This window comes from Asterias rubens, chromosome 2 (genome assembly GCF_902459465.1).
Source record: "Asterias rubens chromosome 2, eAstRub1.3, whole genome shotgun sequence".
NCBI classification, from domain to species: Eukaryota; Metazoa; Echinodermata; class Asteroidea; order Forcipulatida; family Asteriidae; genus Asterias; species Asterias rubens.
This window is the reverse complement of record NC_047063.1, coordinates 6,492-57,708: the sequence shown is the minus strand read 5'-3', so window position 1 is coordinate 57,708 and position 51,217 is coordinate 6,492. Positions and strand designations below refer to the sequence as shown.

General features: G+C 37.8%; 3 protein-coding genes and 1 long non-coding RNA gene across 10 annotated transcripts; 3 read left to right on the top strand and 1 right to left on the bottom strand.

Moving 5' to 3' along the window:
- The first annotated feature begins 5,679 nt into the window (after positions 1-5,679).
- On the top strand, positions 5,680-19,180 carry LOC117305037 (N-acyl-phosphatidylethanolamine-hydrolyzing phospholipase D-like). Of its 3 annotated transcripts, none has more exons than XM_033789743.1 (6): positions 5,680-5,825; positions 8,513-8,578; positions 11,553-12,635; positions 15,359-15,996; positions 18,105-18,219; positions 19,031-19,180. In XM_033789743.1, the coding sequence occupies exons 3-6, from the start codon at positions 11,580-11,582 to the stop codon at positions 19,160-19,162; spliced, it is 1,941 nt and encodes a 646-aa protein (XP_033645634.1). In that variant the 5' UTR covers positions 5,680-5,825; positions 8,513-8,578; positions 11,553-11,579; the 3' UTR covers positions 19,163-19,180. The 3 variants fall into 3 exon arrangements, with proteins under 3 accessions (XP_033645634.1, XP_033645651.1, XP_033645642.1); XM_033789760.1 differs by lacking the exon at positions 5,680-5,825 and adding an exon at positions 5,845-6,452; XM_033789751.1 differs by lacking the exon at positions 5,680-5,825 and having other exon boundaries at positions 8,399-8,578.
- On the bottom strand, positions 16,706-25,023 carry LOC117305056. Its single transcript, XR_004520642.1, has 3 exons — positions 24,605-25,023; positions 19,105-19,302; positions 16,706-16,748 (listed from the first exon to the last, which is right to left on the bottom strand). It is a non-coding gene; the product is annotated as an uncharacterized LOC117305056 (long non-coding RNA).
- Positions 25,024-28,183: 3,160 nt separating this feature from the next.
- Positions 28,184-33,958, top strand: LOC117305873 (cytochrome P450 2U1-like). The gene is made up of 6 exons (XM_033790761.1): positions 28,184-28,662; positions 28,951-29,354; positions 29,737-29,976; positions 30,365-30,554; positions 31,075-31,212; positions 31,427-33,958. Exons 1-6 carry the CDS (start codon positions 28,314-28,316, stop codon positions 31,606-31,608), a joined length of 1,503 nt encoding a protein of 500 aa, XP_033646652.1. The 5' UTR covers positions 28,184-28,313; the 3' UTR covers positions 31,609-33,958.
- LOC117305840 (traB domain-containing protein-like) lies at positions 33,205-47,010 on the top strand. Of its 5 annotated transcripts, XM_033790734.1 has the most exons (11): positions 33,205-33,292; positions 35,013-35,071; positions 36,555-36,636; positions 37,389-37,454; positions 38,041-38,780; positions 42,122-42,262; positions 43,188-43,298; positions 43,835-43,974; positions 44,492-44,661; positions 45,728-45,836; positions 46,185-47,010. In XM_033790734.1, exons 4-11 carry the CDS (start codon positions 37,391-37,393, stop codon positions 46,309-46,311), a joined length of 1,602 nt encoding a protein of 533 aa, XP_033646625.1. In that variant the 5' UTR covers positions 33,205-33,292; positions 35,013-35,071; positions 36,555-36,636; positions 37,389-37,390; the 3' UTR covers positions 46,312-47,010. The 5 variants fall into 5 exon arrangements, with proteins under 5 accessions (XP_033646625.1, XP_033646617.1, XP_033646640.1 ...); XM_033790726.1 differs by lacking the exon at positions 35,013-35,071; XM_033790749.1 differs by lacking the exons at positions 35,013-35,071; positions 36,555-36,636 and having other exon boundaries at positions 33,227-33,292.
- The last annotated feature ends 4,207 nt before the right edge of the window (positions 47,011-51,217 follow it).

Here is a 51,217-nt window from a genome sequence, read left to right as displayed (position 1 = left end):
CCATCCCCCCCAACAAAAATAGTGGTTACGGGCCTGGACACCCATTCCCCCTACGCCAACTGGAAAAACAGTCCTAGGCACGCCCCTTAGCTGCCGTTAAAGTTTGGTTAGAAGGATGGATGACGATCTCTTGTCCATAGACTGTGCAAGTCTCGCGCGGATTTGTTGTGGTCCCAACCTTATGGAGTTTTACGTTGGGGAGATTTTGTTTCGTCCATTACTTTAGTTTAATGTAGTTTATGACCATAAACATTACATATGTTGTTAAAAATGTAATACTAATTAACATCATATATAAAAGTAAAAAATAAAGCCAACATAATAGCGAGAAAAACCGATATTTCAACTTGACCTCAGGTCAGGTTACTTGGTGAAAATTAAGAATTTGTGCCTATCTCCGATCACGAAATTTACGCAGAAGCTTGTTTTTGTCGCGCGGGGTGACGAGCCTTTTCATTGGTCGTTTAGGCGTCGGCCTCCTCTTTAAACTGCGTCACGCGTTTATCTAACGCCCTTGCGACCATCGTGCGTCCGCGTATAAACCAGCTTTGAGTAGTTTCACATTCGGGTATAGATTTACACAAGGGGTTTCAAAAAATTTAAGATCAAACAAACATCCTTGTCCCAGAGTTTTACTTTTGTCTATACATATACTTTAACCCATAATTGTGTATGTTTACAAAGCTAAAACTAATTTAAACAAGCTCTACAGGGTATTTTTGTTGTTCAGATTCGGCATTAAGAATTTGATTCATAAAAAAAATAAAGTTATTCAGTTATCGTGTTTTCTCGCTCCGGTGCGCGCGAGACTTGCACAGTCTATTCTGAGCCCTTCTGATAATATTAACCCCCCCCCCCTCACAAACATGTGTAGTACCCTAGAGTTTACCCCCCCCCCCCAAAAAAAAGGGAAAAACCTTGTCGCTACATCCTACATCAGACCCCCCCCCCCGGCCCCTCCCCCGAATTACTGTCTTTGGGAGCGCTAACATTGTCGTGCATTCATGGTTCAAGCTCAACCAGCGTAAGTAATCATTCAAATTACACTGAACTCCGCCCCCCCCCCTTTCCTGGCAGACTCAGTAAACATCAACAAAACACAAACATCGGAGGTGTGCATCTATCGGTTGGGCCATCTAAGGACTCGAACTAAAGAAAGGCATTCAACTCAAATGAGAACAAAACAACACTCAGATTGATTTTCCAGTACAAACTGCAATGTATTATCTCCATATAAAACTCAATACAAATACGTTTAAAAACATTTATTGAATTAGTCTACTGAAACGAAACTTCAATAAATACGAGTATATTATTGTAAAGCTATATTTATGCAGACCGAAATAAATAGTTTATAGAAATAAAAACTATTTCAGATTGAAGTTAGTTTTAGATTTTCTAATTTTAATTTCAAATTTGAAGTTTATCTGTTATTCGAAAAACAAATAGCAAGTTGGTCTCAAGTGTTGTAAAGAACATTACTTTTAACATGGGGGTAGGCTTTTAACGTCCTACAACATTGGTTATGCTGGTCGGAACAAAAATACAACGTACGTGAGTTTCTTACAAAGTACATGTTTCTTGGTGCATTAAAAAGTTCTTCTTTGTAAACCTTCTTTGCAATTTTTTTTCTTTTTTTTGACAAAAGCTAACAAGAAAACTAATTCAGATTCAAATCAAACTAAATAATTATTTTTCCACCGAAACGTCTACCCGAGGTTTCAAATCATAAAACCTAGACTATCTATAGTATATTCTTCTTGACTACATATAGAGTAGTGTATGTTGTCATATACTTGCCGTATAAGGCCCATAGCTTTTGGCCCTCAGACATCAAAATCAATATTTGTGAAATCAATTGTGTAAGAATGTTGTTCATAATTATCAAAACTGGAATTGTCGAATTCATTTTCATATCCTCATCAGTTAGTAAACATCATTCTTTATGTGTCATGAGGCAACGAACTTCTTTTTTTTTTCAAGTGCCTAAACGACACAATATTAAACAAACACTGAAAATCCCAAACGTGTTTTTAAGCAGCACAAAAATCTAACACTCGTAATATTATATTTTTCTATGAAATAACCATAAAACCACAAAATAAAACGACCACTGAAAGTCCGAAAAAAGTGTCAAAAATGTACCTGTGCCTACATCCAAAACCACAACTGTGAACCCACTTGTCAAAATAATAACTCACATTTGAAATACAGTCAGTTGGAATAATATACTTAGGCTATTTATCCACATTGTTCTGAACCTATTGTGTTAGTGAGCTATCGTTAAAAGAGGACATACTCATTTTATACTTCCACGATGTTGAAGTTATTTTGTTATTGAACCATACGGCTGTGCTTGGTACATGACTGGATTGGTTTTGCAAACGGAACAGCAGGGTCAAAACGCACATTACATTTTGTATACAAAATGCAGTGCGATTTATGAGGTCAGGGTTATGGATTATTTTTACGGGTTGAGGCAATAATTATATAGCACAATATTTTGCTTTGTGCAAAGCGTGTGTTCAGGTATAGTGATGGTATAGGATAATATTATTATTGACAATAATTTCAGGTTATGAACTTCAGCTTTGCATTAGATTACCATTGGGACCAATATGATATTATCATTGATGTACTTTAAATCGCCAGTGATATGTTTTTATACTATAAATAACATTGGAATTTTTAAAACGCATTTCAGTATAGCATAGCATCAAAAAATGTCAGTATTTCCAATTAGTGAACATGTGCATTCAGTGGTCCATGAGTGCACCTGCCGTAGCCCGTATTTTGTCCAGTGATTTTACCCAAACATTGGTTAGCGAAGAAGACCTTGATGTATAAGTCTAAGTTCTATCATCCCATATCTCAGTGCGGCGAGTGGTAGTCTAGATGACGCAGATGACCCATTTTGTTTCTTGAAGATGTTTGGCTCCAGGCCAGGTATTCATTTTGTGACAATTCAAGGTGCTGTGTATTGTTGCTTGCAGTACTGGTTCATTGTGACCGATCGGTGACCCGTACTCTTGACCCATTTTAAGGTTGACGCAGTGAGGATAATGAGGGTTAGTTTTGTTGTGACAGCCTGGGTTTCCGTCTCAAAATGAAGAGGTCTCATCCGAAGGCCGATTTTGATAGAGTTGGGTGAAACTAGGAAGATGTTTGGCGAACATTGTAGAACTACTTTGTAAGACATAACTCTTGTAGAAGAAGCACACTTTAGATTACCCAGAAGAAAAAACGGCTCCATTGATGAAACATGTTGCCAATGAGTTTCTTGTCAAAGTAACTCCAGTTACTTCTTTGCCGTGACTTTCTTCTTTCCCTTGGTCTTGGGAACACTCTTTGTCACCTTCTTCTTAATAGCAGCCGGTTTCTTGGCGACCTTTTTCTTGGTCACACCTCCCTTCTTGGCGATCTTGACTTTAGAAGCAGCAGGCTTCTTCTTGGAGGGAGTACTTCTTCGCGGCATTGTTCAAATCTGGTTCTTGTAAATCAAGAGAGAGAAAGATGTGTTGATCGAGCTGCAGTGCATCCAACGGTCAACTGTGTTTATGCTTAGATTTTGATTGTGTCCCTGTATTAGAGGGGACGCTATACGCTAACTGACGCGTACACATCAACCGTGTATTGCTTTCTATTCACTCCATCGCCGAGGTCAATTATTGTTATGATCTGAAACCCATTCAAATCTGCCTTTGTTCGACATCCTTATTGGTCGATGGTTGCTATAGTGGTTTAGCGTCATATGCTTGTGGGAATTTCTCGACCATGTCCATCAAGGAAAAGGCGGGAGATGATTCAACCGAAAAAGGCGCACAAAACACAAACAACAATAATATTGGTAAACATTTTCACACACGTCAAAACGGCTCAATATGATACCAGTAGGCCTACCGTTGATACCGTGTATGAATTAGGTGCATTTTAGCATGGCGAAAGTGACTTCAACATGACAAGATCATTGGTTTTGCCGTTTTAAACAAAAAACAGACAATTAATTTGCATAATGTCACTGGACACTAGATAAATACTCTAAAAACTTACCTGGTAAAGAGCAAAGCACATGCACAACAAATTAATGCAATAGTTTTTTTTTTCTTTCTTTCTTCTCGTGCAGCTTCGATGACCTAGTCAAAATTTTCACAGGTTTGACATTTCTATGTACATTGTACATACATGTATGTTGGGAAGTGAGAATACTGGTCTTTGACAAAATAATAACGTACCAAAACGTGTACAGTGCCTACTCTAACAAGATAGCCATTACAATTTTAATTTTCCAGTCAAACGGTTTAAATCTTATTTTGAGAGTGGAAGCTCGGTTTGTATAGTTCAATATGTATGGTGGGCATGCATCCTAGAATCTTTGGAGTTTATTTTTGTATGGATCAAACCGTGAAGTTCAATCACAAACATTGGTTGTTATTTACCCGAGCTGTTGTGACCATCATTGCTCATCACTCATTAACTATTGATCAATTATTGTAAACTAGTTACATGTCACAACATGTCTTGCCGACTAGGTATGTACTTGGACTCTCAATGTTTTATCATAGTGCGAGATGTTTCAAACAGTTTTTAATTAAAACTTCAATTTTCTAACGCCGCTTAGCCAACCGTTTCATATAATGAAAACAAGTGGCGAACAAAGGTTAGTTTTGTCATTGTCACCGGGCCATTGTGACTGCTGTGACCATAATTAAAGGTACGAACATGCAGTAATATTCCTCGGCAGTATTCAGCTTTCAAATTGAAACTATTATAAGATTGTTTCTTTGTTGATATATAGTGCCCTTTTCAACGGCTTTGTAACCCGTGACGTCACATGTTTACAAAAGAGCCACCGAACATGGACTTCCTGCTGGCACACTTTGTACCAGCTCAATTGAACAATAAGTGTATGGATAATGCATTGGCTGATTTTTGTATCAATTGTTGATAGTGTTCAGCCGTTATTGTATAACTCTTGAATAAGGAGTTGTGAAAATTATGACAAAAACTATATTTGGCCTTCTTGCCCTATATTTAATGACAACGATTATTTTAGTAGTCCATAATATAAAGTAAAACATAGTTGTTTGTATAGGTTTCAGCACATTCCGCCCGTTGACGGTTTTTTATATATAAATAAAACATAAAACTAAATTCCGTTGTGGTAGGCCTACTGCATGCCACGGTTGTCATTGTTCTCTGATAACCAATGTTTGGACGGCCTGCAGTTTGAATAAAATAATACCACGATGAAGTATTGTTTACAAGGATGTGTCCGTTGGTTGAGGCAGCAGGGGTGCCCTCGGACGCCCCGCCCCCACCCCAATCAATACAAATTAAGTGCAAATTGTCTGCACTAGTTAAATCATCCGTTTAAAATAAGTTTAACAAAACTTAAAGCACATCTCTTGAATTAGGCGTTTAAGTCAATTAATGGTTTGATTTTGTTATATTTTTGTTACCTTTCGATGTTTTCTTAAATATTGCATTTGTATTGTAGTCTATACCACATGTTCTAGATTTTATTTCAACTTATGCTTACGTTTAAATTTTTGTTATTTTTAATGTTATTGTTTGTTTTTAGCGCTTTGAGCACTTAATTGGATTTGTGCGCTTTATAAAGTTATTATTATTATTATAGCGCCACCTTGTGACGATTTTGCATACAATACGTAACAACATTTTTTTGACAGCCAGCGACCATTATTATTATTACCATCAACATTCATCCAGCCACCACCACCGCATGCACTGCATTAGTGCAGGCCTGAAAAAGAGCATCATATCTGTAGCTTTCCAGGGGGGCATGCATGAGTAGATTTACATTGGTAGGTTGTTTTTCTATCTTTCACAACAAATGCTTGTCCATGTTGTCAGTCTCAGTTGCATGCGCACGGCATAACGCACTTGGTTGGGCGCAATCTTTGAAAATGACCGATTTTAAGAATCGCGCGTTGTGTAATTTTGTTGAAGACAATAATGGTACGATATATACAAAATTGCGCAGGATACCTTGGGCGTAAACTCTGAACACCGCGCGATCTTTGTGTTTCAACCAGCATAATTTATATCGATGTCCTAATCGATTAATACTAATAATAGTAGAGTTTGTGTGCAGTACCGAACAGATAAGATAGACAGACCACCCGACACTTGTCATGAAATGTTAATATTATGCTGTATAATAATAGGGCATTATATAATTGTTACGTTTAAGTTAATATCCCATGGTTATCCTAAGGAAACTTATCCTTTACAAAAATTACAGTTAATAAAATATAGTGTAAAAAAAAGTAAGTGCTTATTTTTGTCACAAGGCATGGGTGGGACAAAACTACACAGATTGGTAGCTAGGAACATGGAGATAGAGGAAGGAGTCTACTCTAGGACGCTTAACCTTCGACGTGTCTTTGGTTGGTCCTCTGATAAATCTTGCAATTGGGCAAAAACTTAAGGTGAAAAGTAGTACACTACATGTAACTCAAGTAACGATTACTAGTAAAGTAGTAGTAGGCCTACTATTAGTATTAATTGTAAACAGTAAACTCCTTCACAAACACGCAATCAACCATCTCCAACCATCTCCAACGCAATGTTGTGTTATACACAGCAGCTGGGCTCCTATTTCCTACACTGTGAAAGATTTCTAGTTATAGTTAGAAACTAGATCCCTGGTTAGACCCGTATACTACATTTTTGAAAGGGCAAGTGCACCAAGGCACTTTCTCCTTGGGTAGGCCTACCCTATGGCGAAATTGTAAATTTATACTGTCAAAGCTTCCCTTTTGAAGGGCACCAAGGCAATGACCAGGGAGGCAGGGAGGCCTGTTTGGTATATAGTTGGACTGTCCCAACTGTAACACTCAAGTTGGGAGCAGTCCCAACTGACCCAGCTCAACTGTGCTTCTCACTCACTCGTTCGCAAAGACAGCACTGGTCAGTCATGCTGACCTCCTAGTCATACACGTCAACCAGCATGGTTCTTACTCCGTCCTTACTCTATGGTTATATCTAGTCACTCTGTACTTTGTTTGGTTGACCCAGTTGATCCATCCAGGGTCTTATTGCACTGTGACCTCTTAGGCTTAGCCTCAAACAGCCAGGAGTTGAGTATTGACCTTTCTAAAGTTAATAGGAGTTGGAGTATTCTCATATAAGCTTGAATGTTAAACCATAGTCTAGTCATAGAGTAAGGTTTACTCTATGATGTACAACCATTAGGCTAGTATACTAAAGAGGCACAAGGAGTTGACAGATCAATATTTTTAGTCTGTATTATAAAGTGAAGTATTGTGGAGGCGTTGCAGGTCTTAATTGTCTTCCTTGCAGGGGCACAGCTAAGCTTGGGCGATATTGATTTATTTTATTCACGATATATCGCCGACAATATTTCGCGATATTCGATATAATCGCGATTAATGAAGTTTGACAACATCAGTCTTAAAACTCCAAGTGAAAGTTGTAGAAGAGACAGTCCTAGCATAAGAGAGGTGTTCTAATGACCTATTTTTCTGGTTTAACTCCAAACCTATGGGGTGCAAGATGTCTCAGCTAGCAAATACATCGCGATATTTAATCGATATATCGCGATATATCGATATTTTGATTAAAACCAAATCCATCCGATATCGAAATCGTGTCCAAATTAATATCACGATATTTGATAATATCGTGATATCGCCCAAGCTTAGGCACAGCAATGAGGAAATGTTGTATTTGAACTTTGCAAAATGCACCAAAGTAAAAGCACACGACACCATGGCAAATGCTGTGTGTGTCGTAGGTTTATTCAAGGCCTGGCTTGCAAAATTCAAAGCCTTTTCCAGCTGGGCTGGGCTTGAAGGTAATGACAGAGGTACGAATCAATAGAATAAAAAGTTCTAAATGTCGGCCACAAATTATCACACTTAAAAAAGGGATTGAAGTAATGTATGCGAGATAGCGAAGTGTTCCGTCACTATAGTAATGCTGGTAATTGCTAATTATGAGGAAATTTCCTACATGTGCAGTTACTCTCCTTTGGTTTAATCTAAAAATCCTGGGAAACTTTCGAAGGGGCACCATGACTATATTCAGGGCAACAGAGGCAATGTCATCTGTGGCCCTGGAGTTCCCTAAAAATACAGGAGAAAACCGCTTAGTCATGAACACATTCACTGTGTACAATATATGTTACATGAGTACTAAGTATTATAGTACAACAGGACAAGGTGCATACAGTGTACATATACATGTAGGTGTGCAACAATGTGCAATATTGACAATACAAATAATAGGCCTACTGTCCCATGTGGCATTATGGCTCGTTGACCCAGACAATTATATCAGGCTTATCACCAGGGCATTATGACGATGTATGTAGGCATAACGGCACTGGTATTAGGCATAACGGCACTGGTATTCCCCTGGTCTGTTATTTGCAATATTCTATGTGGTGTTACTGTATACCAATGCACACAAGTGCCAGCATTATGATAAGCAATGTTAATATCTATTGATTCTATGTGCATTGCAGATCCATTAAGGGAGATGTTTCTCGCATTAAGGACATCATAGCCTTAGAGTGAATGGTAAATTGCTGGTAAGTAAACTAATGACAGTAGTCATTGTAAAACAATCAATCGTTCTCATAAATCGACTACTCATCACTATAAGGTCGTTCATAGCAAATTCATTTTGTAATGTTAAAAATACGGTCATGAAATGAAAAAATGCATCATTCAATTTGAAAAAAGTAGAGCCATTGTAGATACCACAATTGGTTTTCTCTTGTACACTACAATGATAAAGATATTCCTATATACGAGCCCAAGCAGTATGTAGAATGATTAATATTAATCAAAATGATTGTATCGACTAACCAGTATGTGTTGAAAAGGCTTTACTTGAAGGAAGTGTGAAATTAAATTTAATAACCTCTAATAAATAGTCAAGTCTGTCAGTTCCCAAAGATGATTAAGATTTGGATTGGGCGTTGGTTTTAAGACTGTAGTGAATTCCATTAACAGCTGCCAAGCATGTGTTAGCTTTTAGTGCTTGCACTGTGTGACTTTTACCATTCCCCTTTTGTATATGACCATTCTGGGAATGTCAGCTGTAAATGGTGAACAATGAACTCCAAAACCCCCAGTGTAGTATAAAAGCCTATTAAGTCCTTTTGTGCACGCCTATAAAGCAGATCCTAATCCTTTTGCTTAGTGTACACAGCCATATAAAAAAAAATGTGGACAATAATTTACCCTCACTCTTCTCCAGCTCTTGGTACAGACAGGTTGTATCTCTCTATACTTATATAGTCGTAGTATTTATTAAGGTTCATTTATTGTGGTTGTCCAAAGGCTGACTGGAAACTGAATTGGTAGTACACTACTCCTATACAACAACCTTTCAGCTGGAGGACACCATTAGGGTATAAAGTAATATCTCTTGATAATTAAATATAAATAGTAGTTTGTTTCCTCGGTGGCTGAGTTCATTGAAACTGTATGCCAACCGATGCACAAGAACATGTACTGGCTGATGGCTAGAGCAGAACCTCACACACCCTCTTGCTCTCAGGTTTTGATCTACTGCTAAACTGAAAATAAAGGGACACTTACAATCAAAGTGTTGTAGCTGATTGTTCGGGCCTTTTAGGCCTTTAAGCCTTGTGAAATCCTAGTTAAAGGTTGAAAGAAACATTCCACCATATGAACAAAGTAACTAATGGTACAACAAAAAGTGTTGTGTGTGTGCAACAAAGGCTGGTTCCAACAAAAGGAACATACCATGGGGTTAACAGTGCACGCAACAAACCACAGCCTGAGTTTGAGTTAAATGCTAACAAGACTGTTCAATTAAGTTTTTCTAAAAAGGTACTTTTTGTAAGTTAAACTAAGGACAGATTCATTTTATCTACAGGTTACTCTGCCAGCAACTGCATTTTATCTACAGGTTACTCTGCCAGCAACTGTTTTGTTAATAAAAAGCAATTCTGTAATGTTCCTTTAAAGACATTGGACACTATTGGTAATTGTCAAAGACCAGTCTTTTCACTTTGTGTATCTCAACATATGTACTAAATAACAAACCTGTGAAAATTTGAGCTCAATTGGTCGTCAAAGTTATGAGATAATAATGAAAGAAAAAAACACCCTTGTCACATGAAGTTTTGTGCTTTCAGATGAGTGATTTCGTGACCTCAAATTCTTAACCTAAGATCTCAAAATCAAATTTACTTCTTTCTCGAAAACTACATTACTTCAGAGGGAGCCATTTCTCACAATGTTTTATACTATCAAGAGCTCCCCATTACTCGTTACCAAGTAAAGTTTGTTAATTTTTGACTATTTACCAATTTAGTGTCCACTGCCTTTAAACAACCCCAGAGTTAATCGTCCTTTGTTAAAACTCTTTGTTTATAAAAAATTGTTGCCTGACAATGACATCTGTCTTCAAAACTTCACTTTTAATACCTGAGATTTTTGGTGACTAAATATCCCAAATGCCCTGCGTCAAAATATCTAAAACAATTAGTTAAATACTAAACATGTTAAATAAAAAATGCTAAGCAGATTGCATGTAGATATTCGAAAAGTTGAAGAAAATGTAGCATGTCAGCTGGCATTAGTTTACAAATACAAAACATATAAATACATTGCACAAAATTAACATGCTTTTAAAAGGACTGTTACTGCAGTGAAAGAACCTATCATACCTATCCAGTCACCACTCTATATCTAACAAATCCTTATCTAACAAACTAGTCACTGAACCCGATACACTACAGCCTTCATGAAAAACCGTCAAAATCATGTGCATGCAGCCAGGAAAATGATTCACCTCGTGTTAATGCACCTCGGGATTTACAATCTATCAATTAACGCCAGCTACATGTACTGGTATGCTTCATGCATATTCAGTGGCTCGGTTAGTGTCTAGCCTTTGTCATATCCCTGCGTACCACTGGGCACCAATAGTATAAGGTTCTATTCCTGTGAGGCAGACGGCAATGTAGACGTTTGAGAGATCCTACAGGATTGCACTTATGACCTTCCTCTTTAAAGTGAAAAGGCTTCACCCTCGTAGAGTATCGCAAAGTTAACTGAATCAGATGGGCAAACTGGCATCACTTGTTTCAAAACACATGGCTAGTAGTCACTACCATGACTGAAGTACAGAAAAAATAGCGTCAACGGTAAATATGGATGACCTTTTGTGCCCTTATGTCAAATTTCTACTTGTGTGAAATACATTCTGAACTTGGTGATGGTACCAGAAGACTTTTCTATAAATAGCAGAATGTCAGTTGAGATTGTAGCCGTGATTGGTAACTTCCTCGCTCCATCTCCGGAAAATTATTGGCCAAGTCTTAAAAGATTCTGATGTGCTTGTTCGTATACATACTCCTAAAGTCAGGACAAGGAGTTTCTCCCGAGGAAGAAACTGCAGAACTAGGTCAAGTCCTCTGTCCTGTGAATTGTCGGTGGACAGATATTTTGGGTTTGTCACAATTTGTGTCTTGCCCACCAAACAATAATTTTAACTAGTGATTTTGTGTTTGTTTATTTCCTCAGTGGATGAAGTAAACGCAACTCTCAGTCATGGATGACATTAATGATGAACCAGCTCCTTTGGATAACCTTGAAGGTTTGGGATCTTTAGGTGGAAGCAGCTTCCAGGACTCTATGCTTGAAAGCTACTTGGTGTATCGCCCTGATCATGAGATTGAAGAAACAGTACCAGTAGTTCCCATGGAAGGTGCGATGGATGCTTCAAATTCTGACCCATTGAGCATGCTGGAAACCTTAGAGAACACGGCAGTCTCTGGTCTAGGGGATAGTATTTCAGGCTCTATCGATTTTGACAATGACAGTAGAGTGTCGACAGTTCATGCAGGACTACCCACTACTGGAACTCAGGATTCAAATAAAGGATCAGAACCTGATCTAGATCTACTGGTTGAGAAACGGATTAGAGATAATCCGCACCAAGGTGATTCCTTGAATACCATGGATCCATATGCTGAGATACCTGAGCCTCATATGGAGCCTCCTGCTGTTGTTGGTCGCCCTCCGTCTTTCAGAAGTAGCATTGCAAGCGGAGGATGTCCAGTATTCGAGCAAGATTTGGACGCAGAGTCGACAGATACCCCCAAGCCAGTCCCGAACTACATGGCTGTCCGTCGCAGGCAACCTAAACCGTCTGCGGACACAGTGATAATGAAGAAGACTGAACTGGTTGCTAGTGGCAACACAAACCAGAGTAACCAGGGATTTGATGCCCTTGGCTACATTGAAGATGGCTACACCACCATAAGTAAATATAGAACTGAGAAGGAGGATGACCAAACACCCCCAGGGGCTACTCAACCTGCAGTCATCCCTGGGAGTGAGGTTAAACCAGAGTCCACCGTTAACACAGCTCGGTACAGCGCTTGTATGTCACCCTTTGATATAAACACCAGCAGACAAAAGGTCCTACAGGATGATAAGATACGCTTTGGCACTTTGGATCCGAGAAAGCTAGAAGATGTTACTCCTTCTAAGATGGTGAATGGGCGCTTTGTCAATCCATGGGAAACGTGGAGGGATCCAAAGTTGGCGAATGTGATACGGTGGGCCTGTATGAGGAAACAGGGTACCATCCCATCCAAAAGTGTAAGTATGTTTGGCACAATACTGCAGCAGGGGTTGCTCGGGGGACTCCGGAGGGCTTACTGGTGAACAAAAATTATGGGCTCAATCTTTTTGCACAAGACCAGGTTGAAAACATGAGAAATAACTTCATGTGTCTTGAGCAAAGTCAAGTCAGCTGCTCTAAAAAAAGAAAATTTATACTAAAGTTACACTTAGTGTAATTTAATGTATTGTACACTATTAAAAAGGAAAAAAATATTTATTTTGAAGCTATTTCATTTGAAAATGGGCGTATGTTGGCAAACTTTTGCATTGTTTGGTAGAAGAATGCACCCCATACGTGTGTGTGTATTGCTAATCTCTGTTGCTAACTGTCTGGCTAAAAGTTTGAGGAAAATCCTCAAGACCTCAGGCCTTGTAGCTCAAAAAGTTTACTTGCCCAAATGTATATTTTCAAGTCCAGAATGAAAATGAGGAAAACCAAATTCTTTGCATCGTTTGTTATGGCATGTAAAAGAAAACCTGTTTTATCTTTATGTATCAACAACAATTCAATCAATCAATCAACTGAACGGTAGTTCATCCCTATCAAAGTCAACATTTAAACATTTTGTTTTTTGGGAAGATATAATTGCACAGTGAGGTATATTTTTTTAATTAATAGTTAGAAAACACACGATCGTCAAACTAGTCTGCAGTCATACATAAAGTTTACTGGTCTGACACCAAGACTACTGGCCTCAGGCTAGCAATCCAGTCTAAAATTGGAGCCCTGCTATAACTTGATCAACCATGGATTTGCCTCAGGCTCAGGGTTTTAAAGACACTGTACACGTTTGGTAATTGTCAAAGACCAGTTTTCTCACTTGGTGTATCCCAACATAAGCATAAAATAACAAGCCTTACTGTGAGCCAAATTCAATTCTTGTCTCATCAAAGGCACAATCCCCATATATTCCTCAATCAGTTCCACTATACAGTATTTAAAGGCAGTGGACACTATTTGTAATTACTCAAAATAATGATCAGCATAAAACCTCACTCTGTAACGAGTAATGGGGAGAGGTTGATGGTATAAAACATTGTGAGAAACAGCTCCCTCTGAAGTGACAAAGTTTTCGAGAGAGAGGTAATTTTCCACGAATTTGATTTCGAGACCTCAAGTTTAGAAGTTGAGGTCTCAAAATCAAGCATCCGAAAGCACACAATTTCGTGTGACAATGGTTTTTTTTTTTGGACGACCAATCGACTCAAATTTTCACAGGTTTGTTATTTTGTGCATATGTTGAGATACACCAAGTGAGAAGACTGGTCTTTGACAATTACCAATAGTGTCCAGTGTCTTTAAGGTAATGATAATGAGTAATCTATATTGACATCCATATAGTGTGTCACGGCATCACCATGCCTTATGCTATTCACTAAGATTGTAAAAACCCTTGATCATCCTTAAGTTACTCAGCTTGCCTTCAAGTCGGCTAGCTTTTTGCTGATATTTCATTGGTCTGAGTCATTTTGATGGTTAAGTTACTTTGTGGGCCTGCTGTCACATCTTCATGGGCATTATTGCACAAAATATTATGTGGTTGCAATGTTTCTTCTTCTACTACTGTTTGTACAACAAAGAAAGCATGAGCAAAGGGAATCTGTCATTGTTTTGAAAGTCCTTTAACTTGAAAGGGAAGGGATGTCATTTTGTTTTGAGGTTCATAAACTTTAAAGGGAAGGGACGTCATTGCTTCGGAAGTTCATAAATTTTAAAGGGGAAGTTCATCGTTGTTTTGAAGGTTCGTCAACTTTAAAGGGAATTAATTGATCCCTCATTGGAGGTCCGTCATTGTTTTAAATGTCTGCCAGTTTTAAAGAAGGGACGTCGTTGTTTTGAAGGTGGGGAGGGGGGCAGTCAGGGGTTTATTGTGTGCCTGCACAGCTAATTGGATTTGTTTTTCTGTTGGATATTGGGCGAGTTGAAAGATAATTAAGGAATAACTCTGTAGGTCAAGGGTAGTCCCTGCCTGACAGGGATACTGCAGTCTGGGAGGTGAATCATGGTACAGGGCGTGTATGCTTAACGGTTCAAAGTTATCATTTTCAAAGTACAAGAGCTAATTTGCAAATTAATCATGAGCTGATCTTGCAAAAGTTTGTCTACGTTGGTAAACAAATGGCGACAAGATCTTTTTTTTTAAAATGGTGTCCGACTATAAACTAAATTAACTGAATTCAACATGTAGGTCATACTCAAGTACTCTAATTGAGCTACAAAGCAAAAGAGGAAACTTTATGTTTAAATAAAATTGTTTGGAAAGGTGACGAGTTGTTAAGATGCAGACTTTTTGGAGTGGTAGAGTGACTACTTAAATGTATTCCCTTACATTTAAAAACTCACTTTAACAAAGCGTAAGTGTACCTTTTGCTTTGGGTAGTTTGGAGAATCTGTACTTATGAGTTCTTAAAAGCCTAGCTTCCTTTGTGAATCCATTTTGCTGATGTATCTAATTGCTGTATGTAAGGGACCATCTGTTTCCTTTCTGTATATCTGTTTGGAAAAAAACAAAACAAGAAAAGCTGATTTGATAAGTAACCTTGTTATTACGATACCGTTATAGTGCCCTCAGTCGTGTTTATTCACACCAGTAAAGGTTTGTGGCAGTTGCCATCTTTGATTAGGGATTTTTCATTAGGCAGCTTAAAGCAAATCATAACACTTACACATTTTTATTTTTCTTCTCCACTTCCAACAGGTTCTTGATGAACTGCTACCAGTGTTGACCCCTGACCCTCACAAGATCCATGCTGCTCCTCCCTCAGGTGTCAACATAACATGGATTGGTCATGCTAGCGTTATGGTTCAGATGGATGGAATCACCATCCTCACTGATCCAATCTTTAGTGACTACTGCGGACCTGCATCCTTAGTTGGTTACTACCGCTTCCGCCCGCCACCCTGTACAGTCAACCAGCTTCCTAAGATCCATGCCGTGGTCATTAGCCATTCTCACTATGACCATCTGGACTTGCCAACAGTCGTGGCGTTGAATAACCGATTTGGGAGCCACTTGAGATGGTTTGTACCCTTGGGTCTAGCGGACTGGTTCACTCAAACCGGTGTGGAGAATGTAATTGAGCTTGATTGGTGGCAGGAGAATTGCATCCCCGACCACAGTGATGTGACATTTGCCTTCACACCCAGCCAACATTGGTCACAGAGGACGGCATTTGACAAGCACAAGAGTCTGTGGGGAAGTTGGTCTATCATCGGACCCAACCATAGTTTCTTCTTTGCCGGAGACACAGGGTACTGCAAGGGGTTTAAGGAGATTGGTCAACGCTACGGACCATTTGATGTAGCTGCTATACCCATTGGGGCTTACATACCAAGGTACGTAGGTGTTTAAAGGAACACGTTGCCTTGAATCGGTCGAGTTGGTCTATAAAAAGCGTTTGTAACCGTTTGATATAAAATGCATATGATTAGAAAGATGTATTAAAAGTAGAACACAATGATCCACACAAATTTGCCGCTAAATTGCGTGGTTATTCTGTTGCTTGCGAACTAACATGGTCGGCCATTTATGGGAGTAAAAAATTTGACTCCAATAAATGGCCAACCGTGTTAGTTTACGAGGTAAAAGAAAAAGTGCAATTTCGAGGCATGTTTGTGTGGATCATTGTATTTACTTTTACAACATCTTTCTACCCATATGCATTTTATAACAAACGGTTACAAACGCTTTTCAAAGACCGACTCGACCGATCCAAGGCAACGTGTTCCTTTAAGAGCACATTAGTCCGGAGGGTGTGGGTTTAAGTCCAGGGCCCAATTTCATAGAGCTGCTTAGGCACCAAAAAGGGGAGGGGCATGGTGGGGGGGGGGGCATGGTTGGCTTGTGCGTAAAGCGCATGCTCTCATGAACCCTGGTTCGATATAAGGCCAGGGCCATATGTGAGTTGAGTTGTGCATTGATTCTCTGCTGTGCCATGAGGGAAAATCCAGCGGGAAAATCAAACACTTTTGATCTCTGGCGGTGCTCCGTGGTCATAATGGGTTGATGTGGCTGGCAGCCAAAGGCGCCCTTGCATGCCAGCTTCTCGAACACGTTGTAGCCGCGTCCTTCGCAATTTAGCTCTTAGCTGCGAATAAGGATGAATAGCCCCCTAAATTATTATTAATGTTATTATTAAAATAATGCTTACCAGAATATGGTTACCAGCCAAAGTGACATTTCTCATGTACAATGTTTCTAATATTCTACTAATGTTTGCTTAGCAGAAACTTTTTAAGCAATACTTTTCTGCTTATGCACCTGTATAAAATCAAACCTACATGTAGCTTGTGTCAAATTTTCTTTGTTCAACCCCAATTTATGATATTATTTTGTGATTTCCAAAATTTGTCATCTTACTGTGCATTAATTGCTTGTTCTCCTAATTGACTTCCACTTGACTATTATAAGGTATACTTTGTTTCATGTTGACAACCATTCTCAATGATTATATGTAATCGTGACTGCTTTTTGGGCGCTCCTACCACAGAGGGCCAGTCCATCTCAGGCCCCCCCCCCCCGCCCCATTGTTACTATGTTTTTGTATTGTCTTCTTTCATTACCACATATTGATAAATTGATTCCATTTCAACAATTAGTACATAAATTGCATTTGTAACTTACAAGTGTACAACCATCACACTCCATTCTATTGCTCAGAGGGGCACTTACTTGTACTTGTTTGCCTCCACTTTCCCACTGAGCTCACTAGTCATACCCAATCACCTTTACTTTTTTATTTGCTTGTTTCTTTTTATCATCTAATATTCATATTTTCCAGAAACGGCTTGAAAGTTATCTTGTACAACAAGTGCATTGTGTATTAATTCCATGTAACTGTCTTGAGCTCCTTTGACAATTTTGTTGATTTTGGTGCTATATAAATTCTTCTGATTGATTGATTGTGTATCCTGTATTTGGTATGCTAAGGTATTTTTTATGTGGTATTTTGATTATATATTAATAATAATAATTTATTGAACTTATATTGCGCTCTCTCCAGGACCAGCCTGTTTGAGAGTGCATACAAATTTAACACAATTCCAGTAAAAAAAATTTAAATTATGAAAATTAATCCATCCAAAAACAATCAATGCGTAATTACAGCATTAATGCTAGTATTTCACTGTTGGTTGTACTATTTTCCTACATATTGTAGAAATATATATTGTTAGTTTTTTATCCATTTGCCAGTTCAAATTAATCTTCCATGTTTTCTTTTTTAAATGTGGACGATAATACTATCTATGTCTATTATATCTATCTATATCTTAGGCCTACTATATCTAACTTAACATTGCTATTCAACATTGCTACTTATTACACCACTCCCAACAGTATACCTGTTTGTTGAACTGCGTTCATTGTTGTGCATTGAGACTTTCCTCTGATGGGCAATTTAAGAACTGTTTTTTTAATTGTTGATGTTGTTTTTTATGCTCAGGTGGTTTCTAAGTCCACAGCATGTGGATCCAACTGAAGCCGTTCAGATTCATCTGGACATACAAGCCAAGCAATCACTTGGAATACACTGGGGGACGTTTGAATTAGGCAAAGAGGTAAGTTACATGTTCAGTCAATAGCAAGAAACTATAAATAAAAAGTCAACATGTTCAATATCTTTTTTTAGGAGTGTTGGCTCTGAAAAGAGCTTGTGTGGTTTTGAAGTTATGAACAGTTTACAAAATACTTTTTAAAACCTTATTTAATCATAGTTTATGCTAATGAGTATTTTTATTATCAGGAGTTATGTATCATAGAATTTCAAAGGAAGCTTTTATTTCTGTCTTTAATTTGCACAAGCTGTTAGTAAGCTCAGGCCTAATATTTCCAAAAGGACAAAGCAATAATGGTTTTAAAAGTGATTTATGCTTAAGTGTCAAGTGTCATGACGGGAACTCGAACCCACACTCAGCAGATTAGAGACCCCAGCGCTTTAGTCTCGTCCCCTTAACCACTCCCCCATGTTTATAGAGTTATAGATAAGAACTAGATGGCGCACTGATGACGCTGCGTGCACAAACGCAACGGGACTGCAAGGAGAAATGCGAACCATTTTGCAATAACATTGTACGTGCAGTGATTATGAAGTAGGCCTACTCGTCAGTGTGTTTATATAAATACACAGTATGCAATGTTGTTTTTTCAACCTACATGCGCGCATATTGGTCCGCGTTTACAGGTTAGCGCGCCCTCTAGTTCTTATATATAACTCTATGCCTACGATACGCTATATCAAATGATAGATTTAATTGTTGGTGATCTACTGAGGAAATGACACTGCATTTGTTGATATTTTACCTTCCTTACATCTGTCGCCGATCAGCTATTTATAGTTTCCATTCTGTTTGTCATTTCTATTTTAATTAGCACTACCTGGCCCCAAAGGAAGATCTCAAGATAGCCTTAGATAAGGCAGAATTGACTGATGAGGATTTCTTTACCTTGAAGCATGGAGAGACGAGACTTCTATCAGCAGAGGAGGATCCTTCCACATCCTGAGTGCACTCTCAGAGACTCTGACATCAGCTAGAGTGAGCTTGTCTGTAATGGTTGGTTAGAAATCATGGTTAGCCCATACCTCGCCTTCCACGTCCTGAGTGCACTCTCAGAGACTCCGACATCAGCTAGAGTGAGCTTGTCTGTAATGGTTAGTTAGAAATCATGGTTAGCCCATACCTCGCCTTCCACGTCTGTCATGGTTAGCCCATACCTCGCCTTCCACATCTGTCATGGTTAGCCCATACCTCGCCTTCCACGTCTGTCATGGTTAGCCCATACCTCGCCTTCCACGTCTGGGACCATGGTTTGAATCCCACCGGGGCACTAAGTGGATTGGGTTTTCAGTCCCTACATGATTGTGTGGGTTTTCCCTCTTGAGAAAGTAATTCCCCAGCAGCCGTTTTTAAGAAACTCAAGGTTAATCCTGTCTCGCGTAAGTCGTCCTAACTTAGGATGGGTTCAATGCGCCTTACTTACGTCTATTGTTAAGTCCTAAGATTAATCCTAAGTAAGGAAGAGTTTGGTGAAATCATTGATGGTAGGGTTTTTCTCCCACAACTAAAACTGAAACTGCCTTCCCTGTCTTCTGTCCATGGGGTTCTTGGCTAGTACAGTAATTAAGTTTACTTTTCAAACTGCCTGCCTTCCTTGTCTTCTGTCCATGGGGTTCTTGGCTAGTACAGTAATTAAGTTTACTTTTCAAACTGCCTGCCTTCCTTGTCTTCTGTCCATGGGGTTCTTGGCTAGTACAGTAATTAAGTTTACTTTTCAAACTGCCTGCCTTCCTTGTCTTCTGTCCATGGGGTTCTTGGCTAGTACAGTAATTAAGTTTACTTTTCAAACTGCCTGCCTTCCTTGTCTTCTCTCCATTAGGTTCTTGGCTAGTACAGTAATTAAGTTTACTTTTCTGAGAGTTCTTGGTTTTACAACCAGAATCAATAAATCAAATGAAATGAAAATAAAATACCTGCCTGATTACAGGATTTCTTGATCATAAAAACACTGTAAACACCTTACGGGGAAATTGGTCCAATTTCCGGGCACCCATAAGCACATAAACTTGCTAAGCACAGAAGAATCGGGCTTAGCAGAAACAGGTTACCAGACAACATTTCACAAAGTTTGAAACGTTGCAAGTGGTGCCCCATTCAACTTTTGCTTAGCAATGAGATTTCTAAGCAGTAATTTACAGACTTCCCACCTTCTTAAAATAGAAAGTGGCAGATATTTTTTCCTACATGTACATATCGTCACCATCGTCATCAATATGTAAATACTAACATTATAAATCAAAGAAATTGTTTTGAAACAGGGATTTTATTATTGTATTACTCTTATAAATTTGAGCGCTGGCTCTCTCTTCAAAGATTCAAAGCAACCTAGCGGCGCTAGCAAAGCTTAAACTCTGTTGCGAGACCTAGCGGGGCTAGCAAAGCTTAAACTCTGTAACGAGACCTAGCTGGGCTACAAAAGCTTAAACTCTGTTGCCAGACCTAGCGGGGCTAGCAAAGCTTAAACTCTGTAACGAGACCTAGCTGGGCTACAAAAGCTTAAACTCTGTTGCCAGACCTAGCGGGGCTAGCAAAGCTTAAACTCTGTAACGAGACCTAGCATGGCTAGCAAAGCTTAAACTCTGTAACGAGACCTAGCATGGCTAGCAAAGCTTAAACTCTGTAACGAGACCTAGCTGGGCTACAAAAGCTTAAACTCTGTTGCCAGACCTAACGGGGCTAGCAAAGCTTAAACTCTGTAACGAGACCTAGCATGGCTAGCAAAGCTTAAACTCTGTAACGAGACCTAGCATGGCTAGCAAAGCTTAAACTCTGTAACGAGACCTAGCTGGGCTACAAAAGCTTAAACTCTGTTGCCAGACCTAGCGGGGCTAGCAAAGCTTAAACTCTGTAACGAGACCTAGCATGGCTAGCAAAACTTAAACTCTTGTGAGACCTATGGTACGCTTATTTGGACTTGTTATTTGGACCCCTGTTCCACCATGAAACATTGATATGATTTCACAATGGTCAACAGAGGGCCATTCTATTTTTGATATGCCTTATGATCAGTGGCAGTAGGGCCGGAATGACTGGTTGTGTATTTAGCTGACCTTTAACCTATAATTCTTTTCCTGCTTTTTCTTGGTATATTTTTGATGAAAGTTTCTCCTAATACATGTAGGTTCTAAATTTGTGTACAATGACTTTGAAAAGTATTAAATGAAAATCCTGAGGGCAAAGTGTCCCTTTAATTCTTAAACACATTCGTCACTTTGTGAAAACAAAATAACAAGAGTGCACACAGAGCTTGTGTACAAACCAATACATTTTGTGATTTGTCACTTGTATAGGTCTTAGATTTGTTGCTTTGTGATAATGCATGTGTGTCACCATGCCAGAGTGCTATGTGTTTCAGTGGATAAAGTGGACAATATGTTGATATGTCACTTCTGAGAAACATTTCTGCGATAACTTTGGGCTTACACACTGATATCTTTTTACATAACCACAGTGCGTCAAAGTCAAATGTTTCTAAAAATGCTTTGTATTATTGAAAGCTGCTGTAGGCTTCTAACCCAAATATTTCATTGGCATTAATTTTAGGAGTGATTACCAAACGTATACTGTCCTTTTAAAGGCAGTGGACACTATTGGTAATTACTCAAAATAATTATTGGCATAAAACCATACTTGGTGACAAGTAATGGGGAGAGGTTGATGGTATAAAATATTGTGAGAAACGGCTCCCTCTGAAGTGACGTAGTTTTCAAGAAAGAAGTAATTTTCCATGAATTTGATTTCGAGACCTCAGATTTAGAATTTGAGGTCTCGAAATCAAGCATCTGAAAGCACACAACTTCGTGTGACAAGTGTGTTTTTTCTTTCATTATTATCTCTCAACTTCGACGACAAATTGAGCTCAAATTTTCACAGGTTTGTTTTTATGAACATGTTGAGATACACCAACTGTTAAGGCTAGTCTTTGACAATTACCAATAGTGTCCAATGTCTTTAAATAAATGTGGATTTTGTTTGATACACCATAAGCGATGTACAAGTTCAGTGTAGACTATTTCCTTGTTTATGCACTCGCTTAACAAAAAAGTTAATATTGTTTACATAGTCCATCCGGTCTCAACCAAGACTACTGGGATGGGCTGACGTGAATGTACAAATGCTGATTCAGGATATAATGATACATCATGGGAGCTGGTTGTAGTGCCAATCCGATCAATGCGCACATCCCACCACTACACATACTCACATGAAATGATAGTTATTACAATTAGTAAGCCCTCAAACGTTTGGTAAATGGAACCCACCGTTTGTTTCAATCCTATATAGTTGTAGGTATATGCCATAAAACTAACCTGTGAAAATTTTGTAGCGTTTTTTGAGATGTTGAAAAAACGTTTGTTATTTTATGCATATGTTGATATACACCAATGAGACTTGTCTTTGACAATTACAAATAGTGTCCAGTGTCTTTAACCCTAACCCTAGCTCTAATCCTATAGCTCCAACCCTATCCCTAACCCTAGCATGGTAACAGAACATAAGATTGTTGGCCCATAGAAACCGTATAGTCTATGCACATTCTTATCAATTCGAGGTAACCAGTTTTTTGTGTGTTAATACCAGACGTCACTCTATTGATGAAAGTGTTGATTATTTTTACGAATCTACACGTCACAGTGTACAATTTACTTTAGTAAAAACATAATAAAAACGACAAATGTTCTTGATAATTGTGCAAAATAAATACAAAGATTTGGTGAAATAGACTCTTTAGTGTTAATTAACACTACAATGTACACGCCTTCGGTTTGCACTGAAAATTTTCCCTATTATTTTGAATGTAATTTTTACGTATAATGTTATTGATTATTGTTAAACTAGGGGCAAGTTCTAGTAGCGACCATTTTGTCAAGCACGAGTCAATATTGCAGCCACTAGTTACCTATAGGCATGCAATACATCCTGGGTTAAATCACTCGCTCAACCTTGACCAAAATCTCCCTGATTACAGGTTGCAAATAATGACTGCTCTGCATCAAGTTCCCCAACCACATTTTAAGAGTTGTTTTCATGTCTTGCCCATTAAGATTATTAGCTGTGTGAGTTATAGGGCTACACAGATTATCCACTGCAACCAGTTCAAATAATTGTCACTGTTATAGGTTTGTCTTTTTCCACATGTAACTACTTTTCTCACCGATTTAAGGATTTAAAGGCAGTGGACACTATTGGTAATTACTCAAAAAAAAGTATCAGCATAAAACCTCATTTGGTAACGAGTAATGGGGAGCTGTTGATAGTATAAAACATTGTGAGAAACGGCTCCCTCTGAAGTGATGTAGTTTTCGAGAAAGACGTAATTTTCCACGAATTTGATTTCGAGACCTCAAGTTTAGAATTTGAGGTCTCGAAATCAAGCATCTGAAAGCACACAACTTCGTGTAACAAGGGTGTTTTTTTATTTCATAGTTATCTCGCAACTCCGACGACCAATTGAGCTCAAATTTTCACAGGTTTGTTATTTTATGCATATGTTGAGATACACCAACTGTGAAAGCTAGTCATTGACAATTACCAATAGTGTCCACTTTTTTAAGGGGTTTGTGCGGAGCATTTATGTTGTGTTTTCTAAAAGTACATTGGACTGGAACATTCCTATCCTGTGTATGGAAGGTGTGTTTTGTTTTATAGTAAATAATGGATTGTTTTACATAACAATGGTAATGTATGTCACCACGTTGATGTTATCATTGAACAGTCGGTTGACAAACTGTGTTAATCGACCCGCTAGTTGATTTTATAACTCGGCGAGGAGCAGGTGAACTAGAATAACAAATAATGAAATAGATAAATAATATATAAATACATAATTTACTCATTAGTAAAATCAAAAATACAAGAAGGGTATTTAAATAAAACAAGCAATCAGAGGTTCCCGAAAATTAAAGAAAATACAATAGAAGGTTGCCAGAAAGATAATAAGTAAATGAACAATCAATAGTTCCAGAAAGATTATATCAATGAGGTAAATTAGATACTTTATTATTTCATATCGAATGAAAAAGTGGTGGCGCCATGCGGAAACTTTTCCCATTAAAGGCTTGAACAAATCGAGACGTAACGGTGGTGTACAGGGGTTTCTGGGGGTTTACGTCGGCATACTGATAGAACAAAAACTGTGGGGAAATATGTTGGGTCCAAAATAGGACTTTGAAGAATAAAACAACTTTGCCAGTGGCACCATAAAACCTTTGCGTACCAAATAATTTTTGATCCTAAATAGTAAATACTACAGAACAGCTTTTGGATGGACCACAAAATAACTCCATATGGCCCGAATCATCGAAATAGACAGGAACTAATTTACAATAACCAATACATTTATAAAAGTGACATTAAATATTAAACAATGAAGAAATATACTACTTACGAAATCGGCAATGAAAACTAACTGGAAATGACTACAGAAAATACGGCGAACTTACTCAAACGAAATCAGGAACAGAAATGACCCAGGTACCTGCGTACGGAATATGGTCTCGCCACACCCTAAGCAAAATTCCTAAGATGCCAGCAGGTGATTGGCCGTGGCCACTGAACTGTAACATATGCAACAAGGGATAAACTGATAAACGTAAGAGAAACGTTCAAAAAATTAGCAACAGTATACACACATCACCGGTGGGAGATGACATTGTGTAGTTGCCATTTACTTGTATACCCAGCTATTGTTGTTGATTAATTATGTGTGTATTATCATTCACTATTGTGTTGGTTGTATAGGCAGCAGTTACAGCATTTAAAATATTATATTGTCCCTTTCAAATACAAAATATTCTTGTTAAAGGCATTTGATAATTGTCAAATTCTTACTTGGTGTATCTCAACATATGCATAAAATAACAAACCTTTAAAAACTGTGGCTCAATTGGTCGTCAAAGTTGCAAGAGAATAATGAAAGAAGAAAAAACCTTTTTTGCACAACTTTGTGTGCTTCAGATGCATCAGCTGAAGTCTTTTATTAATTTATTGAGAAATTACCTCTTTCACAAAAACTATGTTTTTTTTCAGAGGGAGCCGATTCTCACAATGTTTTATACTATCATAGGTCTCCATTGCTCATTACCAACTAAGTTGTTATTCTAACAATTGTTTTGAGTAATTACCAATACTTTTCAGTGCCTTTAAGTGTGTCAGCTGGTTATTAGTAAGCAAGTTGAACCTCAAGTTCAATTCTGATGAACAAAACTTATGACCAGTTCACATAATCTTAGCAAAGTGTTCCCCCAAAATAATGATGCTTAAAAGTGTTTTAATATTTGAGGAGAAGTGACTGAACAAGCATAATGCTGTCCCTTCTTTAATCCGAGTTCAGAGTTTGAGTTTGTTGCTCTTAACACTTTTTGGAAACGTTAAAACAAATTAGTGTAGATGTTGGTCAGCCCTTGTACTACAAATTTCTCTTACTTTCACAAGAGTCAAGCCTGCTGATTTACATGGTTGATAGCATACTTGTTCGTCTTCAACAAATCAGAACTACTATTAGGTACAGAAATTCTTAAAGGATCAACAAAGCAATTTAGGGGAAGAGCATTTTTGTTTGTTTTAATGTCAAATTGTTATGACTTGAACCTGTTGATAAGATCACGAAGTCACTCCCCTAATGCAAGATAGACTGTATTTTCTTAATATATCTCCTCATTAGATTCTTGTTGCTTAGAAACTTTAAGTTTGGGTGGGAGATGTCACAGGTATTCTTTTTGTGTCAACCCTAAGTCATTAACATTTTACCTGGTCAGTTTGCCTTGTGGTTTATTGTTGTATATCTAGTATTAGTAACCCGTGACAATGTGTATATTACACAGAGTGAGAACTAAATGTTTATTTGAATACTTTAATAGATTAAACAATCAAACATAATTGCTGTCGCTTATATTGTTCATGTATAAAACAAGCACCAATATTACTGTACTGTATACCATATTTTATGTCATAACAAACTCTATTTAAAGGCCGTGTGTGATTTATGTGCAAAAGTATAACAGATTTCTTTGGAAATCATGCAAAAGCATGCTTTATTGGTATTGTACTTGAATTGTTTAAGTGTATAAGTGTGATTATACACAGAGTTTTGTGCAAGGGCCAATGCAAATAATATTTGTACAAATAGATTTGATTTTTTTCTCACAAGTTCTTCTGTTCTTGTCTTCTTGCATTTAGGAGCATGATTTTCCTAAACTTTGTTACTTTGTATTTGTATTTTTCCCCAAACTACATTATAACTTTAAACATTGTAAAAAGAAACACAAATAGGCAAGAGTATTATGGGTGCAAGTTGCGGGCGGTGTTTACCATTGCCTTGTATCAGACATGGAGCAGCCATCGTGTTTGTTCTTCCGTTCAAACCAATGAAACCAAACCGAGGCTATAGAAGGGGAAAATAGTCTGGCGCCTTTGTACAGCTTGATAATTCAAACTATAATTGCCATTGTGTATACGGGGATTATAACTATCATGACGCAGTGTGTGCACTAACTCGAACAGGTAGCTGATTTAGGCTTTCTGTAATATGAATAAGGACGTATTGGAAGTGGTTAAACAAACAAAATGAAATCCATCCTTGTCCAAGGCAGTTTCCACTTATTCCTGGTAATTGTTTAGGATTGTTCGACTGTAGTTCACTTGGCACTGCGTATTGCCTCGCTAGGCAACTACCACTAAATTCATATCAGTGCTATATCGACTGCGTCGCACAATAGAAAGGTTTCTAGGTTTTAAACCGTGCCTTGGGAGTCGGTCGCAAATTTTACTTTCAAATACTCTTTATTTGAGAGAAGCTACAATTAGAGAGTCGGAAACATTATGAGCGTGAAACTCGGAACGCGCCGCATTGAAACTAGAAAATGACGTGTAACTGGACACAAACACATTACTCGAAATATACAGTACAACACGAACAGTGTACTTTGCGAGGGATTTTTTTGTGCAGGCTAAACTCATAAAAAAAAATAATAATAATGATTTACGATGTTATACAGAACAAGCATTTTATTTATAACAGCTCTTTTCTGTAAACTGCGAATTCATTGTTTTCTGTTTTTTTATATAGGAAATGGTGTTTTTTTTCAGGCGGAAGTTCGATTAAGTAGGCCGCATTTTCCGGTACAAACCGGAACAATCGAGTGTTAGCGTGTTTGAGTTTTAAAATGGTTGATGATTTTGGGATGTATACCTGTACACTTTTGACAAGTATTAATTTTGAAGTATAATTTGCAAAACGTATGTATACCATTTTCTTTGCATTCTAATATTTTGTTCATAATTATTGTTAACAGTGTTGAAGAGGGCGGGGGTTGCTGAGTCTATTTGGATATAGTTAACGGCCTGACGTTACGACCCCAGCAGAGTTGTTTTCTAAGGCTATATTACAAGTCATTATTATATAAACCGATGGAGCATAACCTACTGTGACCGTTAATGATAATTAATTATAGTCTAATAATCGAAGCCAGTTTTTTTCAAAGCCAAATCAACTAGATACTTCAATGCTCACAAATGTCTTGAGGTGTTTGAACCTTGTGTTTTTAGTGTGTTACACGTACGGTTTATCCCGGTTTCTGTCTATATGGAGAAACTCAAACACCTCTGGAGCTGGGTTTGACTGAAGCTGTTTTAAACACAACTTGTTCCCAGCATCAGAAAACGTTACAATCCAATACATGTGCCACTATTTGTTGGTTCTCTATATTGACATAAACTTGAGCACACTTCCTGCTGACTTTGACGTTCAACTTTCAGATTGGTTGTGAAGGCGTTTCCGATTTAATGACTCCGGAATTGGCTTCTGGCTATGGCTTCTGGCTATGGCTGGAATGCACACAAGTCATGCTCTTCAACATTGATACTGCAGCCATGTTGCAGCCAACCGGGGGGGGGGGGGGGTATTGTTGCTGCTGGTCGATAGAGTCACTTGATTCAGTCACAGCCTTATACTGAAGCATAACAGCAATGCAGTGAAATACCAGGGCGATATTTGCCAGATGCTCCTGACTTCTAAACGATTTTGTTTTTTTCGTTGAGCCAAATTTGCAGAGGTAGTCTTTTTTTTTTTACGATAGAAGGCTCGTATACACAACATAATGATGGCATTTACTGAGTTATTAGACTGGACCACTTTACGGTCGATCATCATCTTTCTGGTAGTGTTTCTGCTTGGATTGTACTGGATCCGTCGGCCTAGAAATTTGCCTCCGGGGCCCCTTGGTGTGCCCTTTTTCGGCAGCGTGCTAGCTCTTCGCAATGCACCGGCTCATGTTGTGTTTACTGATTGGTCTAAGATCTATGGAGATGTCTTCAGTGTTCGGATGGGTTTTAAGCTCTTTATTGTTTTGAATGATATTGGTTGCATTAAAAGAGCCCTGCATAATCAAGCCGATGTCTTCTCATACAGAATTCTCTCCAACACAGCCAAAATGACTGGAGTTAAAGGTAAGCCGAATTAGAAAATAATTAAATAAATAAATAAACACATAAATAAATGACACTTGATAGCTCCCGTAATGCTGATTCTGAGAAAATGCCTCGTGCTCTCTAAGTCAGAGGACACGTAATGTTGCTGCTAACCTGTAGAAAATAAATTAATGGTTTCAACATATTTTTACAAAATTTTCTCATTTATTTACATTTCCAATTAAACACTTATTATAGAGATATTTCTTTTCAAACTAGGTCGATTTTTAACACCTTTTGATTGTTATTTCCCTTTAACATAAACAGGCAGCTTTGTTTTTGAAAACGGGGCCATTTGGAAGGAGCGTCGCCGGTTCGGGCTTGCAGCTCTCCGAAGCTTTGGCATGGGAAAGAGAAGTGCTGAACAGTCCATTAATGAAGAATCTCGCTACCTTCTAGATTGCTTTGCTGCTCAAGAAGGAAAACCATTTGATCCCACGGACCTAGTCCACAATGCTGTCTCAAACATCATTTGTAAGATCTGCTTCGGCTACAGATTTGACTACTCGGATGAAAAGTTTGCACAGCTTCTTGCCAGGATAAGGAAACAGTTTATCTTCACTGCAACTTGTTTAGGCAACTCTATACCTTGGTTGATCCACACACCGCTTTACTCGCACGCAAAAGAAAACATCAGGAGCCTCAAGAAATCTATAGATGAAATCATTCAGGTAATTAAACATATTGCAAATGGGGCCTGGAAGTCGTAGGGGGCTACGCTCTTCTTATGTTTGTTTGAATGTACTACCCTCCTTTTTGTTTAATATTAATATGCCATTGATTGTGAGGCACTGTGTTATTTTAGATCACCATTTTAAAGGCCTTATACATGCTATTATTATTGAGTTTGTGTTGTATAGCTTCAAAGTTTGAATGAGAAAGAATAGAATTAGCTTTTGCAAATAACTTAACGACCAAAAGGACCGATGGTATAAATGTTAAATGGCCTGACATTTTGACCATAGCAGAGTCTTTCTCGAAGGCTACAAATCATAGTTTGAAGTTAGCGAATAGTTTTCATATAATGTTTGTACCCAATGATTTTGTTGTTAGGACCATCGAGAATCGTACGATAAGAATGATATCCGGGACATTATTGACATGCATTTTGCCGAGGTAGAAAAGCGGGAAAACCGCGGCAAAGATAACGATCTGTTCGGGAAAGACAACTTCAATGATGAAACCTTGGGGCGTGGTTTATACGATTTCTTCGCTGCTGGATCAGACACCTCTTCCAACTCTCTGCTATGGTTGTTGATGTACATGGCACTCCACCAAGACATACAGAAGAAGGTCAGTGCTGTTGTCATTTGGCAAATCTGTCCCCGGGGATTCTGTCAGTGCTGTTGTCATTTGGCAAATCTGTCCCCGGGGATTCTGTCCCCCCTATGGGAAATAACAAAGATTATAGGAAATAATATTAACGTGCGCTGAAGGAGGAGGATTCAAAAGAGGGCGCTATCTGAAGTAGTTTGTACATAGTTCGCCTTATGGGGTACATTATCTCCTGCATGCCAGAGACCTTTTCGCAAATACATTGCGCAAGCGATAACTACTTCTTTTTACTGTAATTTCTTAACTTTGACGGGGTTGTACAATGTATAATCTATTGTAATTGCCGAAGCCAGGATGGATAATTGGGTTTAATTGAATTAAACTGAATTTTATTGATCACCTGCAGGTTCAAACTGAGATTGATGACGTCATTGGAGGTAGCCGCCAGCCCTCATCATCCGACTGCCCCAACTTGCCTTTTACAAATGCCGCCATTTTGGAAATTCAACGGATCCGGCCCGTCGGTCCGTTGGGCTTGCCTCGGCATACCAAAGACCAAACCACGCTGGATGGACATACGCTTCCAAAACATACATGTACAAAAATCTAGCAAGATTATCAAAGTTTTAGTTAACTTGAATATTACGGAGTCTGGGGAGGGACAATCGGAAATAGCCTCGATGGGTTCTCACCTGCCTTTCTGATAGCTTTTAGCCAAGGCGCACACGGCACCTACAGATGTTACACACGACCCCAACACGCACTTTTTTCGTGCGTGACATTTGGGGGTGCCGCTGCCGCCGCGTGCGCCTTGTCTAAAGGCTACCTTTCCGAGGATCTGGTTCCTATACAGACTGGAGCTTTGCATGTGGATTGGGTTGTCAGTACCTCTTTGGGCCTGGGTTCCGTACGAAGGTTTTAAATCTAGACAATGCACAGTTGAATTTTGCTCCCTATGAACATCTGCAATAATTATATTTTGTACGCAATTTTCCTATGGAGTGTTGCACTCTATTACTTATATGAATGCTTGTGGACAATGTTTTGTTCGTCCTCGATTTCCAGTAGAGTGCACCATGCTAAACCACGTGTTTTGTTATAATATTTAAAATGTAGGCGTGTTGATCAACGTTTGGGCAGTGCATCATGATCCTGCTACGTGGACAGAGCCAGAGAAATACAACCCGAGTCGATTCCTTTCTGCTGATCGAAAAAGTGTCATTCATCATGATTCACTCATCCCATTTGGTACAGGTAAGATCACGTTGTTGTTTTTATTCTTGAGAAGTAAATACAATTCTGTGATTTAATACATGATCTGGTTTCAAGGAAGTTCATATCACAACACACATTTGTATCAATCGAAATGGAACAATTTTGGCGGGGAAACGAAATTGGTTTGGTTATTAAACGCATGGATTAATCTATAGAGATAATCTGAACAAAGCTTGTTTTGAACTTCCTGCAGGTCGCCGCTCTTGCTTGGGTGAGAACCTCGCTAAAGTGGAAATGTTCCTCTTCTCCGTGAACATTCTCCAACAATTTACAGTCTCGTTCCCAGAGGGTAAACCGACCCCCTCACAGGACGGAGTGGCAGGGTTGGTACTCTCTCCCGGTCCGTTTGAACTTTGTTTCACTAGGCGTTCGTAAATTGGGCAATGGTGTCCTCTTAGTTTGGGGGTAAAAGTGGTGGGGGCTGGGACAAAAGAACTAGTGGGGTCAAATCTAGTGTCCAACACATCAATAATGTTAGCTTAGCGTGGGGGAAACGTTAATTATGTAAACTAAGTTTGTTGTAAAATATAGTAAGTGGTGTTCGAAACGTCAAAGCCATAACGAATACGCAGCAAGTTAAATTGTTGATGGGTGGGCCTACCTAATAATGATTTGTTCACATTTTTCACTTTCAGTGTAAATTTATCATAACTCTATTTCGCAGTCCAATAATAACCAACAATTAATTGTTGTGTACCGGTAGGCCAAGTTCATGATTTTATTGTTAAGTTCCGACCACCCAGTACAATCCTTTTTGTCTCTGTCAGTCCATGGTCAGTCAGAGCTCTGATTTTATTGTCAAAGTCATTAAATGTTTTGTGGTAAGAATTAATTAATTTTATACAAGCTTATGGCAACAATTTTAATAAGATCGGCCTGCAATTGCCGAGGCCTATATACAAAAAAAAAATGCGAATAAATCAATAGTACTTACAACTTTAACCAATGAGCCGGTTCTTCCCTGTAAGGGGCAAAACCACCAAGCCAAGTCCAAATATTTCAAGGGATGTTTACTAATAATATTATCGTCATCGTTTAGAACGCGTAAGTTTGATTTAAATCTGTGATCTTGGACGATTGTTTCCTTACCAATTCTGTATGTTCCTTAAATGCTGTGTAGTGTAGGAATGAAAAGTAATACATTGTATAAATAAAATAATTATATGTTACTATACAATCACACAGGTAACATATAGCGAAAATGTTTTCTCAAACTTGCAGGATGGTAAATAATAAGTATTTTTGAAATATTTCTTTTGATTACAATGTGCATGGTGATGCTTTGACCCAGTGGCTAATTTAACAGATTGGTTTTTGAGAAATGGTTTGTTGAAATAAGGGCTTTCTAACATTGAATAATCAATGTGTTTTAAAATGAAAAGGTTAGAGATTAGTATGTTTAAGAAATCTAATATGATATAAAAAGTGTATAAACTAATTATTGTAATTTAGGAGACATGTTGTCTTGTAGAGTTTTAGTCAAAAGATAAAGAGGATGTAGCGGTTTGGGTAAATCTGGAGGTTACAGGGTTACTTGAATCAAGGCTACTGACAGCGCGCTCTTTTGAATGACCCTCCTCCAGCACGTGTTCCCATTTGGGGGACAGAAAAATATACGAGCGTGATTGGCTTATGGGCACGTCGGGCTTGAAAGATGAGCTAGAACTATGATTATGTTCGAGAGGTGTCCGTTTAGGAATGATACAAAAGTCTGGGTGTGTATATCTTAAAACCTGGTACTGTTGGTATATTCTTTCCAGTGCGTTTTAACAATAGAACCCCGAGTCATGCGGGACCATGGTGTGACAGAGGTTACTGAATATTCATGATCCTTAAGTTGTTATGCCATATTCCTTTTCTTTGTTGTGTCTGTTGACGCTGTTTTGACGCTCGTTTGAACCATGTGACAAGGAGCCCGCGAACCGGTTTCAAAACCGTGTGCTTATACCGCAGATTGTGCAGCCAGTCCTAGTTAGATTTTGCGAGAGATTTTAATATCAAAGAGTGATTTGACCAAGCTGGGGACATCCAATAGGCAGACCACACCATCTTAGTGATTGTAAGTACACATATCTTCATTGTCCATGTTTTATGACTCCTGTTTTTGTGTAAAAATAATACATTTGTGTGTTGAAAAAGGAGGTGAACCTCGGACCGACCGTATTGCTAATAGGCATATAGAGTGACGAGTGTATTATTGTTCCCATCTAAACTACATAGCGAGTCTGTCTAAATGGCAGTTTTGTAAAACGTATCTGTTTGTGTGTGAAAAGTAGCTGTGAATAACTCGCCATTTGTCAACGTTAACCTTGTCCAAATCAAACGAGAATTCAGTTTTCAAGAATAAAAAAGATTAACAATTTCAAGGAAAATATACCTTGGAAAAAGATGCAGTGAAAATGTGAAAAACTTAATTTACTTTTGCGTTTTTGGGAAGATATTGACGCGTCTAAATTTCTTAACGTCTATTTGTCATCGCCACAAGAAGTAAATTCTCAAGAATACTGGAGGATGCTCTTTCTTTTGAAATAATGCAATAAACCAAAGTAAATGCTGTAGAATTTTGAAATAATGCAATCAACCAAAGTAAATGCTGTAGAATTATGAAACAATGCAATCAACCAAAGTAAATGGTCTATAATTTTGTCAGCTTTCCGATAGTACAATTTTGTAACAATTCACGTGAATAAAATGCGAGTTTTGCCAAATTTTTCGAACACCTGAATTATGGATTATATGTAGATTTTTTTTCCTAAAAATGCTTCGAAGAACATATTCGTAGGTCGCTACAGTTCTTTGAGAAAAAATTGTTTTACCTGGTAGACTCCGAACAAAGGCTTGAAATTTGCGTCATAATAAAGTAAACATAATTACTCGAATGAATTGATATTTTGTTAAAATACTTGGTAACTATGTTTACAACCTTTTGCCACACAACTACATTTATATCTTTATTGGCATTTGATTATATTGCCATAAAATGCATGTTTTCAGTTGCCATGGTGATGGTTAATTATGCAGCACATGTCTTTTGAAACTAAATACACTTGTGAATGAACAAGAATATATAATATTTATGCTACATGTATTTTAATTTGTTTACCTTTTTCTAAATATATAAGTAGGCTTTATTATGTGAACAAGGCACAGTTTTTACCTTGTTTCCCATTGGTAATGAATACAGAAATATATTATGTCAAATTAATTTTATTGGCTGATATGCTCTTAAAATCAGGAGCATGTTGGCATGCCATTTTTATCAGTAAGAAATTGACACACTCTAAACGCCCCCCCCCCCCCTTGCCACGTTTAAATGGGTTTCCTCGTTCTACAATAAATACCATTTGATTGCTTTTGCTGTTCTCTTTCCAACGGGTGTAAAACTTGTGGGGGTTTTGGGGAAAAATTGCAAAAAGTGCCCGACTCCTTATCTAAAAACTGTATATGTTTTGTTTCATATCCTACCACCCTTTTTAAAACTAATTTGTACCAAAAGGAATGTCTCATTTTAGTATTATGTAACCAACTGACTTGGAGTACCCAGTCAATTGTTCACGTATTTATTTTAGTCCACCGAATTCCTTTCCTTATAAGTAACTTCACCTTATAAAGAATACTTGCAGTTCGCTGAGGCGTTAAGGTGCGGCGCGGAGTTATCCTAGGCACTGGCAGCGCTTGAAGCGACATGTGTTTTGAGTGTTTCGTTTTTCCGTTTTTTTGGTTAACAATTTTTAGTTGACTTGCTTTATATGCTCTGTCACGACTCTAATTACACATAGCTCACAATGCCACATGTCAGTGCAACGTAAACCGCTAGCATCATTCCATTGAAGTTCCAGTAAGTTTCAAATTATGATTATTATTAAATATGAGGAATTGCTTTACTTGATATTATTGTACAACTTGTTTAGCGTAATATCCATTGTTTATCATTTAATATTGTACAACTTGTTGAGCGTGCAGACTCTCATTGATTATCATTTAATATTGTACAACTTGTTGAGCGTGCAGACTTTCATTGATTATCATTTAATATTGTACAACTTGTTGAGCGTGCAGACTTTCATTGCTTCACATTTAATATTGTACAACTTGTGAGCGTGCAGACTCTCATTGATTATCATTTAATATTGTACAACTTGTTGAGCGTGCAGACTTTCATTGATTATCATTTAATATTGTACAACTTGTTGAGCGTGCAGACTTTCATTGATTATCATTTAATATTGTACAACTTGTTGAGCGTGCAGACTTTCATTGCTTCACACTATTATTGTACAACTTGTTGAGCGTGCAGACTTTCATTGCTTCACACTATTATTGTACAACTTGTTGAGCGTGCAGACTCTCATTGATTATCATTTAATATTGTACAACTTGTTGAGCGTGCAGACTTTCATTGATTATCATTTAATATTGTACAACTTGTTGAGCGTGCAGACTTTCATTGCTTCACATTTAATATTGTACAACTTGTTGAACGTGCAGACTCTCATTGATTATCATTTAACATTGTACAACTTGTTGAGCGTGCAGACTTTCATTGATTATCATTTAATATTGTACAACTTGTTGAGCGTGCAGACTTTCATTGATTATCATTTAATATTGTACAACTTGTTGAGCGTGCAGACTTTCATTGCTTCACACTATTATTGTACAACTTGTTGAGCGTGCAGACTCTCATTGATTATCATTTAATATTGTACAACTTGTCGAGCGTGCAGACTTTCATTGATTATCATTTAATATTGTACAACTTGTTGAGCGTGCAGACTTTCATTGATTATCATTTAATATTGTACAACTTGTTGAACGTGCAGACTCTCATTGATTATCATTTAATATTGTACAACTTGTTGAGCGTGCAGACTTTCATTGATTATCATTTAATATTGTACAACTTGTTGAGCGTGCAGACTTTCATTGCTTCACACTATTATTGTACAACTTGTTGAGCGTGCAAACTTTCATTGATTATCATTTAATATTGTACAACTTGTTGAGCGTGCAGACTTTCATTGATTATCATTTAATATTGTACAACTTGTTAAGCGTGCAAACTTTCTTTGCTTATTTTGATAAGTGTACATATTATTGAGCATGTGGACTTTACTTTTGTTCAACTAAAAATCAGCCCTTTTCTGCAGACTGCCAATTCAGATTTGGCGGTCAAATTTAGTATTGTGTTAAAATGAACTACAAGTAGAGTCTATTTCTATGGTCTGTGAATCTGGTGAATCCTTAGGAACTAATCGATCATTTATCCACCAAAGAAATGTAGTGTTATTTAATAATGGTAACGTTACTTTAACTTTCAGCTGGTATATATCCATTTTGATGTTTCGCAAAGTCTAACCCTCTGGCAATAATGAGACAAACCGGTCCTTACAACTTGTTAAGGTACGAGTAATGTTCATTGTGTTTTCTGTAAATAAATATTGTTTTTAACATACAAAATTATTCAGTTATGAAGACATTAGCGCCACTGCCGGGATATGGGCCCGGGCCCACTCCCCTCGGGGATTTTTACATATTTATATGCATAGACTACTTTGGGAATTGTACATGACGTACAAAACATGCTCATTATGCTAATTGACCATGCGCCCGCCGCCCGCCCCCTCCTAGCCTCCTCCCCAATTAATTTATTTATCTTCTAGGTTGCACAAGGGCGCCCTCCCCGGTCAATTTGATCATACACATGCAACTAAACATCTGACCTCTGACCATGACATTGTCTGAATGTGTCGCAATGAATGTTGTGTGGACATTTTGGTAAAATCAGCTTTCAGGTAGCTGGCTACGACGAAAGCAAGTAAACAGTTTGTGAAATTCTGAACATGTTTTGAGAGGGAAAATATCTAAGTCACACTGCTCGAGACTTCCTACTGTTAATAACAGTGCGCCGTGGTGCGTGCCGTTTCGCCCCGTAAACATCGTTGCGTGAGTGAGTGGGTGTGTGACTGTGCATCTTGGCTGATGGTAAAACCGTATGGAAGTTTGACAGCATGTAAAGAGTGCCATATTGTGATTGTACATTCTCATTCGGTGAGCATATTGAAGGCATTTTGAATTGGTACGACGAGTAGGCCCCTATCCTACGGAGCTTACTACAATCCCGTCTTTTGACGTTTTGTTTCTTGTCATGGCAGATATGGCAGCTGATTCTGATGCTGCTCACTTTCAAGAAGACAACAAGGGACTTGAAAAAGATGAAGGTAAGCCTAACTTGTTATTCAATAACTTATTCATTGTGTGTAGTTTGTATCAAGTTTAGTAGGAAGAACATACTCTAGTATAAATACAATTATTAAGAGACCCATTTATAGTACTGTGGCGCTGTACTCCTTTTTTTCTGAAATTTGTCATTACGGTGCGTAGTGACTAGTGTAGTACGACCGATAATGACAAATCTTAGCGTTTAAAACTTGCATCACATTATACACAGCACTAGGGGTGCTGTACTCCTTTTTTTATATTTTATATTTGTCATTATCCTTCCTGTCAACACATCTAGGCCAAATTTCATTGCTTGCTCTGCTTACCGCCAAATTATGCCCTTTTGATCACATGTACCTGTTAACTGTGCACCCACCTAGTATGAAACATGAGCAAAGTGGAGTGCACACACGCATGAGCAAAACTTCCCTGCTTCCCGTACATTTGAAGTCGGTGCAGAACTTCCTGCTTATTATAATATAAGCGCTGATTCTTTGCTTAGTAAACCACAGCCATGAAATTGATCTTTGATAAAAAATGGTAGCTCTTGCGTAAATGCAGATATTTTGAACTCATCATCAACAGGTCCAGTCTTGACAAACGGATCATCACACACGCCACTGATTCCACAATACCAAGGTGTTGACACTAGCTTCGCAGCTGATGACGGTGGTGAGGAAACAACAGAAAGACCAGATGAAGAAAACGATAATAACGATGAGAGTCTGGATTACAGTGATGGGGATGGTGGAAACACTGAAGGAAACTATGATGTTAACAGTGATAAAAACAGTGGCGGAGACAGCTTGAGTGAATCTGGAAGCTACTCACCAAACGCTGACCAGCTTGGTGATGAAGACGATTCCCTTCTAGAGCAAGGTACATACAGAACGCGCCCCGTTGTAGATGAGCCTGATTTCATAGAGGTGGGTCATATTAATGAGGGGAATCTTGAGGAAGATGACCTTGACCAAGTCCAGGGTGATCCCAATCAGTTTATGGACGACCCGATCGACCACGCTGTGCATGACATGTGCGATGATAGTGAGAGTGATTTAGGAAGCTATCATATCAACTCTGACAATGATGAGGTCGATGGGGACGCTGATAGTGAACTCAGCGATGCTGAGTATGACATGAGTAGTGGTGTGGACTCGGATGAGGCTGATAATACTGTGGAGCTATTGAGAGTAAAGTATAACACCAGGCAAGATAATCCTATACTGCCAGACACTGTGAGCGTGCTGGAAGTACAGGGTGGTGGCAAGGTGTATTTAGTCGGCACGGCGCACTTCAGCGAGAAAAGCCAACAAGATGTTGCTGAGGTAATGCCTGAAGCCTGGTTCATACTTCCTGTGAATACAAAGCGAACTTTGACATCACAGGGATGCCCTTGCAGCAAATGTTTTACAGGAGTTGAGCACAAATCAACTGATGCAAAGTATTATTTGCAAATTTGTGGTGTCAATGTTTGTATCGCATTCGCAGGAAGTATACTATACTATACTATACCTCAAAGGCATTTATAAAGTGCTCTTACAAAAAATGTATCACAGTGCTTTACACAGAAAGAAAGAAAAAACCGGGCTTTAAATACATTTACACAAATAATTAGAGATCAACTTGAATGAAATTAACATTATTGTTCTTCTTTTTTAGGTAAATGAGTTTGACAGATCACATACATATTTAATTCAGTTAAACTTGGATCAAATTGTTTCATCATGCAAAAGAAAGCAAGAAAACTTATAACAGATTGTACATGTGACATGCGATTTTGGCTGGTAAACTTATGCCAGTAGACATAGTGTTGTTTGTTGTGCTTAGCTACTCTTTGTGCTTTAGCAACTCTTTGAAATCGGGCCCAGTTTCAAGCTTGAGAAGGGCAGAATGAAAAACAATTTAAATAAAACAATTTATTTATTTATTTATTTATTTATTTCCAGGCAAACAGTACAAACAAAGAATAGGAAATAAAAATATAACTACGCAGAGAACAAGCCTGCGGATAACCAAAAAGCGAAAATAATCACTATCTAAAGGCGATCCAGACAATAAAAATAACAAAGGCACAAAAGGGTACAAAGACAAGAACGTCATAAAAATTTGAAAATAGCATATCAATTGAGAATGCATGGCAAAAAATTTAAACAAACTAAATCCGGTGTGTTTTACTCTAAATTATCTGTTACAATCAATGCCCAATTTCATCTTTTGCTGCTTATTCTGTGCTTAGGGCTTTCTGTATAGCCTGTAAGCACAACATTCTGTAGTAAGCAGCACTATGAAATTAGACTCAGACTGCTGAAATAGAGCTCTACCTTTAAAGACACTGGACACCTTTGGTAATAGTCAAAGACCAGTCTTCTCACTTGATGTATCTCAACTAGCCTAAAATAACAAACCTGTGAAAATTTGAGCTCAACTGGTCGTTGAAGTTGCAAGAAAAAACACCCTTGTCGCACAAATTGTGTGTTTTCAGATGCTTGAATGAGGTCTCAAATTGAATTCAAATGTTTTAGTGAGAAAAATACTATTTTCTCAAAAACTACATTACTTAAACAGCTACCTGAACGGAATGTTTTCAACAGAAATGGTATTTTTACTTGTTTATAATGCACTTGTTCACCATTTAATGTAATTTTGATATGTGTACACTTCTGAACTTTTCGTAATTATCGAGTAAAAAATCAGGCCCTTACCTAAAGGTTTTTTGAAAAACTAAAAACACTTCTGCAGTTGAGAGCGGGCGTCAAAGGACAATGCCGCTGACGTCATTTGTGGGAGTTTGCTTTGTTATACATCCACGGTGCAACAAAGCGGCTTTATCTACTTATGACGTTTTGAGAGTGATTACGTAACGGGGCTTTTCGCAAATCTCGCAGAAAAGCTCTGGACAAGGGCATACAAAATGATTGTTTTTTTTACACAATTGAAACCTATTTATAATCATATGATTTGATTTCCTTATTCATCGAAAACATTTGAAGTGGAATTCAGCAAAGTTCACGACTTGACATTTTCGTTCAAGCAGGTCTTTAAACAGCCAATAAAGGATGATCTCAATATTTCAACTATTACCTTTTTATGGCCAAATAGACATCTTAGATATCGGTTAATAACCATTTTACTCTCAAAATTTGCAATTAGTAATAAATAACTCGAGTCAAAAATTCACCCTGCCGCGCGGCTTTTTCAGCTGAGAGTAAAAAATGGCTTATGTATGACCCCTTGACGCCAATGACGATTTTCCCCTAATCACCACAGTTCTCCAACTTTGGCAAACTAAGGACGCTATTTCCACATCAAATAGCCACCACTGACGTCACAATTCTTTTGTCGCGCGGGTTTGTTTGACCCCGTGTTTTTCAGAAATTGGCTTGGTGCGTTCTGGAGAAAAACCCATTTTTACCATGTTTAACGTGAGGTAAGAGACTCGTTATATTTTTTTGAGTGTTCCCTATGGACTCCAGCTATTAGAAAATTGTTATATCTATATTTAAGATCATTCTTTATTGGCTGTTTAAGAGGTAGCCCCTCACAATGTTTATACTATCAACAGCTCTCCATTGTTCGTTATCAAGTAAGTTGATATGCTAACAACTATTTTGAGTATAAATTACAAATCGTGTCCAGTGCCTTTAAACACCGTATAGGCCTATTATGTCTTCCAGGTAAAATACTATACAGTAGTTGCGTGGCTGCTACAATACAACTTTGATCAGCTGCAAACGAGTCATTGACGAATCACTCATAATTGTGGCCAGACTCTTTCTTTTGTTAAGTCTATAAGGATGAATGGGATGTAACACTTAGTAGGTTATGAGCTACTAGTCATAGTATCCAGGGTTGGTAGACTTGTGTAAGTCTCTCCCATTGTAATGACTAAGATCTTAATCCAGCATGCTAAAGTCATACATGTATCCAGGGTTGGTAGACTTGTGTAAGTCTCTCCCATTGTAATGACTAAGATCTTAATCCAGCATGCTAAAGTTATTGTCACTTGCCATGATTCCTTCATGAACATTAAAGGCACTGGACACTCAGTATAATTGTTAGCATAACAACTTGGTAACAAGCAATGGAGAGCTGTTGATAGTACAAAACATTGTGAGAAACGGCTCCCTCTGAAGAAACGTAGTATTTGAGAAAGAAGTAATTTTCCACTTAAATATTTGAATTTGCTTTTTGAGACCTCAGAATTAGATTTGAGGTCTCCAAATCAAGCATCTGAAAACACACAACTTTGTGTGACAAGGGTGTTTTTTCTTCCAGTATCATCTTGCAACTACAACAACCAATTGAGCTCAAATTTTCACAGGTTAGTTATTTTATGATGTTGAGATACACCAAGTCAGGAGACTGGTCTTTGACAATTACCAAAGTTATCTATGGTTGTAAAAACAATGTTTCTGGTAATAAAACCAAGTAGGTAGTACTGTGGTCAGACCAGTGTAGCTGCGTCCTTCAAAATTCAGCTTCTCAGCTGTGAGTAAGGATGGATTTAACCTCTGCAATAATTAATAAAATGTTATTAATAACATGTGCTGAAGGTGTCAATGTGTTTTACAGAACAGTGTCTTAAATTGTCATCGAAAGTAATAAAAAAAAATTAAACTTAATGTCTCGGCTATATTACAACTAAATGTCCTTTTTTAATTTCTAGATAATACAAGCTGTCCAACCTGATGTTGTCATGGTGGAGCTGTGTAAAGGACGTCTTAGTATCTTACAGCTGGATGAGGAAACATTACTTGAAGAAGCTAAAGATCTGAACATAGAGAAACTCCGGATTTCTATCAAGCAGGTATTAATAAGAAGCCTTGTTGAGACTTGTGTCTGCATAGTGGAAATCTTATGTGTTTGTCCTATGAACACTTAAGTAATTTTGGGGGTTTAACAAAGAATTGACTAGAGTTGGGTTCAAACCAACGACCTCCAGTCTAATGTGCAGGCGCTCTACTTGGCGGTGACCCTATTTTGGCGGTTCCAGTCCGAAGCCATACAACTGTTAGCCAGGTTGTATCATAATTTGGGTGTGATCCCTGGCTACACGGCAGTTAACGGTTGTATGGCTTCTGACTGGCACCCCCAAACAAAGATAGGGACACCACCAACATAGGGCTAGATAGCTCAGTTGGTAGAGCGCCAGCATGTTAATCCGGAGGTCGTTGGTTCGAATCCCACTCTAGTCAATTCTTTGTTCAACCCCCAAATCTTAATAATTTCCCCAGTCAGTTTCCCTTGTGGTTTATATTGAACAATGACACAACACTTACAGGATTGGTAGATCTGACAATATAGTCACAGACAGTGTTCATGTTTTGTATGATCAAGCATATGCTGATTCTTCACAGGGCAGCTGAGGCAAGCCCCTGGTCATTGCTTTGGTGCCCATGAAATATTCCAACAGAAATGTACAATTTCAACAGAGAGGTGCCCTTGACCAAGGATAAAAGGCCTTGGTGCTCATGCCCTTCACATACGAAACAACAGGCCTGTGTTACTGATCTGGGCACAATTTTTATAAATCTTGTAGGCATAAACCTTGCTTTTAAAACAGAAATTGGTTTTCAGCCAAAATTCCAGTAAGTTTACAATGTTGCAGCTGGTGCCTCATTTGTTACAACATTATGAAACTGGAGCCTGTTGAGTATGGAGTTGTTGTTCTTAATGCTTTTTGTGATTCTTGGCTTATCTATAACTAATTGTGTTTTTCTTGCTTATATTAGCATGGGATCATCGGTGGTGTAATGCAGGTTTTATTGCTACACATGTCGGCTCATCTCACTAAGGAGCTAGGTATGGCACCTGGAGGAGAGTTCAGAAGGGCTTTCAAAGAGGTAGGAAACAAGATGCTTAAATATCGCAAGGATCTTAAGTTGCTTTAGCATGGATTTTGAAAAAATGTGGCCCTGGGGACTTGCTATTTCCATTGGTGTAGAGGGTAAACATTTGTTTAAGCATTTAAGCATAATTCACAGGTTAACAAGAAAAACAGGCAGCCATCTTGCGTGTTTACCATTGACTTGTATTGTTTTATGTCATTCATTTTCATACAAGAAGCACCGGAAGGTTAGCATGCATCTTCGTGTGCTTACAGTTTGTTAGAAGCTGTAGGAAATGGAAATTGCACAGTAAGCACAATATTTGGAAACAAATAAATTAGTGTAGTAACTTCAGTATGTTCCTCTTGATATTATGAGCTATTATTTAAAAAAAATAATATGTATGCCTTTGGAAATTGAGTTAAGTTATTGGATATTGACCAACTCAGACATGTAAAGTTACATTCAGACACAAAAAAGGACATATTTTACAAGAATATAAATGCTGTTTTGAAAATGAATATTTGATTTTTGGATATTGACCAACTCAGGCACAGAAAGTTCCAGGCTGCAAAGTTCATCTTGGTGATAGACCCATTCAGATTACTCTGAACAGAGCCATGGGTGCATTGACAAGCTTCCAGAAGCTACGCTTAGCTTGGTGTCTTCTCACCAGTAAAGACCCAATCACGTAAGTAGGCAACTTCTTGTAGTAGACTTTCATCAAGGAGCAGCCATCTTGTTTGTATTTCCATTCAAACCAATGACGACCCAGGCTTAGAGAGTCAGATGATGGGAAGTCTCTAACCATCATATCACTCAATAATGCAAGCATCAAAGCCCTAGTAAGATCTCATTGGCGTTCCGTCTTGCGAACCACGAAGCGTCAGTAATGATGCGAGCATGAAGAAGACGATTTCCAGTACCTTCTGTCACTCTTTGTAAGGCAGAAACTAAGCACATTATTGAAGGTACATGCCTTTGTATGCTACACAATAGAATGTCTAGGGCCAAATTTCATTGAGCTGCTTAAGCACAAAAAGTAGCTTAGCACAACAACATTAGGCTTACCAAAATAAATTTACCAGCCAAACTGCCATGCCACATGTGACTGGTATCCAGTGGCCAAATTCATAAAGCTAATATACAGCAGAAAACACTGCTTAGCAAAACTTTTGTGTAAATCTCAAGTATTTATTTCCTGACAGTCCTGAAGATGTGGAACGCTTCAAGCAGAAAGATCTCTTGATGGAACTACTGGAGGAGATGATGGGGGAGTTCCCTGCGTTGAGTCGGGTCTTTGTGTCGGAGAGAGACGTCTTCTTAGCCAACTCACTCAGGGTGTGTTCCCAACCAATGTCACATCCAATGTATGGGGGTAAGTCTCGTAATCAGTATAGCCTGGTTCATACTTTCCGCAAAAGCGAATGCTTTACAAATTTTGACCTAACAAATTTGTAATGAATAGTTCGGAAGAGTTGAGCTGTGTTCAACTCCTGCGAAATATTGGCACGAATACAAACAAAGCTGTGACGTCAAGTTTGTACTGGGCTTTACTTGAAGTTAATCTTTTAGCATTCAGTGCGCATACAACATCTCAACCGAAGTTTTTTACTTTGCAGACAAAATTGTTTCCTAGAGAAAAAAAGGTGGTATGGATCTCTTGTAAATCTTGTTTGTACAACCGCAAGCTCCAGTACCCTTTGTTCCTGTATGTATGGGGGAGATTAGAACAGCTCAAAACATGTCAAAACATATCTTTGCATTTTTTTCATTTGCTTATTATTAATGGATTAAATAATTGTATTTATATTTCCATTTTTATGTGTTATGTATATATCTGGGTCTGTTGTTTCTAATGTTTTTAAAAACTTGTATCTAGTTTTGTGTGCATTGTTGAATCTTTTTAGTCACTGAACACATTTTACATTTGCTAATTGCTCATGATTCAATGTATATTGATGGATTAATTTCTTGTATTTTTAATATTTCCATTTTATGGGTTTAGACCCTGTATGTCTATATCTAGGTCTGTTGTTTCTAATGTTTTGAATTTGTATCTACTTTTGTTTGCATTGTTGAATCTTTATGTCGATTATTTTTTGGTTAATAGTATTTAGCCTATATATATAGTATTTTTTGGCCTTTTATTTGTTATTGTTAGGCCCATTGAGGAATGTTTGATTCATAATACGCCTTAAAAAGGCTGTTTACTATTATTATTATTATTATATAATACACACTACACACTACACAATAATATCATAATATATCAAAGTCTTATATAGCACACGTATACCAAACAAGGTACTCTTAGTATATATACATTCATACAGAAAGATAGGTAATTGAAATTATGAATTCTGCAAAATTATTTTTGTGCATTTTGTTGTGCCTGTAAGCTTTAAAGGTAAACATGTTTTTTATCGTGGTTGTATTTTCAGGTTTGGTGAATCCAGTTGTAGTTGGTGTTGTAGGAATTGGTCATATGCCAGGCATTACAGAGCAGTGGAATAAAGCTGCAACGTTAGAAGAAATCAAACAACTTATGCGGTAAGATTGTGAATGAAGATGTACGTAATATAATTTACCTGTAGAAGTTTCAGCTACATTATCATCAAGTTTTTGATGAAAAAAAGGTGAAAATCACAGAGCAATGTTTTCAGGAGAGTTCCCTAAATCTGTTTTCACTAAATTCTCAAATCTACAACATTCAGCAAGTAATATTTCAAGAGAAGCTTTCTACCTTCATTATCTTTAAGCTGTGTAAGTTGAAAGTTCCATGTGAATGTGTGGATGTTTCTGGTTTGTGACGTACAAAAAGTAGCCAAACCTTTTCACACCCTTCTATCGAAGAAGAAGAACGCATAACTTGACCGAAGGTATTCCTTATTCCCCCAGTGTTCCTCCACCGTCTATGTCAGGGCGTGTGCTACGCTGGAGTTTGAGAGCTTCATTGATCGGGGTTCTGGCTTGGGGATGCTACAAGTGCATCAGATGGAGTGGTGTTACAGATGGTCTGTTGTAGTCAAGAATGCCATCAAGGTAACCATTTAGTAACCAGGGACCAACTCCATAAAGCCTGTAAGCATAAACACTTACTTAGCTTGAAAAACTTTTACTTAGCAATAATGGGTTACCAACCAGAGTACCATTCAGTTACCATTACTGTGACTTGTATACTGGTAATTTTTTGCTTAGCTAAGAAATTTGCTAAGCAGAATTTTCTTCTGCTTACCAGCTTTATGAAATTGGGCCCTAATGTGTCCAGAATGTATGAAATTACACTAAAGAGAACCTGACATTATTGGGTAAGAAATCCATCTAGATAACCTTTAAAGATGTAAGGTTCTTTATTTTGCTGGTTAGGCCCAAAAATGGTAAATTTTCAATAGCTGTTTTTAAAGATTCAGGAAAGTTATCTATGCTTTTAATATGGTGTTGCACAAATAAATTTGCCAATGGTAAAGGTGGTGGTTAATTAACAACTTCTTCTTAGCAACTAAAAATTAATTATTGCACAATCCCGACACACCGTGGCACAATAACAATAGTTTTTGTAGGTTTTCACTTTGTCAAAAGTTGTTCAGAGATAAAAAATTAATAAACTTATTTCGACCAAAATCGGGCCTGCAACTTTAATCAAGGTGTCTTAAAGGCGCTGGACACCTTTGGTAATTTTCAAAGACTAGTCTTCTCACTTTGCTTACCTCAGCATATGCATAAAGTAACAAACCTGTGAAAATTTAAACTCAATTGGTTGTCGAACTCGCGAGAGAATGCTGGAAGAAAAAACACCCTTGGCGCACAAAGTTGTGTGCTTTCAGATGCTTGATTTCGAGACCTCAGCTGAGTTCTCAAATTCAGTTTTAATATTTCAGCAAGTAATTAGTTCTCGCTCAAAAACTACATTACTTCAGAGGGAGCCGTTTCTCAAAATGTTATACACTATCAACAGCTCTCCTTTGCTCATTACCAAGTAAGGTTTTATGCTAACAATTATTTTGAGTAATTACCAACAGTGTCCAGTGCCTTTTAGCAAGATGTGACAAGAGTGTATGTAAATAATATTAAGGAATTGCTTTTCTGGAATGATTTTTGGCTGTCAGAATATCAATCGCGGAACTGATTTTCAAACTCCATCTTTGACACATTATATCTGAATCAATGATCAAAGCCACAGAGTGCAGGTGCAATCATTTCTTCATGTATTTACTTCACTTTATGAATTATAACTTGTTATTTATGGGTTGATATCTCTTGACTATAGCAAATCTTTTGAGTGATGGGAAGTAGTGAAATCTTTGGGCGAGCAGCAATGACTTGGCTTTGAGTGATGAGAAGTAGTGAAATCTTTGGGCGTGCAGCAATGACTTGGCTTTGAGTGATGAGAAGTAGTGAAATCTTTGGGCTTGCAGCAATGACTTGGCTTTGAGCGATGAGAATTAGTGAAATTTGGGCATGCAGCAATGACTTGGCTTTGAGCGATGAGAAGTAGTGAAATCTTTGGGCTCGAAGCAATGACTTGGCTTTGAGCGATGAGAAGTAGTGAAATCTTTGGGCGTGCAGCAATGACTTGGCTTTGAGCTACGAGAAGTAGTGAAATTTGGGCGTGCAGTAATGAATTGGCTTTTACCGATGAGAAGTAGTGAAATTTGGGCGTGCAGCAACGGCTTGGCTTTGAGCGATGAGAATTAGTGAAATTTGGGCGTGCAGCAATGACTTGGCTTTGAGCGATGAGAAGTAGTGAAATCTTTGGGCTCGAAGCAATGACTTGGCTATAGAGTACGATAGTTTGGTGTTTAATACTTTTACAGGTTGAGTAACCTCAGACTGGCACCTCCAACAAAGATATTGACAAAACAGGGACATTGTTAACATAAGGGCTAGATCGCTCATTGATAGAGCACTGGCACATTAAACCTGAGGTAGCAGGTTCAAATCCTGTTCTATTGAATGTGTCTTTAATTATTCAACCCAAAATTTATTCAACCTCAAATCTCAGAAACAATACATGCATGAATTGTTCCTCAGATTAAACTGTTATTGTGTGAAACATTATCCAACCATATTTTTTGAAAGGGAATCTTTTCTCAAAATAATGTTACTACCATAGTTGCAGCTTCTCACAAAGTTAGTTTTTTCGCCGGTATTTTGCAATCTTTGATCCTCCCTTTAGCTAAGGGAATAAATATGTGCTTGGCCGGTTTAAACACTGTTTAATACCGGTTGTAGTCTGGATGCGATAATTACCCAAGCTGGAGGCGAGGGTAATTATCAAGGACTCTTTTTGGTCCAAAAGTTTTTAAAAAATGCAAAAATTATAATTGTTCAATGATTTCTTTCAACAAAACACCCCTCCAGCTATAAAATGGTTAAGGCCCTCTTGTAAAAACTCCTAAGAAGGAGATTGGCGTGCGCGTCACGCGTATCGCGTGATGTGGCACAACTGTTCCAGCGTTGGTCTCGACCAATAGATGCAATAAGCACAGATGCCAGCTCGCGTGTCACGCCCATGTTTAAACACTTCTAGCTGTGGTTATATCATCCGTTTAAACACCCCCATGTGATGCCCTCTCACCCAATCAAAATGGAGAACAGTCCCAGGTATTTATGAAGAAGTGTTAGTTAACCAGTATTTAATTTTGTTCACATGCACTTTATTTCATATTATTATTATTATTAGTGGTTTATTTATTCAACAACATTTAAAAAAGACACTGGCAGTAAAAACAAACTGAATTGTGGTCTTAAATTATACAATAAAAAGATTGTTACATGTAATACGATTAAACATGTCAAAAGACCAATAATTGCACAAAAAACATAAAAATCACAGAACAGTCCCTTACCAGATCTGGAAACATTGCATTTGGACAACAGTTAACCAAATTAAAACAAAATAAACAAACAATTGAATGAAGATATAATAAGCCAACATTCACAGTGTGCTGGTCTTGTAGCGGTTGGTGCGGCATCTGATAACGGACAAATGGTCTGAATTTCTTAAGTTATTATTCCTCCAACCACTGTGAATGTTGGAGTTCAGCAAAGCATTCCCCAAATTAAGGCTGAGCGTTTCAAGCCTGGCAAAGATAGGTGGAATTTAAAGTGTCTGGGTGTTCCACTTCGGGTCTTCTTGAATAAGAATGCCTAACAATTAGTTTATTTACTTGTAAAACATTTGGGTTTGAAAGAGACTTTGTATTTGGAATTATTTCAGATAATTAATGTGATTCACTCATTTTCCAAAAAGTATACTTTTGAAAGTTTAAAAAGTTTCTAACTTCACCTTATTTTAAATGAGATGACATTTGATGTGTTGTAATTTTTGCCGAAGAAGTATACAATTGTATGCAAACTATTTTAACCTACGATTAATGTTTTCACCATTTTTCTAATAACCCTTTCTATTGGCAGATGGTTGCATCACAAAACAGAATTCCATCTTCGAGCCTTTTCTCTAAAGCTTGGTTCATACTTTCTACAAATGCGAATGTGATACGAATGTTGACGTCACAGTCCTGTTTTTGCAGGAGTTTCAACAATTCAACTCATCTGAGTTATTCGTTGTGAATTAGTGACGTCAAAATTCATATTGCATTCGTATGAAGTAAGAACCGGCCCTTAAAGGGAAGGTACACGTTTGGTAATTACTCAAAACAAATATTAACTTAAAAACTGACTTAGTAACAAGCATTGGAGAGCTCTTGATAGTATAAAACATTGTGAGAAACGGCTCCCTCGGAAGTAGCATAAATTTTGAGAAAGAGGTAATTTCTCACTGATTTTGAGAAAGGTAATTTCTCACTAAAATAGTTAAGACTTCTAGCCAGAAGTCTTTTATTCCTATCGGAAAGCACACAAATTCGTCCAACAAGGGTGTTTTTTCATTCATCATTTTCTCGCAATTTCGATTACCAATTGAGCCCAAATTTTCACAGGCTTGTTATTTTCTGGTTATGATGGGATACACCAAGTGAGAAGACTGGTCTTTGACAATTACCAAACGTGTACCTTCCCTTCAAGGTATAAATGTATGTGCAGAAACCTTCTTTGAATTGTATCCGCATATATCAGTTAATTGTTTGAATGAAAACTTCTTTACTCTATACCATTTTAATTTAAGCCATTTGCGTTTTAGAGTTGAATAATGTCTGGTACAATGTATTTGCTTAGTCACAAGGTACCTCTTAAACTTGAATACCTCGGACTATAGCGACAGTTGCTATGTCAAATGGTTCAGGGCAAGCTTTTGTTTAACAACTGAGAGATTCAAACTTAAGTGGTAAGCTTTGATGTCGCAAGTCATTGTACCAGACATTATTTGTACGGGACTAAATGGCTTATGGTTTGGAGATTTGCATTTATTTAAGGCGGTGCTAATCCTTTTAAGTAAGTGTACATTTTAGTGCAGTCAAAATTATTTAAGTTGATCAACTTTTATTGAGAAGATGGCCAACCACTTTATTGCCAAAATTAATTTTGTCCTGGATTATTTCTCGGCTGTATATTAATTGTTGAAAATTATTTTACTTATTCATTTCCTCATAAAAAATTACCACAAGTTGATAATCTTAGGAGTACATGTGATAATAATCAACTAGTAATAGTGTCGGGGGGGGGGGGAGGTTTGGGTATAACAAAATAAATGATCATTACAAAAAAAAGTATGCACTTTGTTGACTTTGTTGAAGTGTCACAGCTTCTAAATGGTGTACCAATTATTCTTAGGTGAAAATATATTTCATGTTAAAGAAACCCATATATTGGTTAATGAAATGATTAAACAATTCATTACTACTCATGATATTAAAATTGCAAGCAGCTTTAACACCTCTGCTGATTTTATGTAGAAAATGTACATTTTACCTCAATTTGTTTTGTTTTTTAACTGGCGATTTCCTCATGATTGTGTACAACAAAATTAAGGG

What these genes read in the sequence shown, in the direction of transcription:
- LOC117305037 (XM_033789743.1), top strand. Translation starts at nt 11,580, where the DNA reads ATGGATGACATTAATGATGAACCAGCTCCTTTGGATAACCTTGAAGGT. An exon ending in ATTGGGGCTTACATACCAAG is followed by an intron (nt 15,997 to 18,104) that starts GTACGTAGGTGT and finishes TTTTATGCTCAG; the next exon opens with GTGGTTTCTAAGTCCACAGC. An exon ending in CGTTTGAATTAGGCAAAGAG is followed by an intron (nt 18,220 to 19,030) that starts GTAAGTTACATG and finishes TATTTTAATTAG; the next exon opens with CACTACCTGGCCCCAAAGGA.
- LOC117305873 (XM_033790761.1), top strand. Translation starts at nt 28,314, where the DNA reads ATGATGGCATTTACTGAGTTATTAGACTGGACCACTTTACGGTCGATC. An exon ending in CTATAGATGAAATCATTCAG is followed by an intron (nt 29,355 to 29,736) that starts GTAATTAAACAT and finishes TTTTGTTGTTAG; the next exon opens with GACCATCGAGAATCGTACGA. An exon ending in ACTCATCCCATTTGGTACAG is followed by an intron (nt 31,213 to 31,426) that starts GTAAGATCACGT and finishes AACTTCCTGCAG; the next exon opens with GTCGCCGCTCTTGCTTGGGT.
- LOC117305840 (XM_033790719.1), top strand. Translation starts at nt 37,382, where the DNA reads ATGGCAGATATGGCAGCTGATTCTGATGCTGCTCACTTTCAAGAAGAC. An exon ending in TCAGAAGGGCTTTCAAAGAG is followed by an intron (nt 43,299 to 43,834) that starts GTAGGAAACAAG and finishes TGACCAACTCAG; the next exon opens with GCACAGAAAGTTCCAGGCTG. An exon ending in GTCACATCCAATGTATGGGG is followed by an intron (nt 44,662 to 45,727) that starts GTAAGTCTCGTA and finishes TTGTATTTTCAG; the next exon opens with GTTTGGTGAATCCAGTTGTA.